Source organism: Dendropsophus ebraccatus, chromosome 3, assembly GCF_027789765.1.
Source record: "Dendropsophus ebraccatus isolate aDenEbr1 chromosome 3, aDenEbr1.pat, whole genome shotgun sequence".
NCBI lineage: Eukaryota > Metazoa > Chordata > Amphibia > Anura > Hylidae > Dendropsophus > Dendropsophus ebraccatus.
Window position 1 is genome coordinate 22,727,423 of NC_091456.1, and position 72,089 is coordinate 22,799,511.

A 72,089-nucleotide genomic window follows, 5' to 3' on the forward strand; every position below is an offset into this window, starting at 1 on the left:
TGCTCACAATCTGGAGCGTCTGTCAGAAATTTAGAGGGCAGGCAAATGCAGCTCAATTCCTGGAACAACTGCACCATTTCTGCCGTTAAATCTGCATAGTCAGCATATTCGCACCAGATCATGCAGACTTTATTGAGAATTTGTTTTAGATATGCTGCTGTGAATTCTGGGGTGGAATTTAAGGCCATGTTCACACATGGCATGAGAGTGGCCGGTGTTAGACATGGCCGTGTCAAACACCGGCCGGCCGCTCTCTGTGATGTTCACCTGGCCGGGTGGATGGGTGAAAATCACTTTCTTTTAATTGTAATGCGGGCGCATTCGGCTGTGCCCGCACTCCAATTAAACCCATAGAACACAATGGGGGCCGTACTACCTATTGTGTGCACAGACTATTTTGTGCGTCTGCAATTCAGTGAATTGTGGCCACACAAAAAGACATGTAAATTTTTTCTGCGGCCACAGAGAATAACAGCCGCACTGTATACAGAGTGTATACAGGGCGGCCGGTGTTCCATAGAAGCAAATGCAGCTAGCTGCTATCAATAAACAATGGCCGTTGCTGCAACCTGCGACAATGGCTGGTGTTTATTGATTTTTTTACATTGTGTGAACCTGGCCTACAGGATCCACAGCAGATTTGATGCTGTGTTCAGTTATTTAGTTACATTGATATCTGCAGCATCAAATCTGCTGCGGGTCCTGTGAACGCATCCTAAAAAGAAAAGGGAAGGGGCACATTTATGATCCGCGCAATTGCTTTGCTCGAAACTTATCATCAGGCTGAAAACACACACAGCTTTTTTTTAGGGAAAATTGGCACTGCAGTATTTGTGCCATGACCAGAAAAGAGAAGTACAAGTCCTCCCTTTATATTTTTCATCCCATTTGAATCCTCTTCCAGTTTTGGAACAAAAACTGCAGTGGCAGTTGTCCAAAAAAAACTGCTGTGTGTGTTTCCCGCCCTAGGCACAAAGGCCTTGCTGAATCTTGCGCATTTGTATGTGTGCTTGCGCAATTTTTTAGCTATCAAAACCTGGCTGAAAAAACGACACCAGGCTAGGAGTATCCTACCGGTATTACTGTTCCTCCTTCTCTGCCTCTCAGATATTGCTGCTGTCTGATGTTTTTTATAAATTTTTATTTGGCGTGCATTGGAAGAGGTGTAATCTTATACGAGTCTATCCCAAACTCTATAGTTTAACTGGAAAAGTTGGGGATCGTCTTTCCGGAAAATACGGTATATTTTTTAGGGCTGTATCTGTTTTCCAGGCAGCCCTAGGTGTGCATCCATCTTCTCCAGCCAGCGGGATTCAATTACTGAGTGTTTAAGGTCTCATGAACCCAAACTTACTGTAGGTTCGCCCATCTCTAATTATAAGCTAGGATCCCTCGGCTGACATTGTTACTAAATACATCATATTAGCTCATGTGTTGCACAATGTTAGATAAAATACGTTCTCTTTAATAATATCTACAGGGAGACAAGTATACACTTGTATGTGTGCTCTCAGCTTGGTCCACAGACGCACAATGTCTGTTTATCTAGTATGAATGCTGCCAACACTGCACGTCCCACTGCACATGTATGAATGCGTCGCTCTTGTGCGTGTTGGTAAAAGCATGATGCCATTATTGTAAAAGAACAGAATATCAACTTTTTTTTAACTCCTTTTGACACATAAGAGTTTATTTTAAGGTGATTTTTTTTTTTATTGAATTACATTGAATTTAATGGGACCACCCAGCATATGGAATTTGATTAAATCTTACAGCCATAAATATACCAGCTGTAAAGATAAATGCGCGGTACTTGTTTTGGATCATTTGACGTTCGAAAAAAACATGCTTTCTATGCTTTTATTACGTTTTTTCTTTGTTTTATTGTGTTTAAGGGTACAAACACACACGCCGTATACGCAGCGTATTTACTGCTGCGATACGCAGCAAATACGCAACAGATATGCAGCAGATTAGATCTAAATAACTGAACACAGCATCAAATCTGCTGCGTATTTGCTGCGTATCTGCTGTGTATACGGCGTGTGTGTTTGTACCCTTAAACACAATAAAACAAAGCGTAAAACACTACGTAAGTTTCCGGCCGTAGCGCGCTCCGTGAATAGGCGGCCGGAAACTTACGTAGTTTGCGTACAATGGAAAGTATACGATCTACGGGCGCACAGTTTACACTACGTACAAACTTACGCCCGGATCGTATGCGGCGCCGTAAAAAATGAACCAGACCATTGTTTCCGGACGGAAATGCCGTAACTTACGCCCGTAGCGTAACATGCGTTCCCGTACGTAGTGGTGATTTCTTCATTTTGCCAGCTTTTTGTTCCGATCCAAAAGGTTCTGTGGGGTGTCCGGGGCTAGGCGAAGATTTCCAAGTAAAAGACCGCTGTTAGATCGCTACGAAGAGCGCTCGGGAAGCGTAAGTACGCTACGGGCGTAAGTTTGCGGTCCGTACGTATCCGGCCGCAACTTGCGTAAAGTCCCGGCCGGAGTTTCATACGTATATGTGGACATATACGTAGTGTGAACCTAGCCTATGGGTGCGTTCACACCTACAGGATCCGCAGCAGATTTGATGGTGCAGCTTTGATGCTGTGTTCAGTTATTTAAATGAAATCTGCTGCGGATCCGGTAAGTGTGAACGTACCCTAAAGGGGTTATCAAGAAAAAATCTTTTTCTTTCAACTCAACTGGTGGCAGAAAGTCATATAGATTTGTAATTTACTATTAAAAAATTGCAAGTTGTCCCATACTTATCAGCTGCTGTATGTCCTGCAGGAAATGTTTTCTTTCCAGTCTGACACAGTGCTCTCTGCTGCCACATCTCTCCATGTCAGGAACTGCCCAGCGCAGGAGAGGTTTTCTATGGGGATTTGCTACTGCTCTGGGCAGTTCCTGACAAAGGTGGCAGCAGAGAGCACTGTGTCAGAGTGAACACATCACTTCCTGCAGGACATACAGCAGCTCATAAGTATGGGAAGACTTGGGATTTTTAAATAGAAGTAAACCACAAATCTATATAACTTTCTGAAAACTGTTGACTTGAAAGAAAAATATTTTGCTGGTTAACCCATTTAAAGGGAATCTGTCAGCTCCTGGGCCCTACCTAAGGTGCTGACAGTGTGCTGTAGCTGGCGGTCCCCCAGTGAGCATAGTGCCTTTTTGGTAATTTTCCGTGCAGCGGATCATGTACAATCTTATGTCTCCTACTGTATTGAAGAGTCACAGAGCAGTTGATCGTGCCACACTCTGGCACGCCTCCTCCTCCCTCTTCATGAATAATCAATGCTGCCCGGCCTCCTGCTTGCTCAGCTGTCAGATTGCAGATCAGTCCTCTGTAGGCAGTTAATGTCTTAAAGAAACACTCAGGTATAATTGAATCTCTTCTCCCTAATGTGATGGAGCTGTGGTCTAGGGGTAACTCACCTGTTTAGAGACCTGCCAGCAGTTCATTCTCTGGTTCGAATGTAAATTAATTAATTAATTTTTTCTCATTATTGTATCATTTTTAAGGCTATGTTCACACACAGTATTTTTGCTCAGTATTTTGGTCAGTATTTTGCAACCAAAACCAGAAGTGGATTGAAAACACAGAAAGGCTATGTTCACACACTGTTGAAATTGAGTTGATGGCTGCCATTTAATAGAAAATAATAATAATAATAAAATAATTACTGTTATTATAAACAACGTCCAATATTTGCCATTAAATGACGGCCATCCACTGCACAGAAAATTACCAAAAAGGCACCATGCTCACTGGGGGCTGCCAGCTACAGCACACTGTCAGCACCTTAGGTAGTGCCCAGGAGCTGACAGATCCCCTTTAAATACTTGAAGGCTATGTTCCCACTTCAGGAACATAGCAGGAAAAGGTTGCCATCATGATAATTATCAGTGGCCGCCTATATTACAAGATGGCCGACCCTTCCCCAAAACCTGCAAGCAAAGATATTATCTTATATGCAAACTAAAAAGTTTTTATAAACTGCTCCATAAATTATAAAATAATGCTTGAAATCAAAGCTCATTTCGCATATAGAAGTGTATTCTGAGCCTTAACATATGTTTAAAATGCACTGTGTAACCACAACCACACCGTCATTTTATAGCTCTGTATTTTACCAAACAGATTTCTTTTTCACACAAATTCCATGAAAAAAATGTAGGTATTGCTCATCACATGTATTTCTGTGAGGGCAAATACAGTGCCAATAGGTACCATCCATAAAGCGAAAGGGGGAGGGGGGAGGGGGTTCAGTTTCGTGCAAGCATGGGATTTTTGGCAAATAATATGGCTATATTACACAAGTCTGAGAGTGACCCTAGAAATGTGCTGTCACATAGGCCATGTGTGCACTGAGCTGGAGATGAGACATAGAAGATTGTCAGCAGAAAAAGACCACTGGGTCCATCTAGTCTGCCCTTTTAGTACTTTCTTAATATCTTAGGATAGATAGATGTATAATATGTATATACCAGGCAGGTTTACATTATGTTATTGCAGATTTACCAACCACATCTGCTGGAAGTTTGTTCCAAGCATCTACTACTCTTTCAGTAACAGTACTTTAAGGGTTTCAGAAAATTCTATAGATTTGTAAATTACTTCTATTTAAAAATCTCCAGTCTTTCAGTACTTACCATCTGTTGTATGTCCTGCAGGAAATGGTGTCTTCTGGAATGGTGCTCTCTGCTGCCACCAAAGCAGGAGCAAATCCCTATAGAAAACCTCTCCTGACATAGACAGAGGTGGCAGCAGAGAGCACTGTGTCAGACTGAAAAGAAAACACCACTTCCTGCAGGGAATACAGCAGCTGATAAGTACTGGAAGACTGGAGATTTTTTTAAATAGAAGTAGATTACAAATCTATATAACTTTCTGACACCAGTTGATTTAAAAAGAAAAAAATATTTTCCCGGAGTAGCCCTTTCAGTTTCACAGAGGAGAGCACCTCTACTCTCTAATCCAATTCTGTAAATAGAATCCAATAGAAAACGAAAAAAAAAATCAAAAACCTATATGGCCTAACAATGTCAATCACGTGCAAGGGTTAAACGGCCGCATGGAATCTGATGTATTTATTGCAGTAATATTCATTTGTATACACCAAACGCGGTGCACATAAGTCAATGGCTAAACTTGACATCGCTTCCCATCCAATATAGTAGGACGCCGAATGCGCCAGTTGTATATAACAGGCAGAACTGCCGTATTATAAGATATAAAGGCATGTTCAAATATTAATATTACTTTACTGAAAGAGTAGTAGATACCTGGAACAAACTTCCAGCAGAGGTGGTTGGTAAATCCACAATAACAGAATTTAAACACGTCTGGGATAAACATATATCTATCCTAAGATAATAAGAAAGAAAATACTAAAAGGGCAGACTAGATGGACCCAGTGGTCTTTTTCTGCCGACAATCTTCTATGTTTCTATGTTGATAGTATATAGCCTATGGCTGTTCCACGTAGCATTGCCATAAACACCTATTTGAATTTACAGCCTCATCAATGTATATCTTCTCTGAATGTATTACCTGTGCTGCTGCCGAGCTTATATTACCTATGCAAAACAGCCATTTTGCCTATGGATTTTAGTATGTACACAGCACTGTTCACTTAAGTTGATGCAAAAAAAAAAAAAAAAAAAAAAAAGAATCACCCTAGCAGTACGTGCATAGCCCAGAGAGCAGGGTATACGGCTGACATTCGATATGCAATGCAGGAGACGCTCAGGCTTGCCCATATGGGGGGTGGGTGAATTGTTTGTAGTGGCCCATCATTCCTGTACCTTATTATGCACCAATGCCAGATCATCCCTGCTCACAAGGACGCACAGCCCCCACTCTGCCACTGTGTCAGAAAATGTATGTATCCCATATGCAAATAACAGGAAGATGGGGGCTCAGCTGCTTCATGCAAAGGGGATCTATAGGGCTTGAATATACAATGAAGCTATGGAGGATGATGCATTACAGCTGAGAGACCCCCAGAGAATCCAGGTCTATGTATGTAGAAAGATGGTCGCACACATGCAGTGTGTGTTTTTTCAGCAGTGGGTGCTATAGATAGTCAAGAGATCTTTCCATCATTTTGGGGTATTTATCTGGTTATTGATCATTTTCAATTGGCGTAACAGAAAAACGTTGAGTGAAATATGATATAATAGAGTGTACTGAGTATAGATGAGATATAAGAATGTCTATTAGGCTTCATTCACACTGTGTTAATGGCAGGGGTTGCAAAACTACAACTCCCATCATGCCCGGACAGCCAAAGCTAAAGCTTTGGCTGTCCAGGCATGATGGGAGTTGTAGTTTTGCAACAGCTGGAGAGCCAAGGTTCCCTACCCCTGGTTTAGGGTCCTATTACACGGAACGATTTTTAACGATTAACGATCACAAACGAGATTGTTTATCGTTAACCTGAAATCGTTCACCATATTACACAGAACGATAATCGTTAGTTACAATCGTTATTGCGATCGTTACTATGATCGTTTATTCCTTTTGATCCCAGCAAAACATTGAACAATGTGCAATTAGGGTGCGTTTACACAGAAAGATTTATCTGACAGATTTTGGAAGCCAAAGGCAGGAATGGATTTGAAAAGAGGAGAAATCTCAATCTTTCCTTTATGACCCATTCCCTGTTTATAGTCTGTTCCTGGCTTTGGCTTCTAAAATCTGTCAGATAAATCTTTCTGTGTAAACGCACCATAACACTCAACGATTAGAGAAAAAATTCGGAACTTGAGCGAACGAATGTGGAATTACACAAAAGGATTATCGTTTAAATACAAACGATTTAATGATTTTTCGCACGATAATCGTCCCATGTAATAGGGCCCTATTACACGAGACGATTATCACGTGAAAAATCGTTGTCGTTCAAATTTAAATGATAATCGTTCTGTGTAATTGCAGGCAACGGTCGAAAAATTTTCCATATGTCGTTGATCATTGATTTAGATCTGAACCTAAGGGTCCTATTCCACGGGCCGAGCAGGGCCCGATCAATGATGTAAATGAGTGGCGATCTGCTAGATCGCCGCTTGTTTACTGGGCCTATTCCACGGCCTGATGATCGTTGAGCGAGGGCTGCAGGGACATCGTTACCGATGTCCTTGTAGCCCTTGCAGCATCATACATTACCTGTCAGGTCTTCTCCGCGCTGTCTTAATCCCCGCGTCCCGCGCGCTCTATCTTCCGAATGGCCGGTCAGCTGACAGGCCACACTCAGCCAATCACAGGCCGCGGCGGTCCCGGCCTGTGATTGGCTGAGCGCTCCGTCAGCTGACCGGCCATTCTGAAGATAGAGCGCGCGGGACACGGGGATGAAGACAGCGCAGAGAAGAAGCCTGGACAGGTAATGTATGCTGCTGCTGCTTGTCAAATCGTCGGTCGCTCGCCGCGCACCGCTATTCAACCGTAGCGATGCGCGGTGGGGGAACGATGATTTTAGGTCTGGCCCTAAATGAACGATCAGCCGATGACGCGATCATCGGCTGATCCTTCTCTCTATTTCACTGAATGATAATCGGACGAATCGGGCCAAATGGGGGCAATCCGGCCGATTATCGTTACTGTGGAATAGGGCCCTAAAAGCATCGTTAATCGATCGCTGTAATTCCACATTCGTTCGCTCAAGTTCCTCAATGTGTAATTGCGCATTGTTCGTTGTTTTGCTGGGATCAGAAAGAATAAACGATTATAGTAACGATCGCAATAACGATCATAGTAACGACTATCGCTCTGTGTAATATGATGAACGATTTCAGGTTAACGATAAACAATCTCTTTTGCGATCGTTTATCGCTAGTCGTTAATCGATAAAAATCGTTCCGTGTAATAGGACCCTAACAGAAAAACGTTCACTGCAATATGATATAATAGAGTGTGTATAGATGAGATGTAAGAATTTAATCTGCAATGTCTATTAGGCTTCATTCACACTGTGTTAATGGCAGGGGTAGGAGACCTTGTCTCTCCAGCTGTTGCAAAACTACAACTCCCATCATACCAGGCATGATGGGAGTTGTAGTTTTGCAACAGCTGGAGAGACAAGGTTCCCTACCCCTGGTTTAGGGTAAATGTCAGCAAATTGGTGTGTGAATATACACCTGCATAGTGGACCCAGAGTAGTTTGAGGGACCTATTAGACAAAGCGATTTTTTTAATCGTATTCTACGATTAACGACTAACAAACAACTTGAAATTATTCATAATGGAAATACAATGGAACAATAGACTTTAGTTACAATCGTAATTACGATCCTTTGTACGCTCTAGTGTACGAACGTCCATAACAACGAACAAATGGTGTGTACATATACCCAAGGATTTGCGAATGGTCAAGGGTACTATTACGCCAAGCGATTTTTTTGACGACTAACGATAAACGACCGCTACGGCAAAAGACCCAAAATCAGTCACCCAATTACACGGAACGATGATTGTTACTTATGATCGATCTTGCGGTCGTTTAGTTGTCGCTATTGCGTATGTTTCAGCTATGACTTCTTATTCCACCGAACGATGTGCGAACGATCAAACGATAAAAATAGGTTTTCTCGTTGGTCGGTTAATCGTTGCCTGCTATTACACAAAACGATTATCGTTCAAATCCGAACGATTTTTTGAACTATAATCGTCCCGTGGAATAGGGCCCTAACAATTTTATGGGCAGCTCAAAAGATCTGGTCAACGACACACGGATACATTTTCCTTTGTCGTTTGATCGTTGCCTGCCTACTTTTCGCCCAATAATCTTCCCGTCTAATAGGGCCTTATGGTGTGTTTACACAGAGAGATTTGTCTAACAGATTTTTGAAGCCAAAGCCTGGAATAGACTATAAACAGAGAACAGATCATATAGGAAAGATTTAGATTTCTCCCCTTTTCAAATCCATTCTTGGCTTTGGCTTCAAAAATCTGTCAGATTAATCTCTCTGTGTAAAAGGGCCCTTAGGATGGTATTACATGGGGCGATTTTTACGCAATTAACGTTAAATAATCTCAAACGACCACCAAGACAAACAATTTTAAATCGTTCACCCCATTACACAGGACAATGATCGTTACTTATGATCATTCTTGCGCTCGTCCTTTCCTGGCCGATAGACCAGGGAACGACCGAACGTCGTGTTATTACACTGAATGGTGTTGGAACAATTCGTGAACGATCAACGATGAAAATAGGTCCAGATTCAAAGGATCAACGATTTCTCGTTGGTCGTTGCCTGCTATCACACATAACGATTATTGTTCAAATCCCAACAATCCCAACAAATCCCAACAATAACGCTGATAGTTATAAAAAAAAAATTGTTACTTCGAAATCGTTAATCGTACGATCGGGTGAATTATCGTTCTGTGTAAACGCAGCATAAGCCTATACTATTTTGTTTGTTTAGTTTACTTAATTTACTTAAAGGGGTACTCTGGGGAATTTTTGTTCTTTCAAATCAACTGGTTTCAGAAAGTTATATAGATTTGTAATTTAGTTCTATTTAAAAATCTCCAGTCTTCCAGTACTTATCAGCTGCTGTATATCCTGCAGGAAGTGGTATATTCTTTCTAGTCTGTCACAGTGCTCTCTGCTGCCACCTCTGTCCATGTCAGGAACTGTCCAAAGTAGAACAGGTTTTGCGTTTGCTACTGCTTTAGACAGTTCCTGACACAGCCAGAGGTGGCAGCAGAGAGCACTGTGTCAAGACTGAAAAGAAAACATTTCCTGCAGGACATACAGCAGCTGATAAGTACTGAAAAAACCCTTTAGGGTGCGTTCACACCTACAGGATCTGCAGCAGATTTGATGGTGCAGATTTGATGCTGCGTTCAGTTAATTGAATGAAATCTGCTGCGGATCAGCAGCAGAAAATACGCTGCGGATCCGGTAAGTGTGAACGTACCCTAAATGTTGTCACTTTTAGGCCAAGTTTAACCCATTGAAATCAATGGATCCTGTTCAGGTATATGTCAGCATACTGGTATTTTGTGGTATACTTCGGGCAGTTTGCAGATGTGAACATAGCCTTATCCCTCTTTTTTTTTTTTTTACCATAAACAATAAGTTTTTTTTTTTTTTTACATAGGGTGGGTTCACACTACGGAATTTGCACGGATAAGTTCCGGTGGCGTACCAGCTCATGGCGATGCGCATCTCCGCCCCGTCCCATAGACACCATTCTATGGCCGGGCGAATTACGCGGTCCACCGAAAGAAATGATGTCAATTCTTTTGGAGGAATCCGCCCTGCCACAGAATGGTTTCTATGGCACGCCGTGGCGCCGCCGTGAGTGGGCATGAGCAACGGAATCCACCGGAATCTATCCCCATGGATTCCGTACTGTGAACCCACCCATATATTTGACGTTTTTCAAGTCCTATAAGGTTGGCTTCACACACAGTTTTTTTTTTTTGCCAAAGATGATCTCGGTATTTCTTTCAGGCAAGAAACACCATACACATAAGCACTGGCATTTTTTTTTTTTTTTTTTGTAACAGGGGTAGGGAACCTTGGCTCTCCAGTTTTAGCTTTGGCTGTTGGGAGTTGTAGTTTTGCAACAGCTGGAGGGCCAAGGATCCCTACCGCCATTTTAGATGAACAAACTCTATGGGAGAGAAGCGCCACAGTTTGTCCCCCCTTCCCCCCCCCCCCCAAAAAAAAACACACACACAAAAGAGTAAAGAAAAACACCAAATATGTAAGAAAGTATATAAAATCCCATTGACTTCCGGATAACATTTGGCTACGGCAATTTTTGCTCAAATAAACGCCATGGCGTATTTTTTTTCTTCTAAAATTTGACACTGTGGAACCTGCCTAATGTAGACTATTGGAGAAAAGAAAAACTAAAAAACAAAAAACACCACAAAAAATATAGTTATGTGAGGTATAATGAAGGCTTTGCCCCCCCCCCCATGTGGCAGCCTGAGGTGCCACCCTGGGTATACATGAAATATGGCACCAGTGGCATCTGCTGCCCATTTGTAAACCTCCCCCAACCCCCCCTAGGGCAGTAGAGCAGATACAATGAGATGTTATAGGGGCATAAGACAAAGGTGAGCCCTGCCCCTACCCCCCACCCTGGAGGCTATGGCACGGCTATGGGTGGTGTTCTGTGAGGACCCCCCAGCAGAGGGGGTATAGGAGCTGCTATATGATGTGCCCCGTCTTCCCTCACTCCATTCTCCTCCTTCCCTGTGCCATTCTGCCGTGCCGCCCTCCATTCTGTGCCCTCCCTCCTCCTTCCTCCCCTCAGAGCTGTGTCACCACCTCTCCCCGTGCCCTCCTCCTCCTCCCTCCTCGCTCTCTCTCCCTCCCTGGCTCCTGTTCATATTGCAGGTCAGGGGTGAGTCCCCACGTCACGCTGGAAGATGGCGGCCGGGTGGCTGTGAGATGAGGAGCTCGGGGCTGCACTGACAGAGCCGCTCACATGCAGTAAGGTAACCGAGGGGGGACGGGAGGGAGCCGGGCTGAGGGGACACCATGTAGCCTGGGTGTGCACGGAGGGCTGCGTGTGGTAAATGGAGGAGGGGGGGTGGGTGCATGGCACAGGGGTACAGTGCATAATGGAGAGTGCATGGGTATAGATAGGTGAGGGCTATGCTGGCTGTGCGGGCTGGGGGAGCATTGCACTGCTGCCTACATTGGGGTGCAGGGGTGAATTTGCACTTAATCTTTGTGGGTGCACAATGGGGCACGGGTGGGGGGTGTGCCCGTGTAAACACTGGGTACGCCGAGATCTCGAGTGGGTGCAACACTGGTCTCAGAATGGGGGAGGGGAGCTGGTATGTTGTGTGGATAGTAGGTGTGTGTGGGGTGGGCGTGGAGCTAATCTGATCTTAATCAGGTCTCTGCTGCCAGCTGCCCCCACCACCCACCCAGGACACTGGCACAGAGTGGGCTCCTAATCCTGGGAGACCCCCCCCCCATATATATTCCATATGTGCCAGCTTCCTATGTTGTTGCTTATTATTGGACTCTAGGAAAACCTTAGCGTAACCCTAATGGATTTACAGTATGTACACGTATAAAGCTCCGGACTGCTATAGGGCGACTGGCAGGAGTTAACTCCTTCCCTGCTGATCTAGCCCCCCTATTCCTTGGTGTGCCCCCCCCCCACAGTACGGGCACCACCACACCTGAGCTCGGGGCATGATGACAACCTATATACAACACCGGTCCTATCTGTATTCAGCCACCTATGCCTGTACATGCTGATCTGGCACCAATTTCATGAAGCCTTGAGAGGGTTAACGTGCGAGCGTTGGTTTGCTACGTATGCAATCTTTATGCTTCTCACGCATGTGTGTGTTGTAGGGATGGGAACCTGCTCTGCTATGGTATTAAGGTAAATAAAAGGCGAATATCTGCTCCGTCACATAATGTCTATTCCTCGCAGGAAGGAGGAGGGGGGGGGGTCATTAAGCCGTTCTAGGAGTCATATCTGCGGTGGCAAAGGTTTGTGTTTTTTTATGTAATATCTTTTGTAAGTGGTGATGGATCTTGTATCGCTGCGGAATATGTCCTCCGCTTGCGTTTTTTTTTTTTTTTCATCCTCTCCATGTAGCGAATTAGTTCTGGATATCCAGAGATGTTTCGATCAATTATGCTGATGGCTTACAGAATTCTCACTCCTGATCCCTGTCTCTCGTAGAAAGTAGGAGTCGGTTTTGCGCCGGTGAGGAGGGCTTCTTTCTCTGCCGTCAGCCCGTTCGTGTTTACATGCAACCTCTGCGACATGTCGGTTTATAATAAGACGTAAAGCTGCGCGTTTTTAGAATCTATACATGTGAATGCACGGAACGTTTCTCCTGGACCTATAATAGCGTGTTTGCACACAGCACCCCCCCCCCCCCATGCAGCTGTATCGTTCTGTTCACCTCTGCTACATGGCGACCGTGTACGAAAATTGTGACTTTAATCACTATTGGGGGGGGGGCGCACGCTACAGTTTTCATGCAATTCCTATGTGACTTGTAGATTTCGTATAAGACTTTTATATATTTACATATATTTTATTATATTTATACAGGACAATGTTTAAGAAAGCGTTGTGATGTTTTATATGTGCTCATCTCCTTATGTAAATAGATAACATTAGTTTAGTTCGTGCACTATACATCTACTTATACTCCGCTCCTAGCTCGTGGACCCCCCCCTTTCCATATCAATGCTGCGTCCGGACTTGTGCAGATGACACATCCATAGGGTGTGTGGGTGAACTGGTAATTCTTGGAGGTTTTTCTTCATCCTGAGTGGCTGTCTTTCTCATTTACAATGGATGATTATCCTGAAGACCATTCAATATCTATGGCAATGGATGACAGATCACTCCGTCTAAATGGCCCTTAAATGCCTCACGCATTATAGAGGCGTTTTTTTTAATAAAGATTGGTCGCCATTATGCTTAATCGGTGTTGGCGTTCTGTGTCTTTTCGGCGGAGCACTGAACTTCCGTTTTCCCACATACATTGGCGTTAAATATCCAGTATTCACACAAAGCTGTAATATGATGAAATTTTAAGGAGCCTGCAACTTTTACTTGAGATCAGACGCTTAAATGGCTGTACACAACCCCTGGATATGTATATTTGAGTGGGGGAGGAATAGGTTGGTCCTGCAGTACTCACATTGAATGTTGAGAGTAATGTTAAAATACATGGCCCTCTTCTTACTCATCTTTCCCCACCTTTCCTCCAATGCCCAGTCTTGTCTTCGTTTAGGTCAATAGGTCTGGTTTCCCAACCAGGGGCTCTTAGATAAAACGATTTTTTTTTTTCTTTTCCACCAATTACCAATAAATGATTGTATACGAGCATTTTTGGGAACAATCTGAAATCATTCACCATAATACACGGAATGATAGGCGTTAGTTACGATCAGTATTTAGCTCTACTATACCAACCATCGTAATTACGAACGAACGATGTGTACATACGCCGAAAAGTTTGCGAACGGTTAACAATGGTTTTATGATCAGCTCAAAAGATGCGATCGGCAACATACAAACTAATTTTCGGTAGTCGTTTGATCGTTTCCTGCATACACCCAAAAATTATCATCTAATTTTGACCAATATAATGATTTTTCGCACCATAATCTTTCAGTGTAATAGGGCCCTTAGACCTACCCGCATGTGGCTCTTTAAGCTGCTGGTAGATCTAGAAACTTTCATGACCAGGATTGGCATAAGGTTACCATAACTTTTTATACTAGGACCGAAATCCTATCACCACCCTGTGTCCTATTAGAAAAAGCCCTTATGTAGGTAAAATAACAGCTTAAGGCCCTATTACACGGCCCGACTCAGAGGAGCAAACGAGCGATGTCAGTTCCTCGCTTGCTGCTGACTCTATTCCACGCGGCAGCAGCGAGTGGGTGAATCCGGGGAGGGCTGGGGGGGCTGCCCGGGTGATCGCTGATCGTCCGGGCAGCCCATAGGATATAGCGGCGGTCTGCTGCCGCTGCTGCAGTTCCGCGGCAGCATGTCTTTTGTCTTTCAACATGTTAAAAGACAAATGACTTCAACGATCAGCCAACATGTATGATGTCGGCTGATTGTTGCTTTTTTATTCCACAGGACGATTGTCGGCCTACTCCGAGGGGGGTCCCAGACTACTGTAATACACTCTACATATGTAAGGCCGTCTCACCTAAAGGAAGAGACGATAGAGAATTGGAGGCACTACGGCAGGAAAGATAGGCACCAGGCACTTTAACTTTCAGCATTCAGTGAACTTTTTTTTTTTTTGTTTGTTTTATTTAAAGGGAATGTACCACCAGGCCCAGGCTGAAGCACTGGAGGCGGGCCGACCCACCCTTAGTGGGAGGAAACCCCCGCCCCTCTATGATAGGGTTCCATTAATTCTAATGGGGTCACGTCATGAAGGGGCTGGGGTTTCTTCCCACTAAGGGTGGGTCGGCCCGCCTCCAGTGCTTTAGCCTGGGCCTGGTGGTACAGTCACTTTAAATTTCTTTTTTTCAGAATTTTGGAAGAATACAGAAGGTTAAAGGGGTTGGCCACTTTTTAGTAAAATAGGTCAGTACAAAGTATTAAGTGTGCTCACTGTATATACTGACCGCAGCTCCCTGTATACCTCATAGAGCTAATATCAGACTCTCCTTCACCAGGCTGGGCTGTCCTGCTCTGTTTTGTTTCAGTCCATAAAATGGCTGACATGGAAGAGCATGTGACCATGCCCTGTCCCCTGTGTCCTCCATAGACATATACAGGCTCAGTGGTGGACACAGGGGGGGCGGGCATGGTCACATGTTGCTCCATGTCGGCCATCTTATGGACCAAAACACCACAGAGCAGGGCAGCACAGCCTGGAGGAGGAGAGTCTGATATTATCTCTATGAGGTACACAGGGAGCTGCTGTCAGTATATACAGTGAGTACAGTTAATAATATTGTACACTGACCTATTTTACTATAAAGCGGCCAACCCCTTTAAGTACAGATAAAGAACGATAACAAACTTGACAAATCTGCAACCCAGCAAGATTCCGGGGAATCTCGATATAAAGCCAACTTGAAGAACAAGACAGACACGGAAAAAGATAGGGGAAGAAGAGGGATAGGGTAGGGGAGATTTCACCTGCAGTTATAAAGACATCAGGGCTTTGTACTCATTAGAATACATGTACCGTAACCAGTAGAACTAGGTTCCACAAAAGCGCTTATTAGTCATAAAGTTGCGTTGTCAGATCCTCCATTCTTTTACTGAATTTTTTAATTTACGAAGTTTAAAGTGATACTGCCTCCCCCCCCTTTCTTGTTTCCTTCCATCAGTGAACAGGGTCACCTAGGCGGGGCTTCATGGCAGTTGGGCTCCATCTCTTGGCTGGGGAGATGGCCTAACTGCCAGGAGGCCCCGCCTAGGTGACACTGTCCACCGATAACATGAAACGATTTTAGAGCAGAAAGACACAGACAAGTTTTATACAGGTATTTATTGAATGTGCAGCATCTAAGCTTGTGGATGGTGCGGAGAACCGCATATAGAGTACGGGGGTGACAGTATCACTTTAAGTATACAAATGATGTTTCATAAACTCCTATTCATCAATCTGCACATCTACCTGCTGTGTTGAAATACACCCTCACAGGACCTGCTGAATTGAACTTTTAAGCCTGTTTTCATAGTGATGGGGAAGACTGTAGATTTTAGGTGAAAAGACTTGGGAGCAATAACTCAGCCTAAATCTGTAATGGTTGTGGATGTTACTGGCTTAGCAGCACACCTGGAATGTAAAACATACAGTCGTCACTCTTTTTTCCCTCCTTGTGCCCCTGGCTCTCCTTCTAGGCAGAAGCCTGTTTGAAATTATAACCTTATGACACGGGTGGCATTCTTTCCCCTCTTACAAACATGTCTCTATCTGCTCTTCTACCAGTATCCTGGCAGAGCAAAGGCAGTAGGTACTCTGTGTACCTAAAATATATAAAATATATATATATATATATACATACATACACTCACATAGCGCTCTAGCCTTATTTCGGTAGCTTTCCTGACTCTTTAATGGTTTCCTTGATCTTCTTCATTCTGCATTAGTCAGATCACCCATGGTATAAACCATATATTCACCACATCACTGCATGGTTTCGTTCTCTTAAGCATTGCTTGAGTAGTCAGCAAGGTTAAAATCTATTTACCGCCCTTTTTTTTTTTTAATGTGATTTGGGACCTCCAGGCAATTTGGTGGATATAGGGTAAATTCACGTATTGGGATTAAGGCAGACATGTTATTTATAAGAACAAGAACTGCTGCAAAAGAGGCCGGTGCTAATAACCGGCCACAGATCTGCTGGAGGATTAGCTTCAATGACATTCAGTGGGGCTAATTCACAGATTTTCCTTCATCCTCCTTGCTGATTTATTTATTTTTTTTTTATTATTTTTTTCCCATGCCACGGACAAAAATCTGTGTGAATTTTTTTTCTTCCTAGAGCAGATAGATGGTGTATAGAGTAAACCATTCTGTTGCATACGATACAGAATATAAGTAAATTTGATAGGGAACTGGGTGTACAATCTGTGCCCAAATTCTCAACCAACCATTATGCCAAGGGTTAACTGTCTCTCCCCCCCCCCCCTCCTTTTTTATGTGTCCACCACATATGGTTTTCTACAACCAAGCATTTTCTCCTGTATGCCTTTCATTAAAGAGGTTTTCTGGGTTAATGAAATCATTACCCAGGGGCATAGAACGGTAGAAATATAAAAAACCCAGTCCAGTACCAGAACTGCTCTAGAGTCCCTGGCAGAAGTTCCCAATGACATCATGGTACATTTGGTACAAGATTGTCATACTTACCCATCCCTGTGCCACCGCTGATGATCACCTGCTAGTCTCCTGTATCTCATGGTTTCTGTGTCGTCACAACCCGACAGGAACTACCTGCTCAGCCATTCAATGACTATTTCTGAGCACAGCTGAAAGGTCACAAGAACAGGAGCTACAAGAGACCAGTGGGTGAGCAGTGGCAGTGCAGGGGCACAGAGACAGGTAAGTACTATTTCAATAGTATGCTCCCTCTGCCCTCCCTTGTTTAAGTTTGCCTGGAGAACCAACTTAGGGTATGTGCACACACTGTGGATTCCAAGCGGATAACTTCAGGCGGATTCCGCCGTGCACCGCCGCTTGAAGTTCCGCCCATCCCATAGGCTCCATAGGTTCCAAACAAATGACACGTCAGTGTGGGTATTGTGCACAATATTTCCTTAAAGGGATTGACCAGGATAGGCCACTAATATCTGGTCGGTGGGATGCCAAAACCTGGCACCCTCATCGATTCCTCTCACTGCAGAGATCGGAGTGGGTCCCGGCAGTTATGCTACAAATGACAGTAGTGTGTTAATAATTTGTTCCTTGACTACGTCTTTGATAGCCTGTCCACAAGATGAACTATCAATAATGGACCAACAGGCTGCCAACACTCTGCACCCAGTCCACACTACACTGAAAACAGGGAAAGGAAGAGTTAGCTCTGTACTTAGTATAGCCGTGAGTGACATTGTGATACTGAAGCTGCGGTTACTATTGAAGTGAATAGGAGCTGAGTCCGCAGTACCCCGGTGCCGCTGCTTCACTGAATACAGAACCAACTGCTACCGTCTCCATTCACATTGTAGTGCAGTGTGTCGGCACCCCGCCAATCAACTATTGATGACTATCTGTAGTTTTTCCCTGGAAAACCTGTTTTAAGCCTTGAATTGTGACAATAATCTGTATCGTAAAACCTCATTTAGAAAACCACTCCACATTGTATTGAATGGAAAGTCTCTGAGAGGAATTGTCCTCTCAACAAAAGGCCAATGAACATAGGATACACTAAAAATCTGGCAGACATACCCACTGTCCCATGAATTATAGGGTTTCTCCATCATTTAAAGGGACAGGTTTGGATGATCTGCCATTGTCCAGCAATGACTACGAGGAGCAGTTAGTGCCCTCGCTGGTCTGAAAATCATGATCTAAAATCCCTTTAAACCTTGGGCCCAGTTCACACTTTGTATTTGTTGCAAGTTTTCCCATATGTAGTCTATTAAAGGGGTTATCCAGCGCTACAAAAACATGGCCACTTTTCCCCCTCTGTTGTCTCCAGTTCAGGTGCGGTTTGCAATTAAGCTCCATTTACTTCAATGGAACTGAGTTTCAAAACCCCACCCAAACTGGAGACAACAGTAGGGGGAAAGTGGCCATGTTTTTGTAGCACTGGATAAACCCTTTAAGCTCCATTTACTTCAATGGAACTGAGTTTCAAAACCCCACCTAAACTGAAGACAACAGTAGGGGTAAAGTGGCCATGTTTTTGTAGCACTGGATAAACCCTTTAAGCTCCATTTACTTCAATGGAACTGAGTTTAAAACCCCACCCAATCTGGAGACAAGAGAGGGGCATGTTTTTGTAACGCTGCATAACTCCTTTAAGACATTAGAAAAGGAAGCAAAGATGGAGCAGAGTCTTTTTCTTCTTACATTCAGCAACATTTTAGGTTGAGAATGAATTACTCGTGAAAACTGGCTCCGACTGCAAGGTGTGAATCGGGTTTTACAGAAAGCTCTGGCTCTGCAAGTTGTTCTTCCATGCACTTAAGCCCCTTGTCTTGTAGCGGCAGTGTAATTTGCATGCTAATATAGGTACTGCTTTGAGGGTGTTTTGGGTGGTAAATTATTTATTGTTTTAATTAAGTTACTTGGCAGCTACTGTAGGAGTTGGCACCTGAAGATGTCTTCGGAAGATCATTGCATCATAGCAGGTTTCTAAAAGTAGAAAGTGACTTGACGTTGGGAGATGTGAGCTTTGGTCTTTGTCTAAGCCATGTTGTCTCTTGCCATGGGGTTAAGATCAGGAACTGCGTCTCCTGCCATCTGTGTAATTATTGTACCCCCACCCCCCCTTTTCTTTTCTTTGTCAGTCTTTAATTATAAGGTGCCACGTGCAAGCTTTGGCAATAGTTTCATGACTAGATTCAGGTAGGTTACGATGTTTTAGTCCGCGCTGATGTTTGAGCCGAACAGTTGTCTGTTTGTTTTATGTTTCCCTGAGTCACTAGGCATTGTTTATGGAGTGCAGGGTGGTTGGGGAGACCTCTTGGATGGCACATTTCCTGATGCCTCTCAGCACAAAGGAGAGAAGAAAAGAGAGATAAATTGCAACCCTGCAAGTGGCCAGCTTTTCACTAGCAATCTGATCCTGATGTCTTCAGGGCTATTATTTACAGGGGGTGGGTGACAGTCCCAGGTTTAATTATTTAAATCAGTTTGACCCCAAGGGGTCAGTGCAAACTGCCCTTTTATTATGCAGAGGTAAGTCCCTCTCTGCATATTACATTCAGTCACATCATCATTGAGCATACGGCCGTCTCTTCCTGGCCTCTTTATATATTGGGTGCTTTATGGGCTTTAGGACGGAAAGGATTTTAATTGGTTCGGGCCTAGTAAATTTGTGCCATGTAGCAGTATGACTTTGACTAGGATTTTTTTATCCGCTTACGTATTGGCAGGTTTTCCTTGGTTGCAGAGCGCATTCACTTTCTATATGCACGCCTGCTTTCCTTGCCAGTGCAGCACTGGATCGCGCATATAGGGAAGACGGAGCCATAGGTCGAGTATAAAAATCGCCTAATTTTAATAGAATCACTTTTATTTAGTGAAGAATGTTCTGATCCGTAGTTAGATGATTACTAAAGAACACCGGGGGCTTCTTCTGAACCCGACTGCAACCGATCAATGCTCTTTTTATCGTCTTCTGTAATGCATTCCCTTCTTAAGACTATTATGAAAGGGTGTACATGAAAATGACGGCCATTTAAAAAGAAAAAAAAAGAAAACTGTACGTTTGTATCTGCCACAATAAGACCTCTTTTCATACTGCAAGTCATTTGATGTATAATACCCAGTATTACTTTAGTTTTCTGATTTTTGATCTTCCAGCTCCAAGAAGTTTTTTTTTTTTTTTTTTTTTTTACAATCAGATGACATTGGTAATAAAATAATAAAGCGGTAAGGTTGAAGCCACACAACTAACCGAAATACGTGGATGCATGTTTTTGCTGGCAGAATTGTGTGGCCCCTGGTTGCTGTATTTAGTTGACTTCACCTTAAAGGGGCCCATACGCTTTATAATAAAATGCTCTGCTCCTGGGTTTAGCTGATTTTCTATGGGGTATGGTGGCCGACATGACCCGTTGGTTGAGAGTCAGGAGTCCTCCTGACTCTCAACCGATGGGTCATGCCGTGGAGAGAAGGTTTGGGCGTGCTGGATTTTTGATGCCCAGTCCTTCTGTTCTGAAAAGGATAATCCAGCACTAGCGCTGTCTGGCTAATGCCTTCCCCTCCCTATAGACAACACATGAACAGTCGGCTATCACTTTGATAGGGCTAGTGATCAGCCAAAGAAGAAGCAAAGCCTTGTCGTTTTGGTCCATTTCTGTGTTACAGCAGCAGTTGTGGATATTAAACACTGCGCCGCTGTTGGAGCTATACAAATAAATATTCTTATAAATATTATTATTAATTATTCACTATTTAATGCGCAAAATTCTTTTAATGACCCCATTATTATATATAACCTATAACCACTCGATCCCTAAGGCTGCATTCACATGTCCCGTAAAATTGTTCGGAGCCACAGACGATTTTAGGTACCATTTGAGTGAATGCAGCCATTTACATGATCCACACCGCAAAAAAAAAAATAGTACAAGTGCGGATCGTGGCACATCATGCTCTCCTGTCATCTCTACTGCCGGGGGGGGGAACCGTGCTGGACGTCAGGTGGGCTCTGGATAGGGGTTCTGTGCTGCGATCCTCCTCTGGAACTGAACGGATCATGTGAATGAGCCCTGAGAAGAAACAGCAGCTGTGTATCTCTATCCCATTGCTTCTGAATGGGTTAATGGTTATCACAAGCAATTCCTGAAAAGTCTCTGTTCAGTAATAACTCCAAGCACAATGAAGCAAGGTTTGATCCGTCGCCAAGATAAATGCAGACACCGCACAGATAAAAGGCCTCGCGGGCTGCCCTACCTGTTCTTCTGTAAGCGTCAGGTGTGACTGCTGCTGGAACTGGTCCCAGCAAACCACCAGCCTGGGTAATCCTCCCACTTAGTGCTGTGTGTGGGGCTTTAGTCAGTACCTGTTAACACGCAGGCAGCGCACAGTGACAGATCTAGCTGCCTGGGCCACATGCCTGCACACAGATTGAAGTATATGAGAACTAATACCAATACGGTGCTGGTTACAAGAAATAACCAGTGTGAATATTGGGCAAAAATAAAACAAAATCATACCTTAATCATAGCCTTAAAAAAAAAAAAAAAAAAAAAATCTTGCATATAACGGGCTTTAAGGTTTGGTGTCTTTTACTCTATTCTGGTGTGCTGCTACAGGTGCAATCGGTGTACATCAGGGGTATACATTACAGCAATGGTGTCAAACACAACCATAAAGTTCTTGCAACACTACAATTCCCATCATGCCTGGACAGCCAGAGCTTTAGCTGTCCAGGCATGGAATTGTAGTTTTGGAACAGCCGGAGGGCCGCAGTTTGACACCTGTGCATAAGTTTGGTCTCTGTTGCATAAATGGGATATATTTACCAAATTTCTCCATTGTGCAGATTCAATTTCACCTTTTATTTAGTGGACCAGGAATGTAGCAGGTCTGTGGATTTTTTTTTTTTTTTTTTTTTTTTTTTTTTTATATATATATATATAGCATTCCCCCCCCCCCCATCCCATGCATATGATTGCATATAAAGTTATTGATCATGTCTCTGTAAAACTGATTGGTTAGTAGACTAAAGGTCCCTGTACATCTTAGACTTTAGTCAGCCATATCTGCCGCTCGCAGCAGGTTCGGCCGCCAATCTAAGGTGTATGGAGCTCTCCTGACCAAAGATGTTGGTGGTGATAAAGGTCGGGCAGGATGGAAGAATCACTGCCCAACCCATCCACCCTTTTGTTTTGGCTCCCCCCCATAGAGAATACAGGAAAGCTTGGCCGCATCAAACGTTCCTGTGTATGGGGAGGGCGGGCATCCAACAATCGTTTGGCCGTCAGTTATTGAAGGTGTTATGGGGGGGGGGGATCTTTTAGGCTCCTTGATTGCTGGATTGTTCGTGTGACCCTTCATTTACGTCTTTGTCAGCCGCACATGTGGGGAGGTGGGCAGCCAACTAACAATGATTTTTGGGTCTTTTACACAAGGCAATAGCACAAAAAAAGAAAACTGAGTCCAGAACATACAGTTTATAAGATGACCAGTTTCATGTCGATCACATGCACTGCATTACAATCTGGGGCATGAGTATACGGAATAATAAGGCAGTGATGTACATGCCTTCATTAAAATGCACTATTGCTGAACACAGGATCCGTGTGGTGTGGATCCCGAGCCCTAACTGCTGTTTATAGATCCCAGGGGTGACTATTAGTAACTGACAACATAGACTCTCTGCAGTACTGTGCCGTCTTCATTCTAAGATGACATTGATGCTAACAATAACTATAAAGAGAAAAATCTATACACCTTCATTTTTGTTTGTTCCTTCATATATTCTTATGAGCTCAGAAAAAAAACATCACATATCCTAGGCCTGGGGGTAGATTTGTACGTGACAATTTTTTTTTTTTTTTTTTTTTACTGAAATTGGATATATTCATCTAAATGGGGTTACGTTTGCTGTAGACACATGACCCATTCAGATGCATTGGATAGAAATCTCTGCATCAAAACTGCTGGGTGTGAATATAGTCTATGTGTAGTATGTTGCAGTATGGAAAAATTAGTAATTCGTAAATATTAAGTTCCTTCCAGAGTTGGGGGTCTGTTCACACTAAGTAATTCTTGCGTTCTGCCTTTTAATATTCATTGAATAGGATGCCTTAAGGGTGCATTTATTTAGGCTATGCTTACACTAGTATTATGGCTATTCACAGAACAGGGGTGGTGTGTAAAGTTTGCCATAGCCAACCACGTAGGCTGTAGGGATAAAATAGCTTGAAGCGAATGTGCCACTAGCAATTACAAAATAAGATTTCTATACAGCATCAGGGCTGATTATAACGCCGGCGTCCATTCCTATGACCTCTGCCCGTTTCCCTTGGGCTTCCCTTGCCAATGTGCTAGTTTGGCGCACTGGAGACGGGCCCAGTGTACCCATATTTCCCTCTGTGACATGACCCGACTTGATTCTGAGCGTTACCGAGGGGAGGGGATATCTGTGCACCGGGCCCGCCTTCAGTGCACCAAACTAGCACATTTGCATAACGAAGAAGATGTTGGAAATCGGGTGGTGGTCGGAGGAACGCTTGGCAAGGTTAGAATCTGCTCGGCGAGGTTATATAGAAGTCTTATTTTGTAATAATACATTAGCTTTACTATTTTTGATTCATTTTATAAACAGCTTGAAACAATTGTTTCTTTGAAAGTCGTTGGCTGATAATCAGGGGAATAGTCAACGTTTTTTTTTTTTTTTTTCATTTTGAATCTGCCATTTGTCTTTCTGCACGTCTCCTCCTCCAAAATTTTCGCTAATCCAGTATAAGTAATGTCATCAATGTAGAGTACACCTACACCGACATGAGGGCTCTCTCTGTTCTACACCCACATACAGAGGTGATGACTGGGTTCAATTTTGGGAGGAACCTGCTGAATCCCTGTATTGTCATTAATGGGCTTGTGACCTCATGGCGGATAATAGTCCATGAATCTATCACGTAAAGAGAAATTGTCATCATTTATAGACGCACAAATTCCTTTTATCTACCTAGTCTAACCTAAGCCTGACCTGTGGTGGGGTATTATGCATACTCTTGGCTGGACCATAGCATGGATTATTTGTATGAACATGCAAGAAGGAAGAAGAAGAAAACCATGGCTGAATCGCACATCTGTTTAGCATGCTTTTTCCTTTGCCATGTTACTGGCTCCTGTCTTGGTTATTCTCCGGGTGCTCTGTGAATAATACATAAGCTCATTTCTTTCTGGCCTCTCACCCTTCTGCATTACAGATCAAAAGCCATTCTCCATCTCCCTGAAAGCATCTCCATTACTCGGGGGCTTTTTTTTTTTTTTCTTTATTCCAATAATGCATCAACCAACGGAAACACTCTGTGTGATAAGTGTGTCCAGCATCCTTTAGAGCTCTCCCCCTGAAGGTACCCACGGGGCCTGGTTTATGGATGGATTCCGGTGTTGAGAGCAGGACCAAAACGCCGCTCAATCATGTTGAATGGTACCCAAAATATGTTCTAGGCTGAATTATATTTATCCCTTCCTACACTATCCATGTTATATCCCGGAATAAAAAAAATTCCTGGAATGACTCTTCCAGCATTTGAATGGAAGGAAGGCGGTACACACTCGTCTTCCTTCACATGTCATCTGGGCAGCGTGTGCACAAGATCTGGACTGAGATGGTTGTCCTGCAGTGCGTATCTGTATGACTGTAACATATAGGTCAGGCTTGTAAAGCATGAATCAGCCTGTGTGGAGGAAACACATTGAAAGCATTCCAAACTGCGGGGTCTTTACTAGCGAGGCTGGCTGATGTCCAGACCCAGGGAAATCAAAGGAAGAAGCCACTTTTAGCACCGTACAGCATCCCCTGTAAGGATGTGAGCCAGGCCTGTTACTGAACCAGTCATTGGAATGATTACTTAGAGCTTTTTTACGAGGGACAAACAAAACTGAACTGCCTGAATTATTCATTTAGTAATGACCGTAGCTAGCATTAGCGTCCTAGGTTCAAGCAAAGGAAGAAAAGGGTTGGGAGGTAAGTCTATAAGAACGGCCTTGTAAATTGTTGGGTTGGAGATAAGTGGCTGACAGACCCCTTTCTACCGCTGTGTATGTATCATAGGAAGAGTATATAGTGTGTGTGTATATATATATATATATATATATATATATATATATATATATATATATATATATATATATATATATACATACACACACACTCTCTCTCTAATGGGGGAATTTAAGGTTAAAGGGGTACTCCAGCGCTGCCCTATTTATAAAGATGGCCGGACCATAGTAACAATGAAGCACCTTTGTCTCCAACCCTTTCCTTATACTCTATAACAGGGGTCTCCAAACTGCGGCCCTCCAGCTGTTGCAATGCTACATTTCCCATCATTCCTGGAAAGTCAAATCCAAAGCTTTAGCTGTCCGGGCATGATGGGAATTGTGGTTTTGCAACAGCTGGAGGGCCGCAGTTTGGAGACCCATGCTCTATAAGCTCTTGCAAGCAGGCCCCTCACTTCTCATGTGCAGCTTGATAATTATTTGTATATATCTCTGTAGTGGCAGATTTTTGTCTGTTTTCCCAGAATTGTAAAGTGCTACGGAATCTGTTGGCGCTTTATAATTAAAAATTATTACTACAAAAACACCAGCCCCGATTTCCAACACCACCACCACCATGATTGTTTGACACCTTTCCCACTTGTCTACGCTGCTCCTAGCCCCAGATTCAAACTTACAAATGATACCAGTTTTACATCATGGCACCCAGCTGGAAAACTCCATCTCCTAGCATGCATTGCACAGAGCCAGCTGCCGGGTAGCCGCCACCCTGTCTTGTAATATCCACCCACCACTGGCTCGATCTGCTGCTTACAGTATCTTTCTTTTTATTTATCTACATAAATAGATGAGAGAGAGATGAAACAACAGGGTCTCCTTTCCCCTATACTGCTCAGGAGATCACTGTGTGATGTCAGTGGTGGGCGGGGTTACAGATGAGGTGTTATAGTTAGCCTGGCAACAGAAGAGACAGAGATCATGTGACCTCTCTCAAAATGGAGGGGAAGGACAGAGGCGTGGGGAAAGTGGACCAGGCAGTGAGGATTTGCTACAGACAAAAGGATTGAGTCATGTAATAAAAACCTATCACAAAGAAGCTTAGATTATTGAACAGGGTTCATTTTTCCTTACTGGAGTTCCCCTTTAATAAACGGGGGGGGGGGGGAGGGTCCCCTATTCAGAGTGGTTACATAAAGCTTTCTAATCTTGTAATGCATAATTTCCCTTTATGAAGGCGCTGCAGGGAAATTTAACGCATAATTCTAGATAACAGCCGATCACTGGAACACTTTGTCATTGGTTATTATCAAGAGACCCGTCCAACAAGTAGGGATTGTGTAAAGCAGAGAACCCCTTTAAGCTATATCTTATCTGTTAGGAAGATTGTAAGTATTTAGCATAAGACAGCTTATTGAGTATGTAATTAATTGTTCACGTTCTGTGCCCGAGAGCTTGAGTTACATGGGCAGATGCCAGCTTACATAGCGTGAATGGGAACGAGTGTCAGAAATTCCTGGAAAAGCATTTCCTTCGCTCCAGGTCATCCGCGCACTGAAAGCAAAACAGACTTGTGTTGGCAAACTGGCAGCATTCCTGATGGGTGTATTTATTTATTAGCTTCAAGCTTGCTTTTTTTTCTTTTAACTCCTAGCTTGCGTAGCTCATGTGGATTTACTTATGCCTATCTGGGAAAAGAGCTTTCTGTTTATTACAGTGCACTCTTAACGTATCTGCTTTTCGGCATCATTCACTACCTCCATCCCCTCCTCCTCTTCCAAAGAAAAAAAATCATTATTTTATTGTAGATATGACCTAGACCTCCTCGTCTTCTAATATTGTTGATTTATGTTGTCCAGATTTGTGCATGACAGTACGTGCATTTTTTTTTTTTTTAACTTTGTTCTGAATCTTGTAGACCCCACACAAAAAGGCTATGTTCTTACTTAGGGAACATAGCGGGGGAAAGGCCGCCATCTCGGAACGTAGACTGCAGCTGATAGTGATCACTATTAGCGTCCGTCCATATTACGGGACGGCCGCATTTCCTCGCTGTGTTCCCGAAATGGGAACATAGCCTAAAGTATCTGTAAAAGATGGCAATGTTTGGTTATAGTAGAGCATGAAAGTGGTCCTGTATAGCTAGGAATTAAAGGAGAACTCCGGCTGGGGTGATTTTTGGCAGAATAACACGCTCTCACCTTTCGCAGCTCCGTTCCCTGCCGCTTCTGTGTCCGAGTGGGGACCTGGGACGTAACGTGTTAGGCCCGCTTAGCCAGCCAGTTAGTGGCCATGGCGGGACCCTGCTAAGGCCACTGGCTGAGCGGGTCTGAAAAATCACGTCCCAGCTCCCCACTCGGACTCACAAGCGGTTGGGACCAGAGCTGCGGAATACTGGCACCAGCACTGGAGCGGGGGAGGTTACTACTTTCATTCTCCACAAAAATCACCCTAGCCCAGAGTTCTCGTTTAAGACATGGGAGATGTTTTTGCTTTCTACTGAAACCCATGTGTGTGTGTGTATAATATGTAATATATATAAATATTAGGTGTATGCTGATTTTTTCCCCAAAAAGCAGATTTCGGTGGAAAGATGATTTGGGTTTGTTGGATTTCAGTCCAACAACTTATTCTCTGGGTGATGATCTGTGTCTGGAAGTGGCTTATCCCCCCTCTCCTAAATGAAAACATGTGTCTAGGGGAACTAGGAGGAATAGCAGTCAGCCAAAGGTTAGGTTCACACTATGTAAAAATGACGTCCTTCTTTCATAATAACAACCGTCACTGCGCAAATATTGTTCGTTTTTTAAATAATGGACGCTTGATGTAAAAGAGAGCTTTTTACATAGCCAAACGCTTATCGAGAGTCTTTTTATATACGTTAGAATTTTTTTCCCCCCAATCTGTGTGTGAATTGGGGACTATTTTTAGTAGCTTCCCGACTCTACCCTGACAGACGATGATGATGATCGGACATGGTCAACTCTTACAGCTGATCCTTTTGTTCTCCCTGGGGATAAGGGGATCCTTATCCCGGCTGCGGCCTGCTGTCTTTTCTCCGTTGACAACACGCACTTGGCTTCTTTTTTTACATTTAAATGTGGTCTCTTTGAGATAAAGATTCTTGTTTAGATTGACGCATCTTGCGATCTAACAGATACTGCACACTGTGTAGGGAAGGGTCGGAATGGGTGTCTTTGTATATGAAAGAAATTCTTTATTTGGAATGAGAGGCATCCACCTCCCGTTGGATCATGTGCTGCCCTGTAGTAAAAGATGCAGGTCAGGGTGAGGAGGTTATAGGGCCTGCCCAGTGACTGCAGCCATCTTAATAATTGATGCCTGTTATTGCTATTGGATCTGGACGTCATGGTCACATGATGTGTGAAAAACAAGATCTTGTTGTTGGCTTCTTACTGTAACGAGCTGGTTTCCTGTACAACCCCTGAGAAAACACATGTGGAAACCTAAGGCTGGTGAATGCCATCCTGTCTAGCTTCAAATGTATTTGCTTAAGGGACAATGTGAGATTCTTCACAGTAGTGAATTTACATGTAAATGGGTATGGACAGTGACATGGAGATAGTGCTTTGCCACCTGTATCTGCATTGAGGGTGGCAATGACTGCTCGGCAATGATAGTGGTCATCTAAGGTCACTTAGGGCCCTTTTACGTGGGTAGATTATTGTACGGAAAATCGTTATAGCATTCCAATTAAAACGATAATTGTACAGTGTAATTGCAGGCAACGTTAAAAAAATCGTTTGTGTGTCAATCGTTGATTTAGATCTGACCGTAAAATTTTTGTTAATCGTTTAATGTGATTTCGCATTCGTTCGCTAATCGTTCGGTGTAATTGTACACCGTTCCTCCTTTTGCTGGGATCAGATGGAGCCAACGATCATTGTAACGAACGACTATCGTTCTGTATAATACGGTGAACAATTTAAAGTAATTGATAAACAATCTTGTTTGTGATTGTTAATCGATAAACGTTAAAAATCTCTTCATCCTTTTACGCACACAGATAAATTGCTCAATTGCTCGAGACTATTTTAAACAATAGGCATTTAGACAAGAAGATAAATTGCTGTGAAAAAGTTCTTTAAAGCGATCGTATATAGGATCGTTATTGCGTTTGTATATATTCTGTGAATATTGATAGTTGCGTTCGTCTATATACTGTGAAGGATGAGTGCTTACACTTAAGAACGATTAACAATGATTTTGAGGTCAGCTCAAAAGATGCGATCAACTAGATGAACTATTTTTCCTCTGTAGTTTGAATTGTTGACGCCAGAAAATTATCGCTTAAATTCAAATGATTTAACGATTTTTTTTTTTTTGCACGATAATCAGCCCATGTAATAGGACCCTTTACTCCACTAAAGACATGAAATCATTCCCCGCAATACACGGAACAATAGTCGTTAGTTACAATTGAACTTCGCATCGTAATTATGCTCATTCATATACTCTAGTATACAACAATCGTAATGGCGAACGAACGATGTGTACATACTTTACATGTGTCCTTTTACATGTACACATAAATCGCTTATTTTCGACAATAAGCGTTTAGACAAAAAAGATAAATCGCTACAAAAAACGTTAATCTGATCGTTTTAATGGGGTAATGTAATACTGATCCCTGCAAACGATGAGCGGTTATGCTGCGTTTACACGAAACGATAATTGGTACAATTAACAATGTCGGAGTAACGTTTGTTTTTTTTTCAAAACGATCAGCGTTTAGACGGTGCGATATATCATACGGAAAATTTGTTTTGCGATCGCTTAAGCCTATCTCACACATTGGGTAAATCGGCGAACGACTGTTCACACGGAACGATCTGCGAATTTTTTGCGAACGATCAGCGACAATTTGAGAACATGTTCAAAGATCAAAATGAACGATTTCTCGCTCGCCGTTTGATCGTTCGCTGCGTTTACACGTACGATTATCGTTTGAACTCGATCGTTATCGCGCAAATTCGCACGATAATCGTTACGTGTTAACGCACCATTACACAGATTTGTGAATAATTACCAGCTCAAAAGATGCGATCAACCACATATACACGATTTCTCGTTCTTTGTTTGATCATTGCCGCGTTTACACCAGGAGATTATTGATTAAGTTTGATCGATTTATCGCCCAATGATCGTCCCGTGTAAAAGGGCCTTTTAGTGATGGAAAAAGCAGCATCTGGAGCCCACCGAGAAGCAGACTTTGTTGCAGAGGGTGTGCTTGTTTGAAGAGCTACTCCTTAAATGATTGTATCACTTTACCCTGCCCCCTCCTGTGAATGCCCCTTTCTCGGGATTACCTCTTTCAAGCATCAATTACCTCCCAGCTGCAAGCGGCCAGAGGCTTGGTGTCTCCATCTTGCTCTTGTGTCACATTTAATGGCTTGTCATCTGCTGCTTTGGATAAAGCTCTTCTTTTTAAAATGAAAAGTCCATGTAAGTTTCCCTAAAGCACCTGCTGATCTATATTGCCATTTACTTGCTTACCTCGCAGGAAGTGCACTAAAGTGTGGGTGAGGGGGTAGGGGAGTGCTGTTATGGTTTAATATTTATAGATTAGTCTTAGAATCACTAATCGTCCAATGAGGGCCGTATTACACTGCATTTTGTAGGCAAGCACCTATCTGCTTACAGAGTCTATTACACAGCTCAATGATGGTGTACATGTAGCGATGCATGGCTGGCACCCGATTAAAAAAAAAAAAGTTAATGGAGTAGTTAATTAAAAAAAAAAAAAAATTCTTTCAGATCAACTAGATTTGATTTGTAATTTACTTCTATTAAAAAATGTCAGCTCATCCAGTACTTATCAGCTGCTTTATGCCCTGCTGGAAGTGGTGTATTCATTTCAGTCTGACACAGGTCTCTCTGCTGCCACCTCTGTCCTTGACAGGAACTGTCCAGTGCAGCGGCAAACCCTCATAGAAAACCTCTCCTGCTCTCCAGACTGGATGGAATACACCATTTCCTGCAGAACATACAGCAGTTGATAAGTACTAGATGATTGGAAATTTTTTAAAAGAAGTTAATTACAAATCTCTGGCACTTTCTAGCATCAGTTTGATTTGAAAGAAAACATTTTTTTTGGTGAACCCCTTTAAAAGTCAGCAATCATCCGATTAGCTCTTCGGCTGATCATTGTCTTTATTACACGGAGGAAATTCCGTCCAAAACGGCCTGATTTGGCAGATTAAACGCTCTGTTTTATGGTGCGTTTACACACAGATTTTCTGATGGATTTTTGAAGCCAAAGCCAGGAATGAATTTGAGAAGAGGAGAAATCTCAGTCTTTCCTTTCTGACCTGGTCTCTGATACGGCTTCAAAAATGTGCAGTTCAATAACCTTAAGAGCTGGATAATGGTGATATAGGACCCTTGACCTAGATGTCCTTGGCCATTGGTTCCCTTAATGAACTGAGCCGGGCAGGTCACCCTAAGGAGGTGGAGGAAAGGATGCTGGAGGAAATGCTCATGCGCTCTGTATTGCACACAGGCCTTGTTGTTTAAGTTACCCTAAGGGTATAAACCCACACACCGTATATGCAGCGTATTTACTGCTGCGATACGCAGCAAACTCGCAGCAAACTCGCAGCAGATTAGATCTAAATAACTGAACACAGCATCAAATCTGTACCAACAAATCTGCTGCGTATTTGTTGCGTATCTGCTACGTATACGGTGTGTGGGTTTATACCCTTAAAGCCTAAATTTCTGTAGCCAACCTCTAAATAAGCCAGCCCTGATGCTTGTGCTGTTGTGGACAGGTCCGTGAACAGGCAGATTTCAGTATAGTGATGCTGCGATGTACAGGATCTCTCCTAAGCCAACTTTATATGGGTACTATTACACAAAACGATAATCGGCTGAATCGGCCCTATCCAGCCTATTATCGTTCCGTGTTATAAACACAGCGATCAGCCAATGGCAATGATCATCAGCTGATCACTGATATATGTTTGCACCTATAATTGTCGGGCACCGACCGCGCATCGCTATGTGTAATAACGGTGCATGGCCAGCGGCTGACGATTTGCAAAGTGCATACATTACCTATCCATGGTCCAGGGCTTTGCTTCTCCCTCGGTACCGCATGCTGCAGCTTCAGAGCGGCCTGTCTTAGCTGACTGGCTCAGGCAGTCACAGGCCGGAATCGCTGCGGCTAGTGATTGGCTGAGCTGCCTGTCAGCTAAGACAGGCCGCTCTGAAGCTGCAGCGCGGGACCCAGGGAGAAGCGGACCGCAAGAGGAGCCCTGGAGCATAGGATAGGTAATGTATGCCGTTTAAGCAAGGACTGCAAGGACATCGATAACTATGTCCATGCAGCCCTTGTTAACCCGTTATCGGGCTGTGTAATAGGCCTAGTAGACGAGCTCCTTTACATTATCGGGCTATGTAATAGTACCCTAAGCTATACGTTTGTTTTTCCTCTTTTCTTAGTTGGACGTATGAAACTGAATAGGGGAAACTACATGGCAAACTTTCAAGATTGAACATGTAGCATTCTCTTAACGCTACTTGTTCCTGTTGCAGCTTAAATAAACACGACCTTCTTCTACAGCTTCAGCAACTCATTTGTAAGCCCTGTACTATATTTATCTATGTATTAGATGTTCCCCTGGCTAGGAGTAGTCCTCATTGTTTCCCTGTCCTTTCTAGGAACACTCCTTAACCGCAGTTACTGGGCATGATTCTGTCTGCAGGGCTCTAAATGCATACCTGGTATTTTGTGGGTGGGCAGGAGAAGATAGTTTTCTTACCTTTCTCCTGTGGGTGTGGATTGTGCAAACAAAAGCTATTAAAAGATTGTGGCGATGAATCCACCGCCCATTAAAGATGACTGGCACGAAACTGGATCACTCAAGGGAATCGTGACACTAATCGTAGCTGTACCTGTTCCAAACCACACATTTACCTACACGTAATTCAAGAAGAGAAGTGCACTTCACAGCTGGACTTGGCCATCAGATCTAGAAGAACCAAAGTTCTGAAGTTTGTGCCCGAACGCACGGTGAAATCTCAATGTCCTTATTAAAAGTTGTAGATATTCTGAGCACACGGTCTAGAATAACCGCGGTAATTGATTACGACCGTCCAAATAACTAATGTGCTTGATATTTATCACTAGAGTTGAGCGAACCTCCATCACGCCTGGGATTTTATAAGCAACTTTTGATAAGGTATAGGCCGATCTAAAGAGCCCCTGCTAACCCAGGGGTGTCAAACTCTAGCCCTCCAGCTGTTGCAAAACTTCAATTCCCATCATGCCTGGGCAGCCGAAGCAGGGATTAGTATGATTTGACTTCTACATTCACAGTTTTGGCAAAAATTATTTGAGACCATTTCGATGGACAACTAATTTCAGAGCAAAAGGAAAGCGCATGTACCATTAGGAGTAGTAAAAATTTTTAATTTTTTTTTCCCCCTTACCTTGTTGGCACTGCGGCGGAGTTCCCAGTGGCACGGTCCTTTTTTTTTTTTTTTTTCAAAATGATGCCCGGTTCCTGTAATCTGTTCTGTTTTCTTCTTGTGCACCGGCCTGTTCTATGCACTGGAGACGGGCCTGGCGCCCCCAGCATAACGATATTCCCTCGGTGACGCGCCCATGCTTAATTCCAATGGAAAAAGGGACCACACCACCGGGATCTCCATGCCGGTGCGGACTCTGTAGTGGGGGAAAAAAAGAATTTCACTACTACTTAGAGCCAGTTCATACAGAGCAAAAGTGGCAGAATTCCGCAACGGAACTCTCAACCACAAAATCCCGCCTGCCACAATGTCTATATGGAATTGCTTGTGCACCTCCACTATCTGGTCAAAGAATTGGCATGTCAATTCTTTGAGCGGAGGCGCACAAGCCCTCCTATAGAGACATTGTTTGACACTGAGGTAGGTGGGATTCCACAGTCAATAATCAGGAGACCGCCAAGTGCCAATCCTCCAACCGGTATTTACAAAGAGTCAAAAATATTGGGCACTTGAAACATAGCAGACTTGTCCCATGGGAAACCCGACTGAGCTAAAGAGACTGTGCCGCCTCGACATTGCATCGCATTGTCTAAACTGTGCACAAAGGGTCAATATGTAACCTTTGAAAAACAAGTGTTCTTGTATATTTCTAAATGAAGTCAATTGAAATATTGAAGGATATACTGGTATCAAGTGTTTATTGGAAGGCAGGATTCCGCGGCGGAGAGTTCCGCCTTAGAATTCTGCCGATTTTGCTCCGTGTGAACTGGCCCTAATGGTGAAAGCCAAGCATGCTTCGTGGTATTGGAAGCTCTTTTTCTCTGTCTTGGCTTTCATGCTGCCTGAGCCACAAGTCATCTGGGTGTTTCTCAGCCGCTTCCCACCCACCAGCCTTGATTGATACGTCTCTGGATCTTCTTGCAGCCCTTTGCAGCCACACATGACCCATTACTGAGCCTGAGCATTTGCCCTTTCAGCTGATAATTGTTCTTTACAACCAGGTTGTATGAAGCCACATTACAGCAGCTGAGCCCTACTGCACCACCACCCTATTGCCATGCTATATTACAAAAGAAATTTCCCCATTTGCAACACTCAAAAAAAACAACAACCCAATGATCCAACCACTCGTAGTGTGACCCATAGGATGATCCCCTATGCTGCCGTATAGTATCCTGCACACACATACTGTACAAGCCCCTTTTCTGGTAATGCGCATTTGGTTAAATTGTGATGACATATTGTGCGACTACCCTACTATAATATTAAAACATGCATGCATATATATTGCATATGCATATATACTGTTGCAAAGGATTTTAATCTTTTATATAAGGCGTTCTTTTATTGTATCAGCTTTGCCCCTGCAGCCCTCCCCTCCCCCAGCCAGTTCTCCGTATTCACTGTGCCTCTGTTTTAAAAGGCATACAGAGTTGGCAAACACTTTACTGGGAAGGTCCTAAGCTGGTGCCTGGGGCTGGTCTGCATTCCACAGAGCTTGAGACGCCTGCTGGGCAAGTTGGAGGGTGAGAGGTGGCGACTGTGTAGTGGTTTGGTTCAGATGGTCGTGGGGGAGGAGGGGAATGCAAAACAATACTCCTAGATACCCACCTGGACACCTTTTGTGCTCGCCTTCTGTGTAATAGCCTCTGTGGCATAGATCCTAACTGCAGATACACTGTAACCCAGGGCGTGCTTTACACTGTATTAACCCTTTAAATGAGTGTGAAAAGAGGCCATAGAGTTACTATATATATAAATTAAAAAAAAATTTGGGGTTTAAAAACAACCCTAGTTCTGTGTCGTATCCCGTGACAGCCGACCATGATACGCTTCTAAATGCATACAACAGCACATTGTATTGAGCTACTTGAGTTCAGATGGACTTTAGTCCTCATGTCTCCTATATCTGTACTGATACAGCTGACCTGCTGTTACACCACGGGCTAAATGTGGCATTTTACGGCCTTTTTTTCCCCTGCCCTTGTTTTGCTGTCTGAATGGTATACTGTAATTTTTGCAGCTTTAGGGGCCAAACTGTTAAAATATTGTTCTCAACTTTATATTACATATACACCAGGCTTCTTTGCTTGGCGACAAACGTTCCGCTGTTCAAAGATCATTTGCCAAAGAAATCTCATGCGTGCCATTTTTATTTTTTTTTTACTGATGTTGCACACGAGGAAGCAAATGTGCCACTCAGCCCAGAACACAGCGGTCATGACCTTCCTGTATGACCTCTTTTTAGGGCTCGTTCCCACTGAGCAAAAGCAGCTGAATTTCTGCGCTGAATCAGCGCTGAAATTTCAGCCGTTAAAATAGGTGCAGAGCTCATTTCCATTGTGTTGAATGGAAATTCTGCTCTGCAGTTCACACAGTGGAATTTCCGCACTGAACTAATCCGCTTTCCGCCAGAAGAATGAACATGTTCATTCTTCCGCTAGCGGAAGCCTATACAAATCAATGGGGCTCTGATTTTATGTTTCAGCGCGGATTCAGCGCGGATTCAGCGCGGAATACAAGCGTAATACAAGCGGAAATTACTCGCTGAATCAGCGCGGAAATGGGGAAAAGGGGGGGGAGGAGGATTCTAGTATATGTTCTGGTATAGTCTAGTTTACTCACCAAATACTCGCTGAATTTCAGCGCTGAATGCATGCGGATTCAGCGCGGATTCCTCGAGTATTCCGCGCTGAATTTGTCAAGAGCTGATTACGAGCTGAACACTTTCCTAGCAGAATACGCAGGGATTCTGCTTGCATTCTGCTTATATTCTGCTCGGAATTCAGCGTCAGTTGATTTCAGGCGGAAATATTTCCTTGCGTAATCCGCTCCTTTTGCTCTGTGTGAACGTAGCCTTACTGTACAAGTCACTGTACGTTTGTCATAAGCTTCCAGATTCTTTTTCTCCATGCGTGCCTGATATACCCTTCCTCCTTTCTCACCTGCATACTGAGCCCATATTGCTAGAATAGAGACGCACCTTGTGCCCCAAGGCAAGACTACCCCCCCCTCTCCTCCTCCTCCTTTCTCTGATCCTGTCCCTGCCAGGGTGTGTCTGGAATGAAGGTTAACTATTTTATTGCCAGTGTCTTTCTATTCCTATCTCTTTTTACCAATATGAATGGACGAGCTTTTACTGAGTGTGAACGCAGATTAAAGGGGTTATCCAGCGCTACAAAAACATGGCCACTTTTCCTCCTACTGTTGTCTCCAGTTCAGGTGCGGTTTGCAATTAAGCTCCATTTACTTCAATGGAACTGAGTTTCAAAACCCCACCCAATCTGGAGACAACAGTAGGGGGAAAGTGGCCATGTTTTTGTAGCGCTGGATAACCCCTTTAACATGTGGAAATGCATTTCTGTAAATTTGGGATTATTGGGAAGTAGGATTTGTGCCTTCTTTCCTTTCAAAGAACCTGCAAGAGATTACGTAAAGTTGCTTCATGTTATGCAGGCACTTCACTATATATTACCAATGTACATAACTTTATATGTGTAATACTGTCTAGAGCTTCACTTTTATGCGGTGAAGAATAAAATGAGGAATATTTGCATAACTCTTTGTAAGGGGTATGCATTTGGTTGTTTTCTGCTTTTTATACTTATACGTAGTATGCAAATTTGTGTCCTTCATCTCTTCTTTTTTTTTTCTTCTTAAGGGTGCGTTCACACCTACAGGATCTGCAGCAGATTTGATGCTGTGTTCAGTTATTTAAACGAAATCTGCTGCGGATCCGCAGCAGAAAATACGCTGCGGATCCGGTAAGTGTGAACGTACCCTAAGGTTACAAACACACACACCGTATATGCAGCAGATACGCAGCAAATACGCAGGAGATCTGCAGCAGATTTGATGGTGCAGATTTGATGCTGTGTTCAGTTATTTAGATCTAATCTGCTGCGTATTTGTTGCGTATTTGCTGCGTATTGCAGCAGTAAATACGCTACGTATACTGTGTGTGTTTATACCCTAAGGGTACAAACCCACACACCGTATACGCAGCAGATACGCAACAAATACGCAGCAGATTTGATGGTGAAGATTTGATGCTGTGTTCAGTTATTTAGATCTAATCTGCTGCGTATTTGCTGCGTATCGCAGCAGTAAATACGCTGCGTATACGGTGTGTGGGTTTATACCCTTAGGGTAGCTTCACACACATCGTATCGCAGTGTATTTTCTGCTGCAGATCCGCAGCTGATTTGATCTAAATAACTTAACACAGCATCAAATCTGCACAATCAGATCTGCTGCAGATCCGGTGTGTGTGTGTGAAGGCACCCTATTTCACACGGGGTGTGTGTGTGTGTGTGTGTGTGTGTGTGTGTGTGTGAGAAGGCACCCTGTTCACACGTACAGGATCTGCAGCAGATTTGATGGTGCAGATTTGAATCTGCAGCAGATCCGCAGCAGATTTTATGGCCCAGAATTGATTTGCTTCAAATCTGCGCCATCAAATCTGATGCAGATCCTGTACGTGTGAGCGCACCCTTAGGCCTTATTCATACGTTAAGTAATATTTTCTAGTCCTGAAACAACCCGCTATAAATTACGGATTGGACATCCGTAGTACATCCGTATTTCCAAAAATCCGTTTTTGCTACTGACTGCTTTATACAAGTTAATAAAGTTGAGTAGGTTAAAAAAAAATGGCACTAGTTTGCCCAACCCCTAAAATAAGTCACATGATCGCTTTTCAGCCTGTGGTTGCTTAGAAACAGAACCTTGTGACCTATGAGTCATCCGTATTTTTTTTTACGGAAATACGGATGCCAAACATGTTGCAATCCGTACACAATCCATAAACAATTGATTTCAATGAGAGGATCCTTAAACAAATCTTGGTCCGCACTAGGACATGTCCTTTTTTTTTTGCCATTGATTTTCATCCGTTACATCTACTGATTTTCATGTGTCAAAGAGGCGGACCCTATTGTTCCCTAGGCCCTAGCACCAATATACCCCACTGTACTGTATGTATATTGTACATCTCTGATTATACAAAGGGTGGGCACACAGAACGGTGAGGCGGAGCAGTGCTAGGGCCCCGAAAAGAATAGGCACTGCCTCTTTGACACTATTCACAGCCCAAATAAATAAAAAAATAAACAGACACAGGCAACAAAGTTTTATGTTAAGGGTACAAACACACACGGCATATACGCTGCGTATTTACTGCTGCGATACGCAGCAAATACGCAGCAGATACGCAGCAGATTAGATCTAAATAACTGAACACAGCATCAAATCTGCACCACCAAATCTGCTGCGTATCTGCTGTGTGTGTTTGCACCCTTAGAATGCTTGTAGTGATATCTATTCAGCGGTGCCGCTGGCTCAGTAGGCAGTCAGAGGGTTACAAATTCACTTTAAATCAGATGTTCGAATCAGGGCCAAATGGCTTATTAGGGTACAAACACACACGGCATATATGCTGCGTATTTACTGCTGCGATACGCAGCAGATACGCAGCAGATTAGATCTAAATAACTGAACAAGTCTGCACCACCAAATCTGCTGCGTATCTGCTGTGTGTGTTTGTACCCTTAACATACATAACAAAGTTTATATAACTTTGTAATGTGTGTTAATTAAGCTAAAAACACTGGAGCTGGTTAAGTGCCTTTCTAGTGCCGATATTGGGGCCAATAAATAAGTGTGTGCACAAGAATTGTGGTGGAAAACCCGACGCACTCGTTTTACCGATTTGTAAACCAAGTTAGTCAAAAACTGACTGACTGATCCCTCTCATCAGTAGAGCGTAACTTAGGGAAGATGTGGCTTAAATGTGTTACATCTGCACCAAAAATAAGCCATATTTGGTTTACATTTTTTCCTTAAAAGTAGGAATCCTTTTAGGCGGCCTGATATAGGGCTATCTATGAAAGCAAACAATCGACGGTTAGCAGTTACACAGGACAACTAATCAAGTGGCCGGCTGGCATAGATGATCCTTGTATCATTCATGCAACCATTTAAATACATTATCAGCCGCACATGGGACATGCGCAGCTGGTAAACAATAATTTTTCCACTCCTGCACTGATCATTGTCCCTTTTACACGGGGCGATTATCAACTAAATGAGCATTTCTCACCCTGGGATTAGCGGTGAGAAAACTTGCCCAACGTCCCGGTTTGGCCAAACCCGAGCACTCAGCATTTGTCTCCCGGCGGCTGAAGAAGTTTGATGCAGCCTTAGGGAGTACTGGAAAAAATGGATGCAGTCATAGGCTGGGTTCACACTACGTAAGACACCAGCCCTTCTGTGACCCGGGCCATTATCACAGAATGGCTGGTGTCAGTGTTATCCCGGCCGGATAAACTTCAATTCTATTTAATTGGGATGTGGACGCATCTGTATGCACCAGCATCCCAATTCACCATTGAACACCGCACTCTCCCTTGTGCGACCTGTCAGATCCACGCGAGCCTGCTAGGGATCACGGCCGGAGCGTATATTTCCCTCTGACTGCAGTACAACAAAGTTTTGTATTAATCACGGCCGTTGTTGCAAATCGAAAACAACGGCCGTGATTAATACAAAACTTATGTTGTGTGAACATAGCCATAGGCTGTATCCATGTTTTCCAGACAACTCTAGACCTGCATCCAAATTCTTCAGGTACCGGAAGTAAAATGCTGAGTGTTCTGGTTCGGCAAGTTTGATCATCACTACCAGGGATCATAGTTATCCCTTTATCCCGTATGCCATGTTCCTAGAGAACACACAGGGATTTCAGTTCAACAACAAATTACCTAATATCCTCTTACAAATTCATTGATGTGAACCAGGTAAAATGAATCATTTAAAGGGCTTATGGCTGATTAGAAAAACATAGCTACTTTTCTTCCAAAAACTATTCCGCACCTGTTCACAAATCATATGTTTGAGCTATTGCAGCCTGAACCCTATTCACTTCCTGGAGCAGAGCAATTCGAGATATAACCCATGGATTGCTATGGTGTTGTGTTTGCTTTTAATAGAAACCGCCCCATAGATCACTCTCTGATTTTCATCACTGATTTCTATTGACATGGCGGATTCTACGTGGAATCGTGCAGATTCTGTATTGGGAAACATAGCTTTAGCGTTACGTGACTTGTGACTCCGAAACTTTTTTTTTTTTTTGTTTTGTTTTTACCTGGAAGCTTCCCTGCACTAAATGCTGATAAAGAACATATCCAGTAATTGTATAACACTGAACTGAAACCCGTAATTCTTCCTAAGCGTCAGAGAGGGTGAAGCGGCTTAAGCAGCTGGGGCGTGTTGCTGTTTCTGTCAAGCTCTACGTTGGTCTTCTTTTTAGGGTGTATTATTTCTGATTACTGCCTTTGTTCGTATAGCAAGAGTATGTAGCTGTCTGAGCTCCTCCTCTTGTGGGTAGGTATTATCCTGCATTTCAAGAACAAAATGCGTTCTCCTTCTAGAAACAAATGTTTGTTCTCATAAAGCTCGTGTGTCAGATTTCCAGCGCTCCCTCCTTTCCAATGATACACACACCTGAACCCTTTCTGCCAGTTCATGCTTAGATGTTTTGGCACACAGTCCAGACTGTAGTGGCCTGTTTGCACGAAGCAGTTATACTTCGATCCAAGTGATTACAAGCAGCCAGGGCAGTTTCTAGGTAAGCAGGGTGAATCTAAATAAATAATCAGTCACAGTACAATTACATCCAGTGACTCACAGGGGGCGTCTTCCCTGATTAGAGTTGTACTTCTCTATCCAGCCCAGACAATTTCTTCAAGCTACAAGTAATCTCTCCAGAAGATGACAAACTAGGGTTTTTAGGGTCCTATTACACAAAGCGATATTACACAACGATAGTTGTTAGTTACGATCGTTACTATGATCGTTATTGCGATTGTTACTATGATCGTTTACTCCATCCCAGCAAAGCAATGAACAATGTGCAATTATACTGAACGATTAGGGAAAAAATGCGGAACTTGAGCGAACGAATGTGGAATTACATCGAACGGTTAACGATGATTTTAGGTTCCGATCTAAATAAAGAATTAACGACACATGAACAATTTTTCGATCGTTACCTGCAATTACACAGAACGATCATCATTTAAATTTGAACGATATAAGGATTTTTCGTACGATAATCGTCCCGTGTAATAGGGCCCTTAGTCACTGCTTCCCCCCCCCCCCCCTTTGGGTAGGTCACCCTAGTAGTCTTCCTCATTAGGTAGGTACCTCATCTGTCCCCTCTGCCGTTAGTATTTCCAGTAGCCAGATGTAAGTAGCATCCCGCTAGTAGTCAGTGGTCAGGGATTCGGATTGGTTGGAAGTTATGCAGCATAACCCACTATTTATCGTGACAATCTTCTTTTTTTTTATCTCAGCCAGCATGATAGCATAAACACTTTTTTTCAGCAACATGGGCTACTGTAGCCGATTTCTGGGATTGAGCCTGGTAAGCTAGCCTGTGCATCAGCAAGCCTTGGTCGTCCATGACTCACTGGTTGGTTCTCATCTGTTCTTCCTTGGTTGTTGTGAACCACTGCATACAACAAACTCTCCACATGATCGGCCTTTTTGGAGATTCTGTTGCCCATATGTCTAGCCACGTATGCTTGCTTATTTTTCCAGCTTCCAACACATAAAGTTCCAGAACTGACTATTCATTTACTGCCTAATATATCCTTCCCTTTCACACGAGACATTGTCATAAGATATCTCAAATACATAAAAAAAACATACTGACAAGGAAGTAGCGCATCAACAAATACTTTATTGAAAAAAATCCCTAAACAGGAGCAGTAAAAAAGGAGACAAGCCCTCAATATTACCAAACTTCTAAAACACTTAAAATGTCACATACTAGTCCCACTTCCGTCCAAGCTGGGATACCCCAATCAGTCTGGCCATAGACAATGTCCCAAGGAGTCACATACATAATCCACAAGCTAATCAATTGAATATTGCAGTATATAGCTCAGAAAGATGACAAATAATGTTCAGGGTTCACCATGTGTGATCAAGATCAGAGGGTCAGGTGGGGACAAGAACACCCCACCTATACACCCCATTATACCCCAACAGATTATGCAGGCTCTGCAATGTTGTCTAAAATAACTTGTCTGAACATGGCCAAGTGATTAGTGTTACCGGGCTTCATCCCAGGTGTTTTTCCTGTCAAACAATCTGATTAAGCCTGGTCCTAGGGATGGTCCGAACCGAGTTCGGTTCGGGTTCGTACGAACCCGAACTCTTGGAAATTATTCCCGCTGTCTGGCCGCTCCGTGGAGAGGGTGGATACAGCGGGAGGACCGCCTGGAAAACTGGCATACAGCCATAGCAATAGGCTGTATCCCAGTTTTCCAGGCGGTCCTCCCGCTGTATCCACCCGCTGCACGGAGCGGCCAGACAGCGGGAATCTGATACCGAGCGTTCGGGTTCATACGAACCCGAACCTCGGCAGGTTCGGACCATCCCTACCTGGTACTGCTAATGACTTGGCAAAGCTCAGACAGTCAGTTTAATGCAAATGTGGGAACATAGCCTCATGTTACGGCTGACCAGTACGCGTGGCTAGATAAATAACAATAATATCTAGATTCTGAAGGTACACAAAAACAAAAAAAAGGTAAGGGCCCTGCTCGTAAGTTCTTAAAATCTGTGAAGAAATAGTGCAGCCATCTTGCATAAATAGGGTAGTGCGCATAAAGGTGGGTGAGCCAGATACCAGCAGATAAACATTTAGAAAGTACATAGTACAGATCTATAGGTACACACAGAATTTTATGGGCTCCATATGGGCCCTAAATAGAGCTGCTTTGTAGAAAAATTGCTGGAAATGAAGACATGGTAGATACCGTTTTAAAATTCTGCTGCAAATTCACATGTTGCATGCAGATTTGTATTGCACAATGGCCGTTATTCATATAATAACAGGCATGGTTATAAAATAACTGCCGTTATTTGTTGTTAAATGACGGCCGTTTTTACGTTGTATGAATATAGCCTCAATCAGCAGCGTATCGTCTTTAGACATATATATATATATATTTTTTCTTTTCTTCCAAGATGAATTTAGAGTTTGTATTCTGCATAGTGTAGGTTTTTTTGGCTTCCCCTGTATTAACACTGCAGAAGAACTGGCTGAACTGGATGAGCGTAAAAATTCTCTACCTATGTGTAACTTCTATTTTACACAAAGGGACTAAGAGTTTCTCTTACAGATTTCGTGAGAATCTTCAAGGAAATAAAACTGGCACCACAGTAGTTCAGTGGAGTATATGCAGAGTATAGGCAGGCATCATGCAGAGTGACTGTGTGTTGGCAACACAGGCCTAGCAGATACTGAATACTGCTATAAAGGGTTCATTTATTCATTGTGACAATGTTCATTAACCCTAACAGTACTTATTTTCTCTAAGGGTCCTTTTTAGACTGTAAAAACCCCTGCCCGATAAAAAAAACCGTCTAGTAGATCAACACTTTTTATTTTTTTTATTTTAAGGAGCCCTTTAAAATTATATACATTTTTACATGTAGCAAATGTCAATGTACGGAAATCACGTAGATATCTTGCTGCAGATTCCGTCACTTGCAACACCCCCACCCCCTTACGCTCCCGTTGAAGTTCCGCCGGTCACATAGGCTCCATTCTATGGCCAGGTGGATTCTGCCGTCCGCACAAAGAATTGACGTGTCAATTGTTTGGGCGGATGTCAGAATCCGCATGAGTCTAGAATGAAGCCCATGGGACGGCCAGATGTTCAAGCAGAAGCGCGCACGGAATCCACGGCAAGTTATCCGCACAATTTCCATAGTGTGCAAGGGCCCTTAGGACTTCTTTTCATGCCCCGTAATCCAAGCCGGGAAGGCTGTAAGTCCACTCCGCAGCATCACTCTCCGTAACCTGGAGTGTGGGAATAAGCCCGAAGGTTAGTTGGTGACTCTGAGACCACCACTGATTCATGTAGGCTGGTGATGTACAAGGCTGTGCTCCATACAGATGATTACAGGAGACAGGCTCCATAGACTTATAATGGTGCTGTCTTCTGCAAACATTCAGATCAAGTGGCTAGCTGGGGAGTGAAGCGCACACCCACCTGCTTCTTCTGGCTGATCATAACTTTTTAGATGTCTTTGTGACTAAAGAGTACCTGTCACTAAAAGCAACTTTCTTTTTTTAATCAAGTCTTTATTTTAAAATCTTAAGGATCATATACAACAGACAGGTCAAAAGTTATTGATCCCACTGGGTTTCCCTGGGATTAGAAGGTACTTCCGGGGAGAGAGCGCGGCACCTGCGCCATGTGTCCGTTGCCAAGAAGCGGTAGCTCGTTGCTTGATCGTTCACTGTGCTGACATGATCCGATTATCGTTCAAATGCGATCGTTATTGCGAAAATTCAAACGATAATCGTTCTGTATAAACGCACCATCAGTGGGATCAATAACTTTTTGACATGTCTTGACAGTGTATTTAGTTTTTTGCCATTTATTTTTTCTTAAAGAAAATTAAATAAATTTTCATATTTGAGATAAATGTCTTTAATGGGCTCTGGTACAGTACCTCAATTCACCCCCCCCCCCCCCCTTTCCCATCTTGCTATAGGATCAATCTTCCGTCTCCTGCTGAGCCTGGCAGCCTGTACTTTTGCGCGCACACACATTTTCCAGAATCTGTGTGGTCTCCTTTGTCCACTCTCCTTGCAATACAGTGCCCGCCTGTGCCAGCTGCCGTATTGAGGGGGAGCAAAAGAAAGGGTAGTGGTGTGGGCTTTTTTTTTTTTTTTTTTTCTTCCCCTCTTTTCCTTGGTGTCATGTTGCATCAGGTGTCAGAATACTTTCTTCTTACTTTTTCTTGTTATCGCTTCCTTCATTTGTGGATAAGCATTCATATTTTTAAAATAAACGCTCTCCTCCTGGAAAGGAGGGAGAAGTACTAGATCTCTACCTCACAAACAAAACCAGTGGCATCTTGAATGGGAATACTGTAACAATTGAGCATATGGTGGAGCCTGCTTATTGGGCTTTTTTTTTTTTTTTTTTTTTTTTTTTTAGCTGGAAGGTACGGTGCAATTTCCAAACGTTAATATGGCGCTTAAATATGTTAATTGTTATGGGGTTCTGAATGACTCCGTGAAAGGAGGGAAAGTGGGAACATTGAGCCTCAGTGCAGACTTTTTAGGTGTACCTCCAGATTAATCTAAAAACCTCGAACTAACTAAGGGCCTTATTACACCAACAGATACACATGCACAATGTCGGCTGAACGTGGTTTTTCAACACGTTGAAAGATCACGATTTGTGCAGCGACGTGCTCCATGTAATAGGAACGGCCTCAGCAGATCACTGCTGACTTTAATTGGCCGTCTGAATGATTGAAGGATCATTTGGGTGCCCCTTCCCGCTGCTCCTCGCTCGCTAAATGCATGTATAATAGCTGAGCTGATGGTGCCTGCTTATTATCGGGCTGTGTAATTCGGCCTTTAGTTTAGAAAGGTGAGTGTCGGATGAGTGCCCACTATGACTATGGGAATCTATAACTGTGCTAGGTGCCTGTCCTATAAAGGTTTTTCCTAATAGATAACATTTGTAAAGTTGGGAATCTAATGACTAGTGATGAGCGAATACTGTTCGATCGAATAGATATTCAAACAAATAGTAAGGTATTCCATCTATCAAATATTAACTAATAGTTCGCTGAATATTCAATAAATATTCGATAAGTGTTCAAATCACCCAGCTTCTGTTTTTTACCTCCAAGTGGTCAAATAGGTATTTTTCAATAATCGAATACTTGTTCCCATTGACTTTAATGGGATCGAATATTCGGGAGATATTCGTACGAATATCGAATATTTCACTATTCGCTCATCACTACTAATGACCACTTTGCCATAACTCCATATATTGTTTACCAGCTATAAAAACTGGTTATTTCTGCATTATTTCTCTACTGTTTTGTTTTTTTTTCTTGCGGTCCTTTTTAATTTCTTTCTACAATCACTTTACGCAAAAATTTTTCACAATCTATTCCTGTGCTTCTGTTGGACCGTGGAATATATTGCTGTGTGCCACTTTTCTGGGTACTTGTACATGTCCTTCTATTTTTTCACTACCTCTTTCTCCTACTCCTCTCTCGCCTCCTCACTTTTTTGTTTTTCTCTGGCTGGGCCCCGCAGGCGAGTCTTTGCATATGGTTTAAATTGACTGCAAACCTTGTCAGCTGAACTTTGCTTGACTCTGTGTAGTTTTTGCAGTACCATGAGCCCCGTTCGTGCATTCCTGACTTGTGTCCTGCCTCTTCATTTTGCAATACAAAGAGCAAGGTTTCTTTTACTCCGTTTTACACATTGCTGGTAATGCAAAACATATTGTAGCTTACTACCAACAGTGCCTTTTCCAAGACTGCACAAGCAGACAGGAAGCCCCTGGCCCTCTTGCCACTTTGGATGCCTTGTTGCATCTTGTGTATTCTGGTCCATATCTTATCTTATATTTGTATAAAGATTGTTCAGGGGAGGAGTTGAATAATTCTTATTCTCGATATAATGGACAACTTATATGTCTGTCACAATATGGTATTTTGAAAGGACGTAAAACAACAGTATCCAGTCATATACTCTTGAAGTTCCAGTAGTGGGTAATGGCAAAAGCATACGGCTATACAGCCATCAATATCCTGTACCTCAATTGCCTAGCAAAAATGCGTGAACCTACCTCCCAATGACCTAGGTCAGGGATGGGGAACCTTTGACCCTGAAGCTGTTGCATAACTACAATTCCCACCATGCCTGGAAAGCTACAATTCCCATCATGCCTGGATCATGCTTTAGCTTCGGCTGTCCAGGCATGATGGGAATTGTAGTTTTGCAACAGCTAAAGGGTTCTCCATCCTTAACCAAGATTCTTGCTATACTGTGAATGTACAAGTCACTTGTGCATAAATGTTTATAGCATTAAAAAAAATTATGAATTTTGCCTAATTTATTGTTTTTCTTTTAAACAGGCAGAGCACGTTGAATGAAGAGGGGGAAATGGATCTGCCAAACCATGCCAAACAACTGCTGCTTCAGCTGAACCAGCAACGAGCCAAAGGTTTCTTATGTGACGTCATCATCGTAGTAGAAAATGCTTTGTTCCGAGCTCACAAGAACATTCTCGCTGCCAGCAGCATGTACTTTAAATCTCTTGTCCTTCATGACAACTTGATCAATCTGGATACAGATATGGTTAACCCAGCTGTTTTCCGGCAGATATTGGACTTTATTTACACCGGTAAACTTTTGACATCCGACCAGCCAGGAGAGCAGAATTTTAGTGCTCTCCTCACCGCAGCAAGCTACCTCCAACTCCATGACTTGGCAACTCTCTGCAGGAAGAAACTTAAGCGTTCTGGGAAACCATTTGTAGGAAAGCTTGGTGTGCCCAGCATAGGCCGCGTAGGAAGAAGGCTTTCCGCCACCCCACTCGCTCACATGCGATTCTCTGGGTCCTTGGATGTTAACAAGAGTTCCAACTCAAATGAGTTGTCCAAAACAACAGTCCAAGAAGATGAGGTGTTTGTTAGCAATCCCAAACAGGAAAATAGCCACCCATTAAGCCTAGGCACAGGGAGCAACAGCAGCCTCAATAATAGCACTAATGGGAGTGACCATGAGCTAGGCCTTGACCTTTCAAAGAAAAGCCCGTCCCTACCTGCACAAGAAGAGAATGTACAACCAGACAGTCATGTAGGCTCACCACAATCTGCCTCAGCATCCATAGCCAACTGTGCCTCATACGAAGAATCCGCCCCCCAAAAAAGAGACAGCGAACCAATGGACTTGGACGAGAACCACTCTGAATCTGGGCCAAAGAATAACCTTTGCCACCCAACACGTAAAATGGAGTGGGACAGGAAAGAGAGAGAAAATTCTCCAGAAGTAGGAGAGGCTTTGCCCAATGGAGTTATTGTTGGGCCTATGTCAAAGGAGAGAAATTCTGGTGGAGGCTATGCTTCTGAGCAGAATTTCCAATGTAGGGAGGAGGTGGAAAATGGTAAAGACATCAGTGAGGAAAGTGGGCATAGTGAAAATGAAAATGACCATCCCAGTGCCAACTATGTTTACCGACAAGATGGATTTGAGACTGTGCCGTTTGGTGACAACTTGTATGTGTGCATCCCTTGCGGAAAGGGATTTCCTAACTCGGAGCAACTAAACGCTCATGTGGAAATGCATACTGAAGAGGAGCTATATATCAAAGAAGAGGATTCCTACTGTAAAGAGGAAGCAGAGGACCTGTCCACTCCCAACACAACATTTCCAAATGAACCAAGGCCATTTAAATGCTCAGTGTGTGAGAGGAGCTACAAGGATCCAGCCACCCTCCGACAGCATGAGAAAACGCACTGGCTGACCCGTCCTTTCCCCTGCAACATCTGTGGCAAGATGTTCACACAAAGAGGAACCATGACCCGCCATATGAGGAGCCACTTGGGCCTCAAACCGTTTGCTTGTGAAGAGTGTGGAATGCGCTTTACCAGGCAATATCGACTGACCGAGCATATGCGTGTCCACTCAGGGGAAAAGCCCTATGAATGTCAGCTCTGCGGGGGGAAATTTACCCAGCAGCGCAATCTGATCAGTCACCTGCGTATGCATACCTCCCCATCATAAACCAAAGACTTTCTCGATACCCTAAGAATGTGCTTCTCCTCTGCACACAAACTAACCAATTTACCTTCCTGATGACTTGCTGCTTTAAGGGTACCTGTTTTCCAGTTAGGTTGTATCATCGTAGAAAGGGGGTGTAATGCCTCATCTGAGCTTTAAGATGTAAAGAGTGATGACAACATTTCAAGCTATGGTACAGTGGAAGCAAGTTATGCGTTGCCTCCACGTCACTTCTCTCCCTTGCATCCTCAGGACCTACACAAAGACTTCAATGACCCTCTTGCTAACACAAAATAAAAGGCTGTAAATCGCTGGCGTAAAGCTAGCCGAATTACCATGCTCTTATTTTGCAAGGTGACAACATGGTAACGCAATCCAGCTTACGTTTGGGGTTTGAAGGTGTTTGGGTAGGAGGCATTTGCGGAAGGCATGTTTTTAGCATCTGAATCGTCCACGCCTTTCTACATCGTGGCCCTGCTTACATCTGTCCAGCCTTAAGAGGTGCTGGCTTTCTAATTGTATCCATGAATGAAAACCAAGGAAACCTCACGACTCCCTCTCCTGGTTACCGCTGTGGGCATTTGGATAGGTTCATGCCAAGTTGCTCCTCTCAAACACCAATGTAAAGATAAAAGCAGGCTGGCACTTTCTGGGGCACTTGGTATCTTTTTGGCTGTGAATTCTTTGCATGATCCTTATTATCTATCTTCTTTCTGAATGCCCTTTTTCACCACAGACTGGAAACTAACATTTTGCCCAACAGTTGCACCTATGTAAGCCAGTGGGAGGGAGGTCCTCTGTTATCCCCCACCCCCCTTCCTGTCCATAAATAGGTACTTGTCTCAGTGGTGGGCTTTGGGAGACTTGTTTGAATTACATTTTGAATCTGTGAATTTTTGAACTGGAAGTTTAGGGATATTATTTGGGGTGGTGGGTTAGTATTCTTGTTTTTCACTACTCACTTTTTACATGATCGAGCTTCTCTATGTATCGGTAAGCTCAGAAAACCGAAGCATCGTAACTCATTCTGTCCTTCACAGGGCTCCCAGTGCTTTGTTACAGTGCATAATGTCCTGCTTACATGACTCAAAAGTGTTGGCTGGTTGTAAGTTATGTTTATCTTCACCACACATGCTGCCTCCAAAAAAAAAAAAAAAAAAAAAATGGGGTAAGAAAGTCTCCTCTTCCAGACAGGTTTGCACTAGAGGCCGGTCTGGCGGGATAGAGAGTGTTCTTACCCTATTGCTGTTCATGGTGATTTGTCACCACTTAGGTACTCCTGTGTGTGTGTGTGAGTGCGTGTGTGTGCAAGAGTGTCAGCCTGGTTCGGCTATATATATAGAGACATGTAAGATGAAGGATGCTATGGACTGGTCAATTTTGCTACCTCTTGATAAGTGAGATGCTTTTACTAAGAAGCTTTTGCATAGTTTTTGTTTTCTTCATGTAAGTAAATGTATAAAGTTAGAACATTTAAATTAAATGGGAAGCATTAAAACATTAGACTGTCAGGAATTTGCCACAAACATTTGCTGTATTAAGACAACTTCTGATCCAAAAAAAAAAAATTAATCCAAAGAGATCCAATCTGAATGAAACCAAAACCTATTCCAAACCCTTTCTTCAACTCGTAACACTTCTTCCTACCACGCTAGCAGGTAGAGAGGGTCTTACCGCTATGACTTTCTATATGGGTGCAGTTAACAATTGCAGGACATCTTCTGTAGTTATTTGATTGGATAGAATTGGTAATGTATTTGCAAGTACACCTACTATGAGACAATTTAGTATAAATCTGTGTTCATCCTCTGCTTTGATCTTTCCTAAAACAGGGTCGTGCACAAGTACTCTGTCTACAACAGTAAGAAAAGTCACTTTATTATTAAAGCCCCCCCCCCCCCCATGACTCCCTTAAAGCATGCACTGCAGCGGGCTCTGGTGCAGGACCTACCGTATTTAGTAACCGGTCTCCTTTAAATGTTCTTGTAGCAGAAAAACTCTCACTTATACTTTAATTGACCAAAGTGTTAAGCAGTCTCTGTGTTAGTGCAAGTTAAAATTTTGTCAAAGGCACGTAACAGTATGGCGCTCCCCCAAAACGTCTAATGACCCTTCTCCAATGGCAGTGGCAGAATCTACAACGTTTACATTATTTTAAGACCAAAAATATTACATTTATAAAATGTGCCAGCCCGTAGTATTTTCTTTCTGATAGGAATCAATGTTCAGTCCTGGGAGAATTCGGAGTCAATTTGACATAAAGGAACAATGTAAAGCAAAAGGAATTCTAAGACAACAAGTTCTGTGCTCTTTGGGTGTAAATTAAAAAGGATTTTTGATATTGAGCTCACATGATGGCTATGTTCCCACAGCGTCTTTTTGTGGCCGTTGGAGGGCGAATAGCGGCTGTCATAATGACAGCCATCATTGTGAAATGACTGTTATTTGGCTTCAAACGGGGGAAAAAAAGGCACTGTGGAAACATAGCCCATTACTGACTTCAATGTCAAGTGTCCTGCTTACCTCAGATATGTTTTTTTTTTCAAAATTAAATGGTTTGTCAAGCGTTAGAAAAGCATGGCCACTTTCTTCCAGAGACAGCACCGCTCTTGTCTCCTGTTCAGGTGTGGTTTGCAATTAGGCTCCATTAACTTCAATGGAACTGAGTTGCAAACCTGCACCCAAACTGGAGATGAGCGGTGCTGTCAATGGAGGGAAGTGGCCAACGCTGGATAACCCCTTTAACTCTATATACCTCTACTAGAGCGATGACAGTAGAACCTGCATCATCTTTTGTAGCCTAATATTTTTTCTTAACTCTGTTTGTTAAAGTGTTACTGTCATTTAGAAAAACTTATGATCCTTACATGTCAAAAGCTTTGATCAGTCAGGGTTCCTAGTGATGAGACTCCCACCAATTTCTACATATCACCAGGACAATAGTGCACTTCACTCCCCTGCTCGGTGCTTGCCCCGACCCATTGCATGAGATGGGCTCTATTATAAATCTATAGATCTTCAATGAGATGAATTGAGCACCTAGCCCGGGAGTGAATGAAGGTAATACAGCTCACAACACCCGCAGAATATCCAACCCTGACCAGTGTATGGAGATGTGAGCTTCACCAAGCAATGTAACTGTAGAAAGGAAGTTCCAGCACTGCAGGTCGAATCCAAAGAATAGTTTTTATTGAAGTTCCGTAATAAAATCTGATGTCATAAGCTGATGCATTTCGAGCACCAAGGATTTTAGTCGTAGCTACGTCTAAGATCTTGGCGATCGAAACGCATCAGCTTATTACATCAGATTTTATCACAGACCTTCAATAAAAACTATTATTCGAACTTCAATAAAAATGGAACAAAAACTGTATTTCGGACCCGACCTGTAGTGCTGTATCTTCCTTTCTACTGCTCCATAGCTGGAAAGCGCAGACCATTACGATTCTTAAAGCTATATCTAATAATTGATATGGGGGGGGGACCCCGACCAATCAAAATGTTTAAGTTATCTGTGGAAATGTAAAAAAGTTTTCTATAAATGACAGTGACTCTTTATTGAACATAATTCAGTTCTATAAATATTTCTAGCTGTGTAGGTCTTCCCTTCTGGTAGATTGCTACCATGGACTGCATTTGGTTTCTGGTTATATAGTAATCTAATGGCCCCTCATAAAATGTTCAGCCGAAGCTCTTAAGAGCAATCCGGAACTACTTTGCACAATACAGTACATCTGCAGAAAGACCTCAGTGCCATATACGCAGTTTTTTTGTTTTGTTTTTTTCTGTTTTAAAAAAAAAATTTTTTTTACTGCATGTAAAAGTGGTTCTGTAGCAATAAGTAATGAGCACAAAAAATGTTAATCCCAATGATTGATATTTTTTTACTTATTGGAAAGCAGCAATAGAACTGAATTAGTCGTAGATCAATTTTACACCTATTCTTCTACATAGAATGGGAACATTTGGCCAACTGGGAATTGGAACTTTTTTTTTCTTTCAATTTGGGTGGTTGCCCTAGTTTAATAATTATTAGGGGAGCTAATCCTTAGCGGCACTGACATATGAAATCTATGTAGATTTTTCCAATAATGCCAACAAAAAGATTGATTTGATTTGTCACGTCTTGTGATTAAGTAAAAAAGCAGCGAGTCTTTTGATTCTAGCAAAGTGGTTACAACCAAATTATATAGAAAATCTTTTTGCAGTTGGATGTTCTTTCCTTCTAACACCCAAAGCAAAAACTTCTGCCCCTTCCATTCCTTACACTAATCGTGACGATAAAGTAAATGACAATTCAAGCTTCACCTTCACCCATGTGTTTATGAAAATCACGACTCTTAGAATATTTGGCTTTTGACAAGCATCTTTTTTTATGTATATTTTTTTTTTCTCAGCACTTAATATCGACACAAAGTCTGTGTATAGTTGAGCGTTGTACAAACTTTTTTTTTTCTTTTTTTTTTTTTTTTCCTTTTTAGCTAGCTGTGTAAGTTTGTGTTCTAGAGAATACATGTAAAGGAAAAAAATACATTTCCAAACTGTGACAACAATAATAATAACAATATTTCTCAAACTTCAGGGACTGGCTACCTCCAGGTAACAAACTTTCAGCCACATTTCTATGACATAGTATTGTATCAAGCATTTTTCTGTATTTTATGATAAAAGCAAAACACTAGTTTCATATAAAAGCAAATTTTAAGAGTTTTTGGACCTGGGTGGAGGGGGTGGGAGGGACTGGGAGTTATATTCTGCATATGGAATTGTGCTGTACATGGTGGGGGGGGGGATAAAAATGCAGCAGCAATTTCACAATATAAAAAGCAGGCAGTGGGAAATGCTTGTTTAGTTCCTGAATTATAACTTTTTGTTTTCTTTTCGGAATAACAGGAATCGATTTTTAAAGTGTAAAACCATAAACAAGGATGTATTACAAAAAAAAAAAAAAAAACAAAAAAAAAAAAAAAAAAGAAATAGCTTGTACCCAAATCCGTAAACTATTTTTTAAACCAAAGCACATTTTGAAGAAACCAACTGGGCTCAGAAATAAGACAAAAGAAAAAAAAAAGCGAAAAAAAAATGGACTATTTATATTTAACTCATTGTTTACATATGTCTTTACAGTTTCAGACCTCAACTACAGACCAGTCAAAATTAATTCCACATTTTCCATGGGTTTGCTGTGACCTCAGTTCTTTTCTGCTTTGGAATTCTTCAATTATAAAGTATTACATGATAGTCTGGTTTGGTAACTAATTAAAAGTTGGTAATTTTAACCCTGCCGGTACCTCTTGTAGTGTTGGGTATAAAGCTTGCAATGCGCTGGCTGAAAAGTTTTCATGGATGACCAAGTTATATTTGGAAAATCCCACAAAGTCCTTACCTGTCTTGATTGTGTCAGGCAGTACATAGGGCAACTGATGTGTTTTGTAGTCTTGAAAATAGTTTTAGGCTATGTACCCAGTTTGGGAACATATCTGAGGAAGGCCACTAATAGACGGCCACTAATAAAAAACATGATCTTTATTCGCGTCCGTTTAAAAGATTGTCACCTTCCCCGATATATTCCCAAGTGGGAACAATGCCTTAGTCTTTGCCAACACCCAGATTTTACTCTCGGAACAAAAAAACTTTTTTTTTTTTTTTTTCTTCCACTAAGGATCCAAGGTTTACTGGGTTAAAAATAATAAAATCTCCTTTATTTTTGAAAATTCTTCAAAATGTGTTGAAATTATAGACTTTAAAAAAAAAAAAAAAAAAAAACTTATGGATAATAGGCCATTAATTTTGTCTGGTCTTCAATAAATCAAAGATGGTGCAGAAATTTGCAGTGTTCGTATTGTTTCACTATGTATGTGCAGTTCTGAATGTATCTATCTCAACCCCCTGTGGGCAGCAGCATTGAGGCTGGCGAGTTCCTCATCGTTGCCTTTTGCTGTTACTTTTTCTCTCCAGTTCATGTTGGCTCTACTGAAAGAGCTAAGGAGAGGCTAAGATCCTTTCACTGTCATGGGCCGACAAACCCTATTTTGTGTCTGTGGCAGAACAACAACTTAAAAGACTAAAGGATTTCAGTAACAAGGAAAAAAAAAAAGAGACAATAAGCCTAAATATCCTCAGAGACTCAACAAATAGCCATAAATTACCAAGCAGGACTTTCTGTAGCTCTTCTGTTTCATACTGGATATCTTCTGTGATGCTTTATTTTTTTATTGTTACAATGTCACCGGCTTCATTTGATATAAATATATGTATATTTTTTTTTCTGCAAAATGTTCCCTCCCCTATTTTGTGTTTCCTGTTTAACAGAATGTAGTAACTTCTTCAGTCCTTCAAGTGCAGAAGGTGGGATGAGACCAAGAAGGCCCCATATCCCTTCCTATGTACAAAGCTATTGGACCACCAGGACATCATAGACCACCCACCTCCCATCCACCCTCTACTATAGTCATTGAATAGATGGGCTGCTTCCATACAGATATGTTGTCTGGTGCTTTAGCGTAAATCAATAGCTTCTATATGTACAGCATGCAAAAATTGCCTATTGTATTTTTGGTGAGCGTATCGTTTGTGTCCTTGTCAGTCCTGCTTTACCCATAGAAGATGTAAATATCATGCCAAATACACAGAACCGAGTGCTGTCAATTGTGTTGGAATATGAAATAATTTTATATATATATAGAAATATTTGGAATACTGCCTATAAGTTGGTGGTGGTTCCAGCTAAAAAAAAAACAAAACTATGCCCAGATGGTGTTCCAGCAGATGGAGGTGGACGCCAGCTAAGTTTTCTGCCCTGTTTTTTTGCTTCCTGGTTAAAAATTCAATTGTTGATGTGTTTTACAAGTGTAGTGACAATCCATAGTGGATATATCTTTTCTTCATTGTCGTATTTGACGTTTTCGAGTTGGAAAAGGGACCATTAAACAGGGTACCAACTGAATCTCACGTGAAGTCGTTATCCAAAGCTGTATATACGTGCAAAGGTTTCCATAGGTTCACAGATGTTATGGAGCGGTATGTAGTGGGCGCTTTTTTTGTCTTTTGACAGTCAACATATAGGACAAGTGAATAGTAAAGAAAACTATATCCTTCACCTTTATCGAATCAAGTTTATTTTTAATTCAAATTTATTTTTTAATTCAGTTTTTGTGTAAATCTTATGTAGCATAATACACAAACGTGTTACTGTTTTTTTTTTTTTTTTTTTTTTTTTGCTCTCCTGTACGAGGTAAAAGTGTTTACTTGGTCTTTTTTTTTTTTTTTTTTTTAATTATAACCCAGAGGTTAACGCGTTTGGCTAAGGGAAGGCATTAAACACTGTCTGGGCACTAGTTTAGTGTGTCATGTTTACGTGATTCCTAGAGAGAGAGAGAAGCTGGTTCCACCTGTCTGACTTCCAGGAATCTTGCCAGGGAGGCACCCTTTATTGTGTAAGAGCTCACCTTGCCTCTAGATGAGTCACTTGCTTCAGATTATAATAAATAATTAGCAAGTGTAATTAAATAAAGATCTAATCGCTCTTATGTAACATCCACAGCTCATATTATTCTCTCAGGGTTGGGTTATGGGCTTGTTGGCTTGTTAGCAACTTAAGTCTTTGAGCCCCCTGGTGTAATTTTTTTTTTTTTTTTTTAATTTTTGTTTTCCCTTGATCTTGTTGCCGATGCTTCTGTTTAATTTTCCAGTGTACATATCTGTATGAGCATGCCTGTAAAATGCTATTTCTAGCCCTGTCCATATCCTGGGGCTACTGGAAAGGAGGGGTTTCCCCCATTGCCTCTGCCCTTCTTCCTCACTCCCACCTTTTGCCTCCTTGGGCTGGTACGTTTTTCCTCATGGACTTCCTATTCAGGTCAGAGCACTCTTCTAGGGAGCTCATGTTATAGTGTCATATAGATAAAACGAAGATAATACAGAAGATTCTGGTGATCCGAACATTCGAGAAACTTTCAGTCTTAATGTACAGTGATGAAAAACTGTTATTTTATGATCTTTTCATTAAAAGCTTGATTGAAAACAAGTTGCTAGTATGACTTTTTTTGGTTATGACGTAAAAAGCTACGAACAGAGATTTATCATGACTGGTGCAAAGTTTTTCATGTCCTTGCTCCTACTCAGATGGCCTTTGAAAGAAGGATTCACATAATTGGTTTCGGTTGACAAAACCTCTTAAAAAAATTTGCATTCATTTTTATATATTGAGTGTTTGCATTGCCCATCTATTTTTCTAAAATGGAAGTAAAGGCCCTTTTACACAGGTCAGCGACCTGCAGCAGTTGAGCGCCGATCAGCGAGATTGGCTCTCCTTTGCAGAGTCTTCATGAGCAGCACGAATGGTCGCTGGATTGTTATTGACGGCACGTGACCTATTAGACAACAGGGAAATGTGTGGCCGATTACAACAAATTGGCACAAAAAAAGATAGAACAAACACTTTTTGTTTGATTATATCGTCAGCTCTTTTACATGTGCTTATTATTGTTCATGAATAGAGCTGTGCGAACCTCAAGCATGCTCAGGTCCGTCCGAAACCCAAGCGTGTGCGACATTTGGTTACTGGTGGCTGTAGAAATTGAATGCAGCCCTAGGCCATGTTCACACAATGTATATCTTTGTAAAAGTACAGCAGTTGTTGCCAATGCGAAAATGTTGCCTTGCCCTCTATGGAATCCCGGCCGGAGTGTATACACGTAGTATACGTTCCGGCAGGGATCCCTAGCGGCGCCGTAGAAAACTGACGTCTGTTTTCTGCGGCCGCAGAAAACCCAGTCAGTGCACACTATGGAGTAAGCGGCTCCGGCTGCACACGCTCCATAGTGCGCAGTGGGGAGTTCTGATGCGGGCGCGCACAGAAACACCCACATCAGAACTCTGTGGCGCAAAAGATCATCCGGCCAGTACTGCAGTAGCGGCCGGTATGATCTTTAATGAGACCGGCCGGGTCACGGAACGGCCGGTCTCATACCACGGGTGAACATGGCCCTAGAGAGTACTGGAAAACATGCATGGCATAAAAAAAATCTATACCAGCTTGCAGTTCCCGTAGAATTTTAGCCTGTTTTGTCCTATTCTGGGCAAAAAAATGTAATACAGTTCCCTCTTCCTGCCTATAAGGCGCACAAGGTGCAACTTTTAAAAAGGCTCATAGTTTTTGCGCAGGGGGAGTTCTTTCACAAAAATTTGTGCTTTATTTTTTACATTTGCGGTAGAAAGGGGAAAAAAAACTAGAAAATCTGAAAAAAAATAATAGGGCTTACACATATAGGGGATCCATGTGCATAGAGCCGCTATATCAGTGCTTAATGCACAGCTCTATGTACAGTATACTTAGGGGTCCTATTCCACGGGCAGATGGGGGCCCGATCAATAATGTAAACGAGCACCGATCTGCTAGATTGGCGCTCATTTACTGGGCCTATTACACGGCCCGATAATCGTTTAGTGAGGGCTGCAGGGACATCGTTACCGATGTCCTTGCAGCCCTTGTTTAAACACCATACTTTACCTAAGCGCGTGGCAGGTCTTCTCCTGCGCTCCTGCTTCCTCCTGGTCCCGCGCGCAGCAGCAGCTTCGGTGTGGCCTGTCTTAGCTGACAGACCGCTCAGCCAATCACTGGCTGCGGCCGTCCTGGCCAGTGATTTGTCTTAGCGGTCTGTCAGCTAAGACAGGCCACACCGAAGCTGCTGCGCGCGGGAACCGGAGGAAGAAGGAGCGAAGGAAAAGACCTGCAACATGTTTAGGTAAAGTATGGTGTTTAAACAAGGGCTGCAAGGACATCGGTAACGCATACCCATTTAGTCACTTGATAACTTCTGTTCTGACTGTTTCTCGTTTCCCCCCCCCCCCGAGAGCTGCTTTTCGTGTCACTTGGTGCACAGTGTAAGACTTTTTTTTTTTTACTTTTTTTTTTACTTTTATGTAAGCCTTTTGTGTGAAGATGATGCAGAACTTCCTGTCTAGTAAGTGCAACAATAAAGCATAGAAGCCTTTTGCATTGCTCAGAAATACATGTGGCACCAATGTTGGTAATGACTGTAGTAACTATGTAGAAGGGAAAGTTACAAAGTAACATTTACATTGAGTTACTTACATACAGTGAGTCCAAGAAGTATTTGATCCCTTGCTGATTTTCTTTGTTTGCCCACTAATAAAGACACTATCCTTCATCACTTTTAATGGTAGATATATTCTAACATGGAGAGACAGAATATCAAGAAAAAAATCCAGCATATAATTTTAAAGAATATATTTTAATTAATTTGTATTTCAATGAGGAAAATAAGTATTTAATCCCTCTTGCCAAACACACTCAATACTTGGTGGCAAAGCCTTTGTTTGCAAGCACAGCGGTGAGACGTTTGTTGTAGTTAACCACAAGTTTAGCACACACACCAGGGGGAATTTTGGCCCACTCTTCTTTGCAGATTCTCTCTAAATCATGAAGGTTGGTGGGCTGTCGCTTGGCAACTCTGACCTTCAGCTCCCTCCATAGATTTTCGATCGGATTGAGGTCTGGCGACTGGCTGGGCCACTCCATGACCTTAATGTGATTTTTCTTGAGCCAATCCTTTGTTGCCTTTGCTGTATGTTTAGGGTCGTTATCATGTTGGAAGACCCAACCACGGCCCATTTTCAGAACCCTGGCAGAGGGGAGGAGGTTGTCCCTCAGGATTGTGCGGTACATGGCGCCATCCATCTTCCCAGTGATGCGGTGAAGTAGCCCTGTACCCTTGGCAGAGAAACACCCCCAAAACATTATGCTTCCACCTCCATGCTTGACGGTGGGCACAGTGTTCTTGGGGTCATAGGCAGCATTTTTCTTCCTCCACACATGGCGGGTGGAGTTGAGGCCAAAAAGTTCAATTTTGGTCTCATCTGACCACAAAACCTTCTCCCAATAACTTGGTTCATCGTTCAAATGATCATTGGCATACTTGAGGCGCGCCTCCACATGTGCTCTCTTCAGCAGCGGTACCTTTCGGGCACTGCAGGATGTGAATCCATTGTTGCGCAAAGTGTTGCCAATTGTTTCCTTGCAAACTGTGGTCCCAGCTGCCTTCAGGTCATTTGCTAACTCCTGCCGAGTGGTTGCAGGACAATTTCTGACTGTTCTCAGCATCATTGCCACCCCACGAGGCGAAATCTTCTTTGGAGCACCGGGCCGAGGTCTGTTGATTGTCATGTTATACTCTTTAAACTTTCTGATAATTGCACCAATAGTTGTTACTTTCACATCCAACACCTTACTAATCTTTTTGCAGCCCATTCCAGCTTTGGGAAGGTCAACAATTCTGACTCTGAGGTCCTGTGACAGCTCTTTGGTTTTACCCATGTTGGAGACTTGAAATCTGTGTGATCTGTCTGATTCTGTGGACAGTTGTTTTTCACACAAGTGATTAGTGAGAACAGGTGGCTTCAGGTCAGGTAACAAGTTGATTGGGAGTGTCTAACTGGTCTGTAAAAGCCAGAACTGCTAATGAATACTAAGGGATCAAATACTTATTTCACTCCATGAAATACAAATCAATTAATATATATTCCTTGTCTCTCCATGTAAGAATACATCTACCATTAAAAGTATAGAATGATCATGTCTTTATTAGTGGGCAAACAAAGAAAATCAGCAAGGGATCAAATACTTCTTGGACTCACTGTACTTAGTTTATGCAACTGGCTATGCTTTAAAGGGAACCAATCACGCCGGAAAAGCACCTAATGCTAAGGAAACGTGCTGGTACATCACCCAGCACGCTTCCCAAACATCCCCCTGTACCCTTCGTGCCCTGCGTGATTAGCCTGGAATCCTACTTTTATGAAGCTGTATACTAATTGTGAGCAAGTATTCATCTGGGCGTATGTAGTCACGGTACTGGGCAGGTTCGAGCGCTGTGATTACGCTCTGCTGACGTCACCTGGGGCCTGCGTTCCACGTCGGCGGCGCGCCGACATCTTTAGCACAGCATGCATTCGCAGTACGTCGGGAGAAGACGCTGACTTACTGCACATGCGCGGCATGCTAAAGACATCAGCGTGGCACCAATGTGGAACGCAGACCCTTTAAATCACGCCACTTTGGGCGCAATCACAGCGCTCAAACCCGCCCAGGACCGTGACTACATACGCCCAGATGACTACTTGCCTGCAATTAGCATACAGCGCGGGACTTCATAAAATTAATATTCCAGGCTAATCAAGCAGGGCACGGAGGGTACAGGGGGATGTTTGGGAAGTGTGCAGGGTGATGTACCAGCACGTTTCCTTAGCATTAGGTGCGGTTTCCTTAGACAAAGTAAAAAAGCATGAGACATGAGTCATAAATTCTACACTGTCTAGTGCAGGGGTCTCAAACACATTGCCCCTAAGGCTGCCATCTGCTGGGCAATGGGCCCCCCTGAGATCTTAGGGCAGAAGGTGGAGCATAGTGGGGTGGGGAGCTGCCCCAGTTCACCAGTCACTTATCAGATGCAGGCACTTAAAGGGATTGTTCACCAGAAATAGTTTTCTTTTAAATTAACTGGTGCCAGAAAGTGACTGGAGATTTTTTTTTTAACAGAAATAAATTACAAATCTCTGTCTTCAATTACTTATAAGCTTACTACTTACTACTTAGAAGTAAATGACAAATCTCTGGCACTTGCTGGGACCAGTTGATTTAAAAGAATAAAAGTTTTGTTGAACAACCCCCTTTAAGGCCTGCAATATAATGAGCCACTGGGACATGATTCCCTCATTGGCCAGCACAATAATATGACATCACGTTTGCATTAAGCCAAAGCTGTCCAGGCATGATGGGAATTGTAGTTTTGCAACAGCTGGAGGAGCATTGGAGGGCTGGAGTTTGACATCCCTGGTATAGATGGCTAAATTTCCATTTAAACAGAAAGAGATTATCTGACAGATTAGATTTAAAGCCAAAGCCAGGAATGGATTTCAAACTAGGAGAAATCTCAGGCTTTCCTGTATGACCTGATCTCTGTTTATAGTCTGTTTCTGGCTTTGGCTTAAAATATTTTGTACCAACGTATTTAAAGGGTTACTCCAGCGAATATGTTTTTCTTTCAAATCAGCTGGTGTCAGGAAGTGGCAGAGATTTTTTACTTACGTCTATTGAAAAAATTACTTATCAGCTTCTGTATGCTCTGCTCTGCTGCCACCTCTGTCCATGTCAGGAACTGTCTAGAGCAGTAGCACCTCTCCAGAATGGAAAGAATACACCACTTCCTCAGGACATACAGCAGCTGATAAGTACTGGAGGACTAGAGATATTTTTAATAGAAGTAAATTACAAATCTATCTTTCTGACACCTGTTGATTTAAAAGAAATTTGTTGGGAGTATCCTTTTAGACTATGTTCATGCACTGTACAAACAACGGCCATTGTTTAACCCTACCTACGGCCAGAATTCATGATCTTGGTTGTTGATTTTGGCTGTAGGTAGTGTTAACGTCAGTTGTTTAGGCAGCGTGTGAATATAGCCTTATACTGTCTCTGTCATTTATAAATAATATTCGAGAGTCGGGAGAAGCACACACGAAGGTGCTTAACTCCCTGGTTCACTACCTTTTCCATTGCCATCTCAGGGTATGTTCACACTACGGAATCTGCCGCATGCTTTCGCCTGTATCTCCGCCCGTGCCATAGACTGCATCTTATTCTTGGGCAGATTCTGCTGTTGCCCCAAAGAATTGACCTGTCGATTCTTTGGACAGCTGAATCTGCCTGAGCATAGAATGGAGTTTATGGCACGGGCGGAGATACAGGCGAAAGCTTGCGGCAGATTCCGTAGTGTGAACATACCCTGAGATGGCGATGGAAAAGGTAGTGAACCAGGGAGTTAAGCACCTCCGTGTGTGCTTCTTCCGACTCTCGAATATTATTTATAAATGACAGAGACAGTATAAGGCTATATTCACACGCTATATTCACACATATTCACATTGTTGATCTATGGAGCCTGAGATAACTGCAAGCTAGGCAGAGAAGTGCTAAGCTGTGCACTTCTCCCTCCTTAGTCAAGAGATTGTTGAGGGACTGAACATGAAAAAACATTTTTTTTGAAGACAGACATTTTAAGGAAAAAAACAGATAAGTATAGTGGAAAAACGTGCACCTCCACTGTTTTGCACTCCTGATTTTACCTTAGAAATACTGGTGCAGAACCCTGCCATATGAAAGTATTGTGAAGCCATGTGTGCCTGTGGAGATTGGCAGCTTCTTCTGGGTGTGCTGGCAAGGAGTGTGACAGCCAGGGGATGGGGAGAGGCGGAGGGGATGTGGGAAGCTGTTCTATAATCATGGTGGAGTCTTCAGTCTGAACACACCTTCCAAAGTCTTCATAATGGGGATGGGGGGTGCAGGAAGAGGAACAGCTCACGCCTCACCCTCATTCCTTTGGTAACCAGCACAGGGTATTTTGCATAGGTCCTATCTTTTTTTTTTTTTTCTTCCTTTTTTTTGCCAACTTTTAGAATATATAAGCTGTTGCGTTCATTCACTTAACCAAGGGACCTGGGTTCCTATTCCACGGCCTGATGGGGGCCCGATCAATCTGCTAGATCGGCGCTCATTTTCTGGGCCTGTTCCACAGCCGGATAATCGTTTAGCGAGGACAGCAGGGACATTGTTACCGATGTCCTTGCAGCCCTTGTTAAACACCATACTTTACCTAAACAAGTTGCAGGTCTTCTCCTGCGCTCCTTCTTCATCCCGGTCCCGCGCGCAGCAGCAGCAGCTTCGGAGCGGCCTGTCTGAGCTGACAGAGCGCTCAGCCAATCACTAGCCGCGGCGGTCCTGGCCAGTGATTGGCTGAGAGGTCTGTCAGCTCAAACAGGCCGCTCAGAAGCTGCTGCTGCGCGCGGGACCGGGATGAAGAAGGAGCGCAGAAGACCTGCTACATGCTAGGTAATGTATGGTGCTTGTGGAATCGTCGGTCATCCGCCGTGCATTGCTGTTCCACACAGTAATGCGCGGTTGGTTTTAGGTTTGAAGCTAGATATACGATCAGCCGATGACACACTCATCGACTGATCATTGTCTCTATTCCACGGAGCGATAATCTGCCGAAACGGGCCGATTATCGCTCCGTGGAATAGGACCCTTAGAAAGCACAAGGAAATGCAATTTACTTTATATACTTGTTCCAATGACGATATAACCTACTTGTAATTGTTGACAACATAATAAACGTTCTCAGAGCATCGTATAAAAGACTGTTAGAGAAAGACAATACACTAAAAAAAGAAGAAGAAACCTTCATTGTTCCTGTAGATGTAAATGGACATATGTCTTTATTCTGTCGTAATGTACAGAGTCCTTTGGGCTGAAGTAAGGAGATTTCCATAATGTTAGAGAGTGAAGCAACAAGCATCATCGCTGGTTAGACACATGAATACAGTGTTGTGCAGCGGCCTTTGCCTAGCACAATGTGTTAAAGGGGTTGTCGAATGAAAATCTTTTTCTTTCAAACCAACTGGTTTCATAAAGTTAAAAAGATTTGTAATTTACTTATATTTAAAAATTTCAAGGCTTCCCGTACTTATCAGCTGCTGTATGTCCTGCAGGGAATGGTGTTTTCTGTTCAGTCTGACACAGTGCTCTCTGCTGACATCTCTGGCCATGTCAGGAACTGTCCAGAGCAGGAGCTCCTGATCTGAACAGTTCCTGACATGGACAGAAGTGGCAGCAGAGAGCACTGTATCACACTGGAAAGAATACACCACTTCCTGCAGGACATACAGCAGCTGATAATTACGGGAAGATTTGAGATGTGCAAATGGAAGTAAATTACAAATCTATATAACTTTCTGACACCAGTTGATTTGAAAGAAAAAGATTTTTGCTGGATTACCCCTTTAAATGCGGCCCAGCTTTCTGATAATGTTTAGGCCGTGATCAGGGATAGGGCAATTTATTCTCTATTGCTCTAGAGTAGAGATGAGCGAACCAAACTTCCAGAACCAAGATTCTTTCTGAACTTTATGAAAAGTTTGGAGCGAGTTTGGAAAGATGGTGGTCAGACACAAAAAAATAAATTTGTTTTCTCACCTGTCCGTGATCCCCTTGTGTCCTTTTCCGGGTCTCTGGTGTCTCCAGTCTGCTCAGCCAACCACTGACTGAGATAGGACAGCACCATGACCAGTAATTGGCTGAAAGGGCTGTCACTCCCGAGACCAGAGTGACAGCCAGTCACTGGCCTTGGTGCTGTCCCATCTCAGTCAGTGATTGGCTGAATGGGATTTTGGCAGCTGCAGGTGACACCAGAGAAGGGCACTGTGGGAGCATGGACAGGTAAGTATAGATGAGCAAACTTTTTGATACTATTATCTTTGAGCTTGCAGCCACCCAAGAAGGGAGAGTGTACTTTTTTCTTTATAAGATAACATTGCTTTTATTTTTCCATATTGTAGCAAAAGGTCTCTTGCTAAAATGAATGTGAGTTAAGCTCGCTGCTGCCGCCAGAGGCATAGCCATAGGAGATGCAAGGGTAGTGGCAGCACCTAGACCCCGCTGCCTGAGGGGCTCATTTGCACATAAGAAAATCCCAGGAATCTAGATGTTACATAGAAGGTGAGAAGCTCTGGTAAGTGTATTTTTCATTACCCCATCAGTTTTATGTTAACCCTCTGGATGCAGCGCTGAAGAAAATGCAACATACTGTCAGCAGCCACTGTGAAAATTGGCTTTCTAGTGGTTTCATACTGTTATTCGATTGTATAACACCTACGAAGTCCTTCAGGAGAGTGCATCATAAAGACGTGTGGAATTCTTAGACCCCTAGATGGATAGAAACATGGACTTAAAGGGACACCACTTTGCCTAAGTAGTGTGAGAGCTATTTTCCATATCCCTTCTTCCCAGGAATAGCAGGAATGGCCTTTAAAGGGGAAATCACATTTTTTTTGCTTCAAATCAACAGGTGTCAGAAAGTTATACAGATTTGTAATTTACTTCTATTTTAAAAATCTCAAGTATTCCAGTACTTATCAGCTGCTGTATGTCCTGCGGGAAGTGGTGTGTACTTTCCAGTCTGACACAGTGCTCTCTGCTGCCACCTCTGTCCATGTCAGGAACTGTGCAGAGCAGCAGCAAATCCCCATAGAAAATCTCTCCTGCTCTGGACAGTTCCTGACATGGACAGAGGTGGCAGCAGAGAGCACTGTGTCAAATTGGAAAGAATACACTTTTTCCTGCTGAGCATACAGCACCTGATAAGTACTGGAAGACTTGAGATGTTTAAATAAAAGTAAATTACAAATCTATATAACTTTCTGACACCAGTTGATTTGAAAGAAAACTAAATTGTCAGCGTGTCCCTTTAAGTCTCCACACTTCTTTATGATGGACTCTACTTTAAGGGGTTATTCAGCGCTACAAAAACATGGTCACTTTCCCCCTACTGTTGTCTCCAGATTGGGCGGGGTTTTAAAACTCTGTTCTATTGAAGTAAACGGAGCTTAATTGCAAACCGCACCTAGTAACAGTCAGGGCCGTCTTACCCATTGGGCAGGGTAGGCGGCTGCCCGGGGGCCCTTGCGTCCTAGGGGGCCCCTGCCCTCTGTGACCTGTATTTTTCGCTTTATAAGACGCACTTATAAAACTAAGTGCGTCCTATAAAGCGAAGACGGCTCCCAAGCAGTGCTGAGCACCGCAAGGAAGCCGTCCCGCCCGCCCCCTGTATTGCCCCCTCCGCCTGCTCAGCCTGCCCCTTCTATCGCCACTCAGCCCGCCCCTTCTATCGCCGCTCAGCTGAGCCGATCAGAAGCCCAGGAAAGTGCAATGAGCAGCACTTTCCTGGGCTTCTGATTAACTCAGCTGAGTGGCGATAGAAGGGGCGGTCGGTCCAGGAACTCACCCGTCCGGCGGCCCCAGCAGCTCCTCTCCCGGCAGAGCGCCACTCCCGACATCCTCCGGCACAGGCAGCGGAGTACAGAGATGCTGCCTGTGTCCTGGATGTGTTGTGCAGCCGGACACTTCCGGCACAGGCAGTCTCTCTGTACCCCGCTGTCTGTGCCCGGAGGATGACGGGAGTGGCGCTCTGCCAGGAGAGGAGCTGCTGGGGCCGTCGGACAGGTGAGTAACTGGTTTGTTGTTTTGGGGGGCACTGGCTACTATGGGGGGCACTGGCTACTATGGGGGGCACTGGCTACTATGGGGGGCACGGCTACTATGGGGGTACTGGCTACTATGGGGGGCACTATATGGGGGGATTGGCTACTATGGGGGCACTGGCTACTATGGGGGGCACGGCTACTATGGGGGTACTGGCTACTATGGGGGCACTATATGGGGGGATTGGCTACTATGGGGGGCACTGGCTACTATGGGGGCACTGGCTACTATGGGGGGCACAGCTACTATGGGGGTACTGGCTACTATGGGGGGCACAGCTACTATGGGGGTACTGGCTACTATGGGGGGCACTATATGGGGGCACTGGCTACTATGGGGGGCACTGGCTACTATGGGGGGCACTGGCTACTATGGGGGGCACTATATGGGGGGATTGGCTACTATGGGGGGCACTGGCTACTATGGGGAGCACTGGCTACTATGGGGAGCACTGGCAACTATGGGGGGCACTGGCTACTATGGGGGGATTGGCTACTATGAGGTAACTATATGGGGGGATTGGCTACTATGGGGGGCACTATATGGGGCGATTGGCTACTATGGGGGGCACTATATGCAAAGATGTGGGGGATTTGATGGCGGCGGTTGGGGGGGGGGGCAATTCGCACCTCTGCCCAGGGGCCCATAATGCTGTTAAGACGGCCCTGGTAACAGTAGGGGGAAAAGTGGCTATGTTTTTGTAGTGTTGGATAACCCCTTTAAGGAGAATTAGTATCCCTTTGATAGGTCTCTCACTATCCAGCCATCATCCCACTGTTCACTGAAGAGGGGCAACAACCCTGAAACAGCTGATGCAGATGGGCAGTCTTCTTTTGGATAGATTGGTTGGTTAGTTTGGCATAGATTCCCAGTCAATGTTCTATGTATGACAGAGTTGTTGAATGTAATGATGATCAATGTCAGAGATTGCAATATTAGAGGTAAAGGATATGTTTGTTCTGTTAATATGCACAATTAGATAGAGGCTCTAGCTCCCTGTTGTAGCCTGGATCCAAGATGAGATATGGTTGTGCATATAACCACACAATAAAAAAAAATGCTGCCCAACAGTCAAAAGAAGACATTGGGAGAGATTTATCAAGCATGGTGTAAAGTGAAACTGGCGCAGTTGCCCCTAGCAACCAATCAGATTCCACCTTCATTTTCCAAATTGACTGTGAGGACGGAAAGGTGGAATCTGATTGGTTACTAGGGGCAACTGAGCCAGTTTCACTTTACACCATGTTTAATAAATCTCCCCAATGGTGTGGTCATGGCCTGGATATGGTAGCCTGCAGCACATTTGCCCAGAGATGATACTGCACACTTTCAGGATGCTGAAGCTGGTGTCCCAGTTCCACCTATAAATGCTCAATTGTCGATAAAGCCGGTGACAGGGCAGCCAAGGAAGTGCTGCAATCTGGCGGAAACATTCCCGGGAAAACCTTGCTGTGTGTAGATGAGCATTATCCTACTAATGGGGCAGACTGAATGGGCCCCATTCTGCCGACAATCTTCTATGTTTCTCTTCTATGAAAAATGCAAGTTGGGAGCCGTGCCGTGAGAGCCACAGGATGTTCTGCACATATCGCTGGGCTCTTGGTGTCCCTCGTATCACTACTAGGGGTGACCGACTGTCGTATAGGATGGCTCCCCGACAGTCTGTCACTTCACAGCAGGTTGCCTTCATGGTACCAGAACCCAACCGTCATCAGTTGTCAAACAGAACCTGGATTTATCACTAAAGACAATACGGTTCCAGTCTGTAGAAATCCAGGATTCTCATTCACCACATCAATGCAAATAAAGGCGATGGTGGCTGGCTGCCAATGGCGATGCCTTTACAGCCTTTGCCTTCGGGGCAATCAATCATTTGCACCAAAATTAGTGACTTTTCTTTGTGCACAGTTTCAGAGCATTGTGCAAGAATTGACAGGGGGGTTAAAAAAAATTGCTATTTTTTACGCTAGTTTTCTAGTGAACGCATTGATAAATTCCCCCTGATGAAAAAGACACTATCATGGGCTATCCGGGAATGTAGTTACCCTGAAGGAGGGCTATCCGGGAATGTAGTTACCCTGAAGGAGGGCTATCCGGGAATGTAGTTACCCTGAAGGAAGGCTATTTGGTCAACAATAATGTTTAGCTTGGTGCAAAGTATTAAAGTAACATTCACATGAATGGAGGAACCCAAGGTTTTCCCGTACAGTGTCACACTGCCTTCGCACTTCCAGGTAAATGAGAATTAACTTTTTCTTCTCCCCCATGTGGATGGCTGGAGGTTTGTTTTTCAGGCCAGGCTGGTATACTGACAGCAGTGCAAATCTTTTCTGGTGCTACCCTAGCCTAAAGTATTCTTATAGAAAATGTTATATATCTGGTATGGCAGATAAGGAATACTTGGTGTATATAATCAACTTTATCAAAAGACCAGCGATCAGCCGAAGAACAAGAAATCTTTAGTTTGCTGGATGATCACATGTTTTGTGTGGCTATTTAAATCATTGTTGGTTGGCCTCATATCTTCCCGTGTAAAAGGACATTTGTGGTCTACTATGATGAAGTTAAAGGAGAAATCCGTCGGGGGGAACATAACAAGGAAGGTATATTTACCTGTCCCGTTGCTGAACCCCAGCCGGCAGTCTTCCTAGCTTCCTTGCAGCTACGTCACGACTTGGCTGATGATGCCCTGCTCGGCCAGTAAGTAACTCGGGCGGGACACCACTGCAGTCACTGATTGGCTGAGCGGGCTAAATCCCACCCATTTGTGGCGTGTCAGCCAAGTTGTGACGTACCCCAAAGAAGAAGGAGAAGAAGACATCCATTGGGGTGTGGGAGCCCGGTGATGTGGTGCGGCACCGGGGTCGGTAAGCATACGTTCTTTATTATGTCCCCCCCCCCCCAACCGGACTTCTCCCTTAACATTCCGCTGAAATGATACACGATGATATATGATTGCTTGGCCCTTATAAAGACTCTGCAAATGACCACCATTCGGGACTCATTATTGCCGTATTCTTGAGCCACTTATAACGATACCAAAACACGCCAATGTCAAATGCATGATGAATGATTTAACTAAAAATTAGTAAATAAGTGACATGGGATTGGTGTGCCCAAATACAGTTTCGTGAGTTCTTTTTTTCCCTTTTAGAGTTTTGGATTTGGGAAGAGCATTAATAGACTCGGTAATAATATCCCACCCTCCTGCATCATCCAGTTAGACTCGTTTATCTGGTTTCCGAGACCCATATAAGCAAGTACTTAACCACGACCAGTCATGGGTGACTGATATTCACACTCATGTACATTGCAAACACGATCAATATGTACAGATTTCGGATGACAAGGGGTTAAGCTACAAAGTACATACAGAAAGACAATAATACGTGATTTGTATTATGTGTCAACATTGCGAAGGTCATGGAATTATAGTCGCTATGGATAATTTTTTTGCCTTTTTACATTGAAACAAAAAAGGAACAATGTGAAGACCATTTGTGAGCACACCCATATAGTCTTGTGCCGTCTTCTCCACCCCTGCCAGTGTCTTTCTTGAACTCCTGACCTCCTCCAAGATGATGTCAGCAATATGCTGGGTCTGACTCACCAAAGAAGCCTACAGCAAGCAGAGGGGGAAGCAGCGGTAGGGGAGGGGGATTGTGAAGGTGGTGTCAGCTGCCCTCCACTAAAGCTGGCATGACAAATAATTTATGGAGAGCTGTAACATTCCAGACCTGTTCACCTCTCGGGCACATCCATAATTGTATACGATCAGGGCCTATGATTACGCTAGACCTACCCTGGAGAAACCCACCGTACCGACTGGTGACACCTGAGAAGGACTCTAAGGGTAGTATTACACAAAGCGATTTTTTGACGATTAACGATAAACGAACGCAAACGACCGATATGGCGAATGATCTGAAATCGTCCACCCAATTACACAGAACGATGATCGTTACAACGACAGCTTATTACATGCAAACCATTTGCGAGCGATCCATGATAAAAATTCTACTAAACGACCAACGTTTTCTTAATCGTTGTCTATTACACTAAACGATTATCGTTCAAATCCGAATGATTTAACGATTTTTCGAGCGATAATCGTTCCGTGTATCACCACTAATAGTGATAGGGCTTTAAACGAATGAACACCATTGCACAGTTTACAAAAAAAAAAAAGCATCTTAGCTGGAAGGTGATCTCTGGATTTCAGTATATCTGGGAGTAGCGTTGAGTGAACTTCATGAAACTGTCCGGGTTCGGCAACTTCTTCGAACTCAAACACTCATAATTTATCTCCCCGCGTCTGGATAAGGTGGAGGCAGCCTGAGGACTGCCTGGAAAACATGGATGCACCCTATGGCTGTATCCATATTTCCCAGGACTCCCTAGGACTGCATCCAACTTCTCCAGATAAAGGGAGTTATAGTGACTCTGTACCCACAATCTGTCCCCCCCCCCCCCCCCAAACCACTTGTACT

The 72,089-nt window shown here is 43.3% G+C and overlaps 1 protein-coding gene across 3 annotated transcripts; it reads left to right on the forward strand.

The window, feature by feature from the left end:
* Nucleotides 1–11,387: 11,387 nt before the first annotated feature.
* Nucleotides 11,388–50,569, forward strand: HIC2 (HIC ZBTB transcriptional repressor 2). Of its 3 annotated transcripts, XM_069964051.1 has the most exons (3): nt 15,881–15,986; nt 17,437–17,551; nt 47,837–50,569. In XM_069964051.1, exon 3 carries the CDS (start codon nt 47,865–47,867, stop codon nt 49,485–49,487), a length of 1,623 nt encoding a protein of 540 aa, XP_069820152.1. In that variant the 5' UTR covers nt 15,881–15,986; nt 17,437–17,551; nt 47,837–47,864; the 3' UTR covers nt 49,488–50,569. The 3 variants fall into 3 exon arrangements, with proteins under 3 accessions (XP_069820153.1, XP_069820152.1, XP_069820151.1); XM_069964052.1 differs by lacking the exons at nt 15,881–15,986; nt 17,437–17,551 and adding an exon at nt 11,388–11,476; XM_069964050.1 differs by lacking the exon at nt 17,437–17,551.
* The last annotated feature ends 21,520 nt before the right edge of the window (nt 50,570–72,089 follow it).

Excerpts from the sequence above, each read along its gene's own strand:
- HIC2 (XM_069964052.1), top strand. The coding sequence starts at position 47,865 with ATGGATCTGCCAAACCATGCCAAACAACTGCTGCTTCAGCTGAACCAG.